This window comes from Nelumbo nucifera, chromosome 1 (assembly GCF_055504915.1).
Source record: "Nelumbo nucifera cultivar China Antique chromosome 1, China Antique-T2T, whole genome shotgun sequence".
Lineage (NCBI taxonomy): Eukaryota > Viridiplantae > Streptophyta > Magnoliopsida > Proteales > Nelumbonaceae > Nelumbo > Nelumbo nucifera.
In genome coordinates this window covers 9,187,376-9,258,913 of record NC_142649.1, presented here as the reverse complement: position 1 = coordinate 9,258,913, position 71,538 = coordinate 9,187,376, and the positions used below count along the sequence as shown (strand labels likewise).

At 38.3% G+C, this 71,538-nt stretch overlaps 4 protein-coding genes, 1 long non-coding RNA gene and 4 other non-coding genes across 9 annotated transcripts in view; 5 read left to right on the top strand and 4 right to left on the bottom strand.

Annotated features, from left to right (window-relative positions):
* Positions 1–2,271, bottom strand: part of LOC148802884 (uncharacterized) — a 7,061-nt gene extending 4,790 nt beyond the window's left edge. The window contains exon 1 of the long non-coding RNA XR_016081250.1: positions 1–2,271. This exon is cut by the window's left edge and continues 1,941 nt beyond it. This is a non-coding gene — a long non-coding RNA (uncharacterized LOC148802884).
* A 10,188-nt stretch (positions 2,272–12,459) lies between these two features.
* LOC148802883 (polygalacturonase-like) lies at positions 12,460–14,186 on the bottom strand. Its single transcript, XM_088896423.1, has 3 exons — positions 13,724–14,186; positions 13,291–13,580; positions 12,460–13,177 (listed from the first exon to the last, which is right to left on the bottom strand). Exons 1-3 carry the CDS (start codon positions 14,144–14,146, stop codon positions 12,727–12,729), a joined length of 1,164 nt encoding a protein of 387 aa, XP_088752549.1. The 5' UTR covers positions 14,147–14,186; the 3' UTR covers positions 12,460–12,726.
* An 11,639-nt stretch (positions 14,187–25,825) lies between these two features.
* Positions 25,826–25,899, top strand: TRNAI-AAU (transfer RNA isoleucine (anticodon AAU)). The gene has a single exon. It is a non-coding gene; the product is annotated as a tRNA-Ile (tRNA).
* A 5,805-nt stretch (positions 25,900–31,704) lies between these two features.
* TRNAI-AAU (transfer RNA isoleucine (anticodon AAU)) lies at positions 31,705–31,778 on the top strand. The gene has a single exon. It is a non-coding gene; the product is annotated as a tRNA-Ile (tRNA).
* An 84-nt stretch (positions 31,779–31,862) lies between these two features.
* On the top strand, positions 31,863–31,936 carry TRNAI-AAU (transfer RNA isoleucine (anticodon AAU)). Its single transcript has one exon. It is a non-coding gene; the product is annotated as a tRNA-Ile (tRNA).
* Positions 31,937–32,022: 86 nt separating this feature from the next.
* TRNAI-AAU (transfer RNA isoleucine (anticodon AAU)) lies at positions 32,023–32,096 on the top strand. The gene has a single exon. It is a non-coding gene; the product is annotated as a tRNA-Ile (tRNA).
* Positions 32,097–41,267: 9,171 nt separating this feature from the next.
* Positions 41,268–42,955, top strand: LOC104591117 (polygalacturonase-like). The gene is made up of 4 exons (XM_010249907.2): positions 41,268–41,675; positions 41,788–42,077; positions 42,225–42,453; positions 42,740–42,955. Exons 1-4 carry the CDS (start codon positions 41,268–41,270, stop codon positions 42,953–42,955), a joined length of 1,143 nt encoding a protein of 380 aa, XP_010248209.1.
* Positions 42,956–46,899: 3,944 nt separating this feature from the next.
* Positions 46,900–48,607, bottom strand: LOC104591159 (polygalacturonase-like). The gene is made up of 4 exons (XM_088896454.1): positions 48,170–48,607; positions 47,708–47,997; positions 47,339–47,567; positions 46,900–47,194 (listed from the first exon to the last, which is right to left on the bottom strand). The coding sequence occupies exons 1-4, from the start codon at positions 48,605–48,607 to the stop codon at positions 46,976–46,978; spliced, it is 1,176 nt and encodes a 391-aa protein (XP_088752580.1). The 3' UTR covers positions 46,900–46,975.
* Positions 48,608–54,057: 5,450 nt separating this feature from the next.
* Positions 54,058–56,250, bottom strand: LOC104591191 (polygalacturonase-like). The gene is made up of 4 exons (XM_088896432.1): positions 55,716–56,250; positions 55,093–55,382; positions 54,732–54,960; positions 54,058–54,562 (listed from the first exon to the last, which is right to left on the bottom strand). Exons 1-4 carry the CDS (start codon positions 56,145–56,147, stop codon positions 54,344–54,346), a joined length of 1,170 nt encoding a protein of 389 aa, XP_088752558.1. The 5' UTR covers positions 56,148–56,250; the 3' UTR covers positions 54,058–54,343.
* Positions 56,251–71,538: the final 15,288 nt, after the last annotated feature.

The following is a 71,538-nucleotide window of genomic DNA, read 5'->3' as shown; positions in this document are numbered from 1 at the left end:
CCCTCCCAATTCCCAAGCCCCCCTCTTCTTTACTTCTGCACACAATTTCCCAATTAACCAAGTGATCCTTTTTTTCTTGTCCCAGCTCCCATAAGAAGTCTCTCATCAACTTCTCCAGTTTCCTGGCTTCCCTAACCGGTATCCTAAAGACAGACAAATAATAGGTAGGTAAGTTAGCCAAGGTAGCTCTTATTAGGGTAATTCTCCCTCCTAAAGAGATATAGTTCCTCTTCCATGAGGCTAATCTCTTCTCAAACTTTTCTATCACTGGGGTCCAAAATCTACTCTCCCTAGGATTTACCCCTAAAGGAAGCCCTAAATATGACATAGGCCAAGTAGAGGTGGAACACTCAAGACATTCCGCAATAGCCTCGACATCCCCTACCTCCAAATTTATACCCGCTATGCAGCTCTTTTCCAGATTTATTCTCAAATTAGAGACACTTTCAAATCCTTTTATTATCTCCTTTAGGTTTGCTACCTTTTCACTAATACCTCCTTCACAAAAAATCATTAGGTCATCTACAAACTGAAGGTGGGTGACGGGGACTTGGTGTCTCCCTATTCTCCAACCCCTAATGGCATCTTCGCTGTCAGCCTTAGTAATTATCCTACTAATCACATCAGCTACTAAGGTAAAAAGGAAGGGTGAAAGTGGATCCCCTTGCCTGACACCCCTGCAAGTTGGAAAAAAGAAAAAAACTCATTCAAACCATTCCATTTGAACACCCCAGATTTCAGAGTTCAAAAAAGACAAAAAGTACATCTGGGTTAGTACCAAAGTCTTTTCCCACCATTTAATAGTTCTTTTTATGGGTTTTATTGATAAAAGGAACACAAAGAGTCAGGAAGCAGCTCCGGTGTGAACTGTGAAGAAAAAACGTACCAATTGTTCTCGGACGGTACACAAATTAGGCTGTTACGACAAGTTGAAGGAAGAGAGAGATGAGGAAGAAAAGAAAACATATACTATAATTTACAATAAACATTGAACATACATAAAATCAACAGAAACAAATGTATTTACTTCTCCAAACCATGAAAGGAGATAGTATTTGTATTTATTAGTGCAACTGAGTACCTTTTAGCTAAAAGAGTAATTTGGTGCCATCAATTTCATTTATACAATCAAGCTCTGAAGTTTCTATGGGTCTAGATATGCTAGAAACAACAAGATGTGTAATAGTTGCTGATACACCAAATCAGAGATTTGCATTTGGAGTCTGATTGAATGTAAGGAAAAAAAATTAACGTATTGATCTCTGAATTGGTGTATCAGCTTGTTTCTAGTAGATCTGGTCTCTATTGCTTGACATGAGGTAAAATCTCAGACTAACAGTATGAGGATGCAAGTTTTAATCTGGACAACTCTGTATTAAAATGCCAGAGGTTAGCTCTGTATCCAGTCCACCCCATCCTAAGAACCCTAATAGCCAAGAGCAACAACATTGAGTAATTATAACCTAGAATAGTAGTCAAGCCCACGTTTTAATGAAACCCCTAAAAAAAGTTTCTTCTTTGAGTTTTATATCAATTCACTCAGCCAAACCACATTGTCATTGCTTGAGTTTGCTACTTTTGTTATCTAGCCGTTCTTTCCAAAATACACAATGAATGCCATTTTTCCTATAAATTGTCATTTCCTTCTTTAATAAATTCATGATGTTAATATTCAACAAATTATGGACTATTTTAATAATATACTTTTCAATAGAATGATAGATCAATCTTGTTTCTTCATCTGGCCCAGTCAGGATCCCAGAAATGCACCAGATTTTGGTTCCCGTTTCCATGTCATCCATGCAGCCAAGCTTTTAAAGGTAGGGTAGATTTAAAATTCTGCTCACACAAAGGAAATTTCCGCCATCAGACTTCCAAGATAGCAAGAAACTTCCCCTGTGCTACCATACTAGCGATGGATGATTCAGGTATATTATAGATGTTCCCATCAAATCTTGACCTGATTAACCTTTAAGCCTCAAACCTATAGTCATTACAATCTATAACACCAAGAGCCCACTCTTCACAATTCTCAATTGATGTAACCAGGAACCAGTGAAGAGATGCTCATGCCATCGTTTAGATGAAGTTCTCAAACAAATAATTACAGGAAATACTCATTATTATCGGTTTTTGTGCAGTTCTACCTATATTTTAGATTAAAACGAGGGACAAAGAAAATATGAAATGGATTTAAAAGGCAGCAGATATGCAAAATATATAAGCATTTGTTAATGGAGTCAAATTTCCTAGGAAAAAACATCTAATCATTATGAATCAGAATACAGAACCACATTCAAACCAATCTCATGAACAACGGGTGCAAAACATTAACACAGTAAAGGCTAAAAGTAGAAAGCAATTTCTTCTTGTGTGAAGTACGTCCACTTTCATTCGTACGGGAGAGGGAGGGAATGGATTCCATTTTAGCCCAACCAAACAGTTGGAATCAGAATAGCCCATTCCAATTCTGATTCCAGACCTCATTCCCACGAACCAAACTAGGACTTAAAAAACAGAAATTGCAAGTAAATTACAGTGCAAGTCGAATTGCCCAATTGATTAATTTTAATTAAATTGAAAAATTTTTAAATTGTTATAAAAAAAGAATTGATAATTTTAACTAAACTCAGCTCATGTTCAATCTCAGCCCATTCAAAATCTGACAAATGCTCAACCCAACTTGATGAGGGGTGATTTGGTTCTCCAATGAAATCACAACAGTTGGCACTATAGAACTATCTACAGGAAGACCTACGGACAGCTCGAGAGATGTCAGATTGGAGTAAAGAGGTGACCTACCTCCGCCAACCTAGCCCAAGTCCAATTAGCGACCTGCCCAATGTGACGAGCGATTTCCTTCTCAAGTAGGTAGTCGTCTTCGATTCCCTCGGGATCACGATGACACGTTGATGGGGCTGATCTCGATCTCGCCTGCCTCGGATGAGACCAGATAAGCATCATCAACTTACATGGAGTTCATCTCCAGGCGTGGAATCACCTCTGAATCAGACAAGCTGGAGATCTCGGACACATTTCGTGGAGCTCACGATAGTTATCCTATATAAAGGCATCCTCTTGCTTAGAAAAAGGGTGTGCGATTTAGCTCCCAAGATACTAGCTTTCTTGCTTTCTTGCAATTAAACATCTATTTCGCTAACTTAAGCATCGGAGTACCCACCCTGGCTAAAGCAACTCAGACATTCTGATTATGTCTCTCTTGCAGCTCAACCAAACAACCTCACCCGTCTAGCGTCCGAGCTATCCGCTAGTAGGGAGCTACCAGGTCGCACACCATCAATTGGTGTCGTTTGTGGGAACTACTATATAAAGCCTAGTTCTCACCACCGCTCTCAAGCTTTTGAAACCAATGGCATCCTCAAGAAACAATAACACCAACAACAATGCATGCATGGACGGTGCGATCACAAGGGGCAAGACCAGCCCGCAATGGACGCTGAGGTCCCCTCTGTTACCATCGGGCAATTTGCCGTGCCCCTGACTATGCCTAGCATCCCGGCCAACAAAAGCCTAAACCTCCCACTACCTGTCATGAACGTGCCTCTCCCGTTGGTTGAGCCTTCTATGGTTTCCACTAGGATCGACGGCCGCCAGTTCAACGAGCTAGTGCAGTACACCCACGGGATGGACCTGTAGATGCAGCAATGGAAAGTCGCTTTGCAACGATGGCTGGGGTGCAGCAGTAGCAATAGAACCAGGTTGCCGCCAACCTGAACGTGAATCAGCAGCAAGGCGACCTTCACCAAAACCAAGAACAAGTGTCGGATCCTCCTCGCCCACGACAACACAATCAAGTGAGGACCCGCACCTCGAAAGCCCGGGACCCGACCTACGTCCCATCGGAGGAAACCAGCTGAATGACCTCTTCAGTTGGAACTGAGATGACTACTTCCACCAAGGGGTGCAGAAGGAGGCATCGCAAACGATCTTGTCATGCTGCCGAAAAGAGCCAATTCGCCTCAAAGGATGAGGAGCAGGCGAGGAGGGAAGAAGAAAGAAAAGAAGCTGGCCAGATTGTGACCTCGTCAGCACATCACTTATCCCCTAGTTCTCCACTCGTGGAAGAGATCCTCACGACCCCACGGCCTAAAGACTTTAAAGCCCCCAAACTGAAATCTTATGATGGCACAACTGACCTGGTCAACCATCTCGACAACTTCTAGGCCTTGGTGTAACTCCATGAGGCCAATGACACGAGCATGTGCATGGCCTTCCCGACTCCCTTTCGGGCCACAACTCGGATGTGGTACTCAAGACTGGCAGTAGGCTCAATTAAGAGTTGGAGTTAGTTTGTCGATCTCTTCACCACCCATTTCACGATGAGTAAGCGGTGTCCAAATTCAACGACCTGCCTCCTGAATGTGGTCTGGCAACCTGATGAGAAACTCTGGGATTACATCAAGCGGTTTAACCTAGAGCGATACAGATCCCAAACCTCGACCTAGTTGTCTAGCTTACTGCAGTAGTTAACGGCATCCGACACCCTGACTTGTGTTGGGAGGTCGAGTTGAACCCTACAACCACCATGGAGGAGTTCCTCAACCAAGCAGCCAAGTTCATAAAGCTAAGGAAGTAATCAAATCCCAGTTAGAGTTGAGCGGAAAATGGAAGAGGTCGGAAGACGAACAGGGGGCAGTAAACATAGGAAGAAGAGCATGTCGTGAGGCGCAACAAGTCCCCCCAAAAAGGGCAAAGCAAGCCGTTGTGTAGGAGAAGCAGGTCTCCCTATAGAGGCATTAGATCTTTAGGTCAGGGTTCTCGTACGCCTCTTGTACAACACCGTAACTACACCTTCTTAAACACAAAAGAGGGGAAATCGTCATACAAATCAAGACAACCAAGTACATTAGATGTTTTGCAAACCCAGTGCTCATAAAGAAGGCCAATGATAAGTGGCGCATGTGCATCGACTACACTAACCTCAACAAAGCCTGGCCAAAGGACTACTCTCCACTCCCTATGATAGATCGCCTGGTAGATGCGACCTCAGGGTTCGAGCTATTGAGATTCATGGATGCCTACTCCAGCTACAACCAAATCCAGATGGATCCAACCAAATAGGAGAAAACAACTTTTGTAACTAAAACGGGCTTGTGTTGTTACAAAATTATGCCCTTTAGTTTAAAAACCGCTTGGGTGACCTACCAACGCCTCGTAAATAAAATATTTTTGGGAAAATTCCCAATAGGTACCATGTACTTTATGTCGAATGCCAATTTAGTACCCATACTTTAAATTGCGACAATCTAGTACCCAAACTTTCAATTTGTGACAATTTGGTACCCGGTGTTAAATTTTCGTCAGTTAGAAAATAAAAAGTCCTAATACCCCCAACTATTTCGATTACTAATTAAAATTATGAAAATAACATATCGTCTATTTTGACCAATGCAAGTGGGAACCACTATTCATACTTGTATTTACAGAGAATCCGAAAACCAACTCCCTTACGCCGATGGTGTAAAGCGAATGCGCTACCAAAGAAGACGACTTGTTTCTGGTGCCGAAGAGACAACCTACCCCATTCTAGGCCTAGTGATTTCGATGAAACGAATGCATCAACACAAGCACAAAGCACCTGTTCTTTAAAAAGAAAGCCATGACTCCAATCACTCGTTGCAATTTCTCTAGGCTTAATGGCGCCCTCTCTGCCAAAAATTGCTTCCGCAAAGGCCTCCATGGAAGCTTGCAAACTCAGATCCATTCTCGCTGCTACAACACACCGAACGTCCACAAGATGAGAAACAAATAGGTTGTGCTTCGACTCCTTCAGCTTGGCTTCATTACTGTAGTTCCAGATACCAACCAAGGTATTTCGACGGTCAGAGAGGAACCGACGGAGGATTTGAGGGACCTACTCAGATCCATGACTCCAATCACTCATTGCAATTTCTCTAGGCTTAGTGACGCCCTCTCTACTAGGAATTGCTTCTGCCAATGCCTCCATGGAAGTTCGCAAACTCAGACCCATTCTCGTTGTTGCAACACGACAAACGTTCACAAGACGAGAAATAGATAGGTTGTGCTTCGACTCCCTCAACTTGGCTTCATCACTGTAGTTCCAGATACCAACAAAGGTATTTCGTTGGTCGAAGAGTAACCGACGGAAGACTAAAGGGACATATCGAGCGTGGAAGAGATGGAGAACTAAACAATGTCGACCGATGCAGAGATGCAATGTATATGCTTTTGATGGGTCATCTAGAGGTCATTGAATTCTAAGGCCGACAACAAGTTGGTCGCGCCGAGCACTATAGAAGTAGCGGATTTTGTAGATCTGTTTCCTCACAACAACAGCGTTGGAGGTGTGAATAGAGGCAATAGGAGGCAAAACTAATTTCAGGTCTCTTATCTGGATCTACTTAGGGATCATTTCTAGATCTGGTCCCAACCCATTTCAAGTCCCCACACTGTTGTGACGAGTTGTAGGTTGCAGCGGTGATGAAATGCCGTTGTCGTGTCTATTCATTCGCAGGGAAGAAACAGTGAACTAGGGGGGTTTTCCAAGAAGAAGAAGAAGAAAGGAGAAGTGGAAAGAAGAAAGAAAGGGAGCACGGGTGGGCGAAGAAACCACTGCTGCCCGAAGTTGCAACTCCAATTACTATTAAAAGCGAAACAAAGGGAACTGGAGGAGGAGAAAAACTTTTTACCCAGTTAGCTCTAGTTGTCTCTTCGGCATTGGCAACAAGTCGTCTTCTCCGTCGGCGCATTCACTTGACACCACCAGCATGAAGGAGCTGGTTTTTGGATTCTCTATAAATGCAAGTATGAATAGTGGTCTCCACTTGTATCGGTCGAAATAGATGATGGGTTATTTTCGTAATTTTAATCAATAATCAAAATAGCTGGGGGTATTTAGGACTTTTGATCTTCTAATTGATGGAAACTTAACACCGGGTACCAAATTTGCACTCGGCCTAAAGTACAGGGTACCTATTGGGAATTTTCTCAATAGTTTTTTATTTGATTGGAAATAAAGTAGAAGTTTATGTTGACGATATGGTTGTTAAAACTCAGTTTTCAAACTCCTTAATTTCCAACTTTGTTTTTAATATTCTAAGAAAATATAATATGAAGCTCAACCCAAACAAATGTGTCTCCGGAGTCGTGTTGGGCAAGTTCCTCGGGTATACAGTGAACCAACGTGGCATCGAAGCCAAGTTCGACAAAATACAAACCGTCCTAGATATGAGACCCCCTAGGTCAATCAAAGAGGATTAAAGGCTAACAAGTCGGATAGCCACCCTGAACTAGTTTATGTCCAAGTCGGTTGGGTGGTGCCTTTTGTTCTTCAAAGCCATAAAAAAGAACCAAGACTTTGAATGGACCAAAGAATGTTAGAACCAAGACTTTGAATGGACCAAAGAATGTTAGCTCATGTTTAACGAGCTACAAAACACTTAAGTTCCCCACCTTTACTAACTAGGTCGGAACCCAGAGATGAGCTAAAACTTTAGCTCTCCACGATTGACGAGGTGGTCAGTTCGGTATTAATTAGAGAGGTGGACAGAGTGCAATGACTTGTCTACTATGTAAGCAACGTCAAGCATGCCGCCGAGACCATGTACTCTAACATTGAGAAGTTGTCCTTCTCGTTGATGCTAGTAGCTTGCAAGTTGTGCACATACTTCTAGGCGCACACTATCGTTGTCCTCCCCGATAGGCCCTTGAAGAAAGTTTTGCAAAAGCCTGAGGTGTTAGGGAGGCTGACGAAGTGGGATATTGAACTTAGTGAATACGACATTCGGTTTGAGTTGTGTCCTGCAATAAAGGCCCAAGTCCTGGATGACTTCATCATCGAGTGCATGTTCTGCATGCTAACCCTTGGGGACAAGCCCATAAACGCCTCTGAGGCTTCAACTAGTGTGGCACTCTTCCAAACCTAGGACGAAGAGCCCTGGATCCTCCATGTGGACTATGCGTCCAACGAGAGAGGAAGTAGTGTTGAACTGATTCTCTACGGACCTAGCGAGGTCAAATTGGAGTATGCCCTCCGATTTAAATTCCGAGCATTGAATAATGAAGTTGAGTACGAGGCGCTGATAGTCAGGTTGTCACTAGCAAAAGAGGTCAACGCAAAACATCTCATCGTCCACAGCGGTTCACAACAAGTTGTGAACCAAGTAAATGGGCAGTATGAGGCATGGGAACCCGCCATGTTTGCCTACCTAGCCAAGGTTAGAGAGCTCCTACCCGATTTCCACAAGTTTTGAGGTTTGAGAACACTGAGGCTGACACACTCTCAAAGCTGGCTGGTGTGATGGATATTACAAGGAGGACAGTCTACATTGAAGACCTGCCATGACCTAGCATAGAAAGGGTGGCCAAGGAGGTTTCCCTTGTCTTGGTCGTGGAGCCAAGCTAGATAGACCTGCTAATTGACTATCTATGCCACGAGACCCTACCAACAGAATGCAACGCAACTCGGAGGGTAGAGCGGCAATTAGCTCGCTATGTCATCATTGGTGAGCAGCTATATCGCAAGTCGTTCACACTCCCCTGCCTATACTGCTTGTGTCCAACAAAAGCAAACCAAATATTACGTGAGATCCACAAAGGTCTATGCGGAAGGCATTGGCCCAAAAAACCCTAAGGCAAGGCTATTATTGGTCTTTTTTGTAGGCGGACGCTTAGAGCTCGTCTGGAAGTGAGATAAGTGTCAGCGACACGCTAACACACCACACCAGCCCACCACTGACCTAAGGTACCTTACCAGCCTATGGTCGTTTGCACACTAGAGGATAGATATCCTCAATCCCTTCCCACTTGCAACCAGGCAAAGGAGGCCCTTGGCGGTCGTGGTGGATTACTTTACGAAGTAGGTGGAAGCTGAGCCACTAGTATCAATCACAGCTCGGAACATACAAAACTTTTTCCAGAGGAACATCATTTGCAGATTTGAACTCCCTAGGGTGTTGATATCAGACAATGAGAAGTAGTTCAAAGACATTAAGTTTCAGAATTGGTGTGCCGAGATGGGAATCTAGTAGAAGTTCACCTCGGTGGCCCACCCCTAGGCGAACGGTCAGGCTGAAGTGACGAACAGGGCAATCTTTCATAGAGTGAAAGCTCGGCTCTCCCGAGCTAAGGGTTTATGGGTGGATGAGCTGCCTAGTGTTCTTTGTGGAGGGGAGGCAGGTACCCTGTGCATGGAACATTGATAGCCTAAGGAGATACTACCTATGAGGACTTTGGTGTTCCAAGCTGCATCCACAATGTCAAGATTCACCAAATATAGACCACCCCACTACGATGACATGGTCAAGTTGACCTATATTATAGGTGATTCAGCAAAGCGAATAAGGGGAAGCCAAATCGCTTTCAACTCTAAGGCCCCCTAGGCCAACTTCGGAAGATGTTGGTAGTTTGGCAACATCTTGACTTAGCTGGAATTATAAGCCTAGTCGCTTTGGGTACCTAAACAGAATTGTAAGCCTAGTCACTTTGGGCACCTCGCCACTTCGATTCATACCCTACACTTAGCCTATTTTTTCAACAAAGGGCGCAAAGGGAGGCACAACATATACAGAAGGAATTGATCTCTTCATTAGAAAAGGGGGAAGTACATGGCTACTCAAAAAAAAAAGAAAAAGAAAAAGAAAAAGTGACTTTTCTAAGATAGCCGAACTCGAATGCTCGACATACAATATGTACATGGGGGTGCAAGAAAAGAGGCAAGAAAGTCAGACATTCTAGGGCTCCTCGATGCTCATAGCGTCTCCACCATCAACATCGGTACCAGCTTCGCCGTCCGTGTCTCCCTCGATGTGCATGACCTCGTCTTCCTCCTCGTAGTTAGGTTCCTGGTCATCCCGACCCATTATCTTGTTGGTGCACACCGAGGTCTTTAACTTCTCCAGATCGACATCAGGGTACACTGAGGCCACTAGCATCCTGTACAACTTGAATCCCTGACGAATGGCACCGGACCCGAACTCCTCTCTCATTTAGGAAGTTTGGTGAGGTCTTGAACTCCTTAACGGTGATGACCTCGGTAGCATGGACATTGTCGAGAAACTTTGAGTGTTGCTCTACATGTTCGGCTTCCTTTTCCTACCACTCTCGGCACTTAAGCTCCAGCTCCTCGATCAGTTTCTTGGTCCTCCTCATCTGGTCCCCACAGTGGCTCCCTTCCTATGCCAGCTCAGCCTTCAGGTCGCTAACAAGTTGGCAAGCTCATTCAAGGCAAGACCTTCACTTTGTAGCCTCCTCCCCTAAAGATCGGGCCCTCGCCAGACTTCCCTCAACCTGCCCCAATAGGGAGTGTGTCAAGGTGTTCGCTTACAAAAAAACAAAGAAAGAGAAGAAAGATAAATGAATGCAAACCAAGAATCATGACGAATACAATGGGGAAGATCGGGAACATACCATAATAAGGCAACGCATGAGCTTCCCGCTGAGCTCATCGGGATGTAATTCATAGAGCTCTATGACCTTCTCTAGAAAGATGACCTCCTTGCTTTTTACTAGGGCAGTCCGGAAGTCCATGATGGTGTGCTTCTCCTTGGTAACGGCCTCGGCATTCGAAGCGGTGGTTGCCTCAGCCTCGAGTGGGTGGAGGGGTCTCCTCGAAAGTCTTTCTTAACGAGGTCTATCATCGGCACGGCTTTGACTGCACTCCGTTCAGTAGGCTCGGGAGCAACGACCTGAGGAGCCTCTCAGGGTGTCACCTTCCTCTTTTTCCTCTTCATAACCTAGAACAACCCAGAAGTTGGCACGCCCGACATATTTCTTGCTTGAGAAGTTAGAAGATAAGTCAAATCAAAAGATGGAAAGAAATGTACCCGAGCCTGGAACGACAACTTACCTAGAGGGCTCAGCCCAGCCTGAATTAGCTTCTCTTCGGCCAAGAATTCACTTAGTTGCAACCTCTTGTCCAGTAAGACCTACACCCTTATCTACACCCGTTCACTCAATAGTTAGCTGAACTAGTTCAGGATCCTATATTGGGCCACTAGCTTGTAAACATCCTCAACAGTTAGTTCGGTGGGGCCGAACTTGGACTTACTCTTAGGTGGTTGACGAGAGGATGAAGCCCTCTTATGGGAACCTCGCTACTCTTGGATCGAGGACCCCTCTCTTCCTCGAACTTAACACCAGAGAACTACCTTACAGAAATTACACCAACTACTTCGACAATGTCAAGCTCCTTGACCTCAGAATGCACTAGAACTTCAAACTCAGGGATGAAGGAAATAGGCCCCCAAGGGTCCTATTTATAGAACGGCGAACCGAGCTATGGATGGTTGAGATCGGTTAGATCTAACGGTTTGCAAAGACACGACAGTTCGTATTCTGAGGCGAATTTAGTTTAGTGTGTTTTTGGCGTCCGTGGTACTTAACGACTGTGTGGTGTCTGCGTGTACCTGAAACGCTACCTCATGGCCGAGCCGAACCAATCCTAAGCCATTGGCTAGACTGCGGTCGAAACCAAAACTCAAGCCAAATCACCTTGTGATTAATACTACTCCCTCATCGAATTGATTACGCCGGACTTGAGAGTGGGGAGCAATTGATGAGGGGTGATTTGGTTCTCTAATGATATCACGACATGTGGCACTACAAAACTATCCACTAACATCTCGACACCACACAAGTAGAACTTGGACACTTGGTATCTACCTCAATCTCCTCGGCCCCACCTCAGAAGAACGACCTATGGACAACTCAGGAGATGTCAGGTCGGTGTAAAGAGGCAACATGCCTTCACCAACCTAGCCCGTATTCAATTAGTGACCTACCCGACTTGACGGGCAAATTCCTTCTCATGTAGGTAATTGTCTCTGATTCCCTTGGGATCACAATGACACATCGATGGGGCTGATCTCGACCCCACCCGCCTCGAACGAGACCAAATAAGCATCATCAGCTTACGTGGAGTCTATCTCCAAGCATGGAACCAGCTCCATATCATATGGGCTAGAGATCGCGAATACGTTTCTTGGAGCTCACGACAGTTAGCCTATATAAAAACATCCTCTTCCTTAGAAAAGAGCGGTGCGATTTAGCTCTCAAGCATACTAACTCTCTTGCTTTCTTAAACACTCTAATTACCACTCTCTTGCATGCCGATCAGGCAACCTCAGGAGTCTGACATGTGAGCTGTCCAAGAAACTACCAAATCGCGCACCATCACAACCCAACCCAACCCAGTTGCATCCTCATTACAATACTTTGAAGAATGGTTCCAACTAGTTATGTACATTTATTTATCAGGTCGTGATAGGTCTACTCTGACCCGGATCAGAGCAGACCCATTGACGGCATTAGTCCGAGTTAACAACGTTCATTGTTCAATTTGATGTTTTATTACAAGAGTTGTCTTGTGATGAATGTATACGCTTCAAATTATAGGACTTTTGCCTTGCTATTGCAACATAATTCGATGTTTTATTCCAAGAGTTGTCTTGTGATGAATGTCTACGTTTCAAACTTGCCTTGTTTTTGCAGCATATATAATTATATCATTACTTCAATTCTCATATAGAAACAGCTGAACCAAGCAAATAGTTGAGTGAGTTTTTTGAGTTTGACTCGGCCAATACACCAGAGTCAGTTAATGAAGAAACAAAAGAAGAAGAAACCCGGGTTGGTAGCTTGCCTTCCCTCTGGGTTTTACTGGATTGAGGCAATATCAGAATCCATCCACATGGCCGGAGACATAATATATTACAACAGGCCTTAAAAGAGGGAGAAGAAACATCTCTATAAACAGCTCCCCGGCACTGTTACTCCGCCTGCGGTACCACTGGCGTTTGCACAAGATGATAGAGCTGCTCCATTCCGATAGGTAAGCTTTACATCCTGTAATCTGATTCCTGTGCATGGGTTACTTGAACTGCAAACAAAATTCACAGCAACCTGTGTCGCCGATGTTCCCCGGATGTTCTGGTACGTCACCTGGCTGATCTTCACGCCAGAATTCTGTACCTTATTTGGGCAGTTATTGTCAGGGCAGTATATCTGGTCTATTATGATCGGATTCTTAGCATTGTTCATGATCAGATTCTGATAAAGGACGCCCCTCACGAACCCATTACTTGGTTTCGCCCACGACTTAATCCGTACTCCGTTATCGGTTCCGGTGAATGTAGAATCCTTTACAGTCACATTCTGCACACCTTGTTCATTCAGATCCTTACCCAGGCTACCGATGCTGCAAGAAGTAGAATGAAAAAGAATTAATCTGTGGACCCAAGAAGTACCGCATCAATTTAATTTCTTTCTCTTAATCGAACAATCCAGAGTTCCAGACCATCTATAGATTACCTGATGCCGTGTCCAGGTCCGCAGGCAACACGCTGAATCCAAAGGTTTTTAGTGCCCGGACCGATGGAGACACAATCATCTCCGGTTTTAATGCTAGAACTTGTGATTGTAACTCCTGTCGAGAACTGTACGTGTATGCCGTCGGTGTTGGGACTCTGATCAGGTGCAACGATCTTCACCCCTTGGACCATTACATTGTTGCAGTTGTTTATCACGATGTGAGATATCTGGCTGTTGTACGATGTCAAGCCGCTGATCACCACATTATTGGCGTAGTTGAACGTTATCGACTGTATGAACAAAGTAACAAACATCACTGGTGTATGTTAATTAGAGTAAGAGACATAAACAGAGTCGCTTAGTTTCAGTTGAGGTAAATTGGATTGGATCCATATATAAAAGGATGTTGAGGGGCCAGCAAAAGAAAACCCACCCTTGCTCCAGACGGGCAGCTCTTGCCGGCGGTCTTGCAAGCCCACAAGCCGGCCCCCTGAGCGTCAATTGTGCCTCCGGTGACCGACAATCCATTGACCTGAATGAACAGGAGCCAACTGTTTGAATTGGCGATGACGCGATAATCGGAAGGGGCGACCAGGGTTCCATCGATCTTAACATTGACTCTGTTCTTACATGGACCTCTAAACTCAGCTGGCTTCATCAAGTATCTGCCGGGAGGGACGTAGATTGTATCGGCCCTGGCCGAGCTGCATGCCAAGCTCCATGCCTTGAGGAATGCTTGTGTGGCGTCGGTCTTGCCGTCCGTCTTGGCCCCCAAGCTGACTACATTGTAGACTGCTTTCGATGAAGAGAAGAACATGAAGAGGAGAGAGAGAATGCAAGCTAATTGCTTGGCCATTCTAGAGAGAGAGAGAGAGAGAGAGAGAAGATTGGTTGGAAGGTTGTGGCCTGTGGGAGAAGTTATGACGGTTAAGAGGTATTTATATAGTGTGGTTAGTGAGTGGGCCGTGGGCTTGGACTTTGTGTTCGTTGCACCAACAGCTTTAAATAATCATATTAAAAATTCATGCTGTCAGATGATATATGATAGATCATAACTCTAGCCCATAAAAGATGATCAAATGGCCGTGTGACTATGGTTAATTAGATCGTACGGCACATCCATTGAAAATTGAAATTAAAGTTATGCTGAAGGAGAGGTAGTATGATGGACCATAGTTTCAGTGTAGCAGATCGGAGAGTGGTACGGTGGGAAGAAAGGAAGGCAGGCCAAGCAATAAAGGAGGAAAGAGGAGGACATTAGATGTACTACTATTAACTGTGAGTCTGCCTCATGACGCAATGGGAGAGGAATAAGGCGATATCTAAGCCGTGATCATAGCCATTCCAACGTGGACACGAGTCCACAGCTTATACCGTACTATTTTATTGATCTATACAAAGAAGGGCTAAAGCCTATAAAGGAATTGCTAGGTGGAAAGTGGTACCCGACCCGATTATGAAATATCCGACTCCGAGCATCCGCTTACCTGCTACCCGGTATATATAACATATGGGCTATGAGCACTCCCAAGTCCAACATTGGGTTGTTGTTAGGGGGTAAACGTGTCAATGGACCGGTTTTGGATTGGACCCCATTCAGTCCAAAATCAATTTGGATGGATTGGACGGATCAATAAGATATCGGATTGGACCAATCCGGTCCAAAATATTTATTAGATTGGATTTGACATGGTCTGTCCATAATAAATATTGGATTGGGTTGGATTTTAAGCCAATATCTGGTCCATTGATATAAGATAAGAATATATATATATCAATGGACCGGGTTTGGGTTGAAACCAATCTAAATCAAAGTGAATTTGAATAGATTGGGCAGTCTAGACATTGAATTGGACCGGCCGGAATTGGTCCAAAACATTTATTGGATTGGATTAGAGCTGATCCATTTATAATGGACTCACATTGGAGTGGATCGAATTGCACCAAATCTAGTCCAATTGACACCCCTAGTTAGGGGTTCGAGTTGGGCCTATGTTTTCGAGATATGGGCTGGGCCTATGTTAGAAAACTTGCATTTAACCTAAATTCGGGTTGGGTTTGGGTTGAGGTCTCGAATAGCCTAAACTTGGGCTGGATTGGGTGTTGGTTGGGCCTGGATTAAAAAACTTGGGTCTAACCTAAATTTATATATATTTTCAATCATTTCTATTATTAAATTGATCCCTAAATCCCAATAAAAGATAACTATGTAAATATATATATATATATATATATATATATATATATATATTAGAATCTTTCAAACCAGACCAACCTCTCCAAATCCAAATAACTTTGTCCTGACCCAACCCGAACCCAAGCCTGAAACCAACCTGAATTGTATTAGGGTAAACTTGAATTAGACCTAGATTGATAAACTTGAGCTCGGATTGGACTAGGCCCGAGCCCGAGGTTTGCACCAGGATTGCGTTTCAACCCGTCCAAGTTGTACCCCTAGTTGTTGTATGTTTTATTGAGCCTGGAGCAAGAATTAACCCGGAAAGACTGAGATCATGTTAAGGCCTTTGAAGTTTGAAGTATCAGATTGGAAAAGACTGAGATCAGAGCAATATTCACCGGAAAAAACTTGGCATGTGAAGCACAAAGAATTTTTGGAGGAAGATGAGTTCTAATAAATGTGATAGAGAAGAATGTGAGCAAACGAAATCTATTATGAGCATAGAATTATGTGGACTATCCAAAAACAACAAAAGGAAAATAAACAACTTAAATTGTTTGGTTTTCAAACCCCATGTGTCATTTAATGCATGGGAGAATAAGAACTTAATAATTTTATCAATAGTCAAAGTTTCTATATAAATTATAACCTATAACAAAACAAAAAAGCATTATTAGCTAACAACCTGTTTAGATGCTCATAAAATGTTTTTGTTTTTTGTTTTTTTTCCTTTTTTGATTAAGTGATTAAGGGGGTCACATTTTAGAGAAAAGTTTATCAACCAAAATGGAGAGAGGTCTTTGGCTGTGAATCAGAAGCCTGTTTGGGTACCCATGTTTATTGGTATTACAGATTACAGGGGATCAAAGGGTGGGGACTACTGAGTTCACCACAGACAGACCATTTTCCATTTATGAATGGGTCTCTTTTCTCACTTTCTTTTCTTCTCCTCCTCCCAGAAGAAAAACCATTTACAGTTGATTGTATTGTCCAATCGGAATGATTTCCGCTGTTTGAAAATCTTGAAGCTGAAGACTACAAAATCGAATGCTTTTGGGATAATAATTAAACACAGTGGTAGAATATAATCAGCTCATCTTATCAAAAATTCAAATTAAATAAATCCCATTAAACCAAAAAGCTAGGGTTTTAATTAAAAACACTGCGCGGAGAAGAATGTATAACATTATCTTTTATTTACAATTTACCAATATAATATAATATGGCTAGACCCAATCATCATCATCAGCATGCTCTCTCTCTCTCTCTGCACATTGAATTAATGTAGACAAGTGGGATACTGCAAGTAAAGAGAAGAATGGTCTATAGTTAGTTGGAAGATTTGGTACCTTATTGAATTGGGTCCTATTATTATTATTCATGGTTAAGGGAAACTTACTAAGTCAAGTATCATGGGTGATGGGATATATGACTGAATAACGTCTTTGGAATTTAACTAATGAAGTGTACATGTGATCCAGTGTTTCATAGGTTTTAGTAGCATATGGAGTTGGTGGTAGGCTTTGCGTGGAATCTGATCCATCTTCCCAATAATTAGCAAGTACATATTGGAATTTACTTATTATTTTCTCTCTCTCTCTCATTCTATATTCCTAACGGTTGAGAAAATGGTGAAGTACGGATTTGTTCAATACAGATTTCTGATTTCTACTCCAAGCTATAAACATTCAATGTCCGCCCGTGAATTGATATTAATTTTGAGCTGACATCTATCCCGACAGTACTTTGAGCCTATAAATTTTAGCCCTGATCTAATTGATCATTCTCCCTTGAGAAAACTAATTTTTTCAGAGGAAAAAGAATACTAGTTGAAAACAGTTTTCCAAACAAATTAATTAACCGAAAAGAAAGGGACAGGTCAAAGTTTGTATTATTTTTCTTTTTTTTTTTTATTAAAAAGCATCAAAGCTTCTATTATTTCATTAAGAAGTTATTGATGCATTCAAAATAAAAATTTCAAAACAATTTTCATTGGAAGAAAAAGAAAATCATGGAAAAAAGAAAGAAGTGGCAATGTGAATGTAGAGTTGCAAAGCATAGGACTCAAAAGCCTATTCTCAATTTGGGCTGGTTTACGTCCAATCCAAGTCCAAGAAAAACTTTAGTTTTAGGCAATTTAAAGGGGTATTGACAGCATGACTGGTTTTGTTCTTCAAGACAAAAATAATATAATTTTATTATTGTGAGTGTTCTATATAATTTCTAAAATGCTATATAATCAATATATCAGTGTTCTATATCATGATTGATTGAATAGAACTTTGTACACATAATTGGCAAGAAACAGATCCCCAGATTAAATCTAGTGAGGTCATCCTAGGACCAAGGTATCTAGACCTGGGTCCAGGCAGACCTTATCCAAAGTTCAATGGATCCCAACATTGCGGTTTTAGAGTATGCCTCCTAGTCTGGCTATGAGACTTGAATACATGGAAATGCAAGACAGAAGATTTTGCAACAGTTTACTAATTCCAATCTGGAGCTACTAGCCTACTACTAAACTATGGCTCTAATTAATTGCATATATACTTGGTGATCTCACTCTATCTACTCCCTTTAACACCAACTTTCATTTTTTTTTTCTGATAAGTACCATTAACTCTTAACTAACCTCTCTAAGATATCCAAGCATATACTCATCTAAAAGCTTATTTAAATAACAAGAATATAGGTTAAGAAAAAAAAAAAAACCACTAATAATAGAATACTGTTGTTAGTCAACCTTCTGGATGTTCTAACTTCTCACATGGGATCTATTTCAAGGGCTGACCAATCTCTATGTACATATAGTACGATCGGGCCACATGGTCATCTAATTAATTTAACTTTAGATTATCATGATATATTTTTCAACTCTTTCTATATCACCTAACATCTTACATTTTGAATCATTTTTTTAACCAATGATGAATAAAACCCTAATTTGTTTATGGCCATGCATGTGATATAGTCATCAAGATTTAAAACAAATGAAATCACCTAATTCCTACTATTGACAGTAACGGTCACCCTTAAATTGATATGGTTGGGAGTTTTAATAAGCTTATAAGAGTACTCTATTTCTAATCACATCTTATATGATCATATGTTGCTTTAGCACTGATTTAGGGGCGCTTGGTATAATGGTGTTTTGTTGCTATTCTATTTTGAGTTTATCAATATAAATTTGTGTGATTTTTTACCACAAATGTGTTGAAGATGTTTTGAATTGATTTATACAAATTTTTATTTTTATCTAAAATGTCAAATTTGATGTATTTCTGACTTGTGCATTTTTTAATTGAAATGACAATCATGTAAATGTAATAAAACATACAAATTTGTATCGATCAATCCAAAATACAACAGCAGCACAATGTCATTATACCAAACACCTCTTTAGTCTCAATACCCAAATGTCAACTACTAACATGATTAATGAAATACCCTAAAGTATTCAAAGTTTTGAGTATGGATACATTAGCCCAATATGTACAAATAGGCGTTCGGGTGTTTTGAAGCTTAATAATTTTTTAGTTTTTTTTCTTTTTTTTTTATTGTTGCAAGGGGTCAGTTTTATGAATGTCTATCCAATGGAACACCCCTTATACCCCTTATAGGGTATTGGAGATTGGGAGAAGTATGGACAGGCCCAATGTAGATTTCTGATTTTCACGATTTCCACTGCAGAGTTATAAATATTCAAAAAGTCAAAAATCCCCACTTTATGTTGGAAAATTGGGTCACTGTAACTTTGGAGGAGAAGCTCTGAGGCGCGTCTGAATACACTATCTTTAGAATATTATTTGCCCCCACTTAGTTTCACTAATTTTGCTGTTAAATTATAGGCAAATCCGTTCCCATGATACAACAGAGCCTTGGGCGAAAATCGGTAACCAGCAAAGTTGAAGAATCTCCGGAGAAACCTTCGATGAGACTGTAGCAGACCGAACTGAGAGAGAGAGAAAATGGATTTCGAAAATGTGTGTTTTTGAAGTCTGATTCATGCTCCTTAAATAGTTTATGAAGAGGTATGAAGAAAAGGTAGGTGCTGGTTCAGAGAAGGCACCTTAAACAGTTACAAATTCAAACATTGTGATTGTTTAAAAAGTAGTTAACAGTTAATGACTGTTAACTTTGAATTGTGCCTCTTGAACACACTCGATCGTCATCAACGGTCAGCATCACACCAAAACCAAAGCCGCCTTAAAGTGCCTCATTGCGCCGCACACGCGCGCACACGCGTTGCGCTGTATCAAACCCCCATACTCTCCTCTATTTTTCTAAGGAGTGTAAATCAGCTCCTATTAAAATACTGGAAACAAAGCTTATAATTTTCAAATGTGGGACAAGTTCAAAACTATGTTTTGCAAGAGAAAAGTTAATTTTTCAATCAAGTGTGTAGGTGCAATTTCTCATGTAATTGACCAATCAAACACATTGGATTTAATCTCTTATGAGATTAAAATCCAACACTTTACACACCAATGCCAACCTGTGAATTAGCATCAATTCCGAACTGGCATCCACCCTAACTGTACTTTAGACCTATAAATTGTGACCCTGAGATGATCAATCATTCTCCCTTGGTGATCTGCTGATACAACATAATATAATATGCCTGATACAGGGTGCGTCATGTCAATAGTTTAAACCTTAGAAGTATTGCAGTTTGTTTTTCAGGTTTTAACATTCTTTTTCTTTTTTTTTTGACACCAGGTTTTAACATTCTTTAGAAGTATTGGGGTTTCTGTTCATAGTGATATTTTATCTGCCTATTGAATTTATCTTCTCCATGGCCTTAAAAATAGCAATTCAATAGAGTTTAACCAACCCGATCATTCATTCAGAATCTACATATTTGTAATTCTTGTACTAATTAAGGCAATGTTTGGTACCGATGATATTTCTCAAGTATCAATTTTTGAAAAAATGGTGTTGCATTGGTATGTTGTTTTCTAAAAAAAAAATGACCTTTTTTTTGTTTGAGACAATTGCTGCCACCTAGGCTAGGAATGGCAACAAGGAAGATTTGGGGAGGGTTTTGTAAATTCTAGACCCTACTTGCCTCTCTAAACATCTCAACCCATATCTACCCCCAAAACCCATAGCGGATTGGATTTTGAGAATTCAAACCCTCCCCGCACATGAAAATGAAAAATCCTCCCCGCATTCAAGGATTGGTTTTAGAACCCACATCTCATTTCCTATTACTTCTTGCCATATATAATTAATAAATAAATAAAATAACACAAATAAACAACAGAATTTCAAATTATTTAATTAAGGCATGTAAAAAACACATAAACTATCAATTATCCTTTTATGTAAAATTTAAAATATTATTAAATACAAGACCCAGTACATAAAATTTATATGTTTTCTATCAATATGCAGGTCGGGGAAGGTTGGGTTTAGCCTAATACCATACCTTACCCATACCCATACTGATTGTAAAATCCCAAAACCTGTCTTAACCCCAAAACTCATTCTTCAAGCAAAAAAACAACTCACCCCAAAGGGGAGGGTAGGGATGGGTACCCACCGGGTGGGGTAAAAATTTCCATCCCTAAGTGGGTAAATAACTTTTTCCCTAAGGGAAAAGTTGCCAATACTTGAAGGGACAAAAATGTCCCTTTAAATAATGGATTTTTATGGCTAAAATGGTCATTGCCTTATTTACTTAAAAAAATAAAAGAACATAGAATAATGCACTTACCCGAATAAATATTTTGCAAGAAAAAATATTCAAATAATTATATTTATCCGAATAAATATCTTAAACAAAAAACAATTTGTAGGGCCTATTTGTCTATTTGGATGCGTCCCATCCATTTACACCTGTGAGGCTAATGTTGTGCAAGGGTTTAACTTCTAATACCAGGAATTCTAAAAAAAAAATAGGAAAATAAAAAATAAAATCTAGAAGAACATGATCAGACATTTTATATAACTATATTGCAATAATATGGAAATTAATATTTCTTTTTTATATATAATTTCTATTAGCCTAGAATGAATTTGACAAGGTTCCTATGAATATTGACATATGGTACAGGGGTCCCATCATCCCCATGTCCATTTTGGTGGAAGGTGGTCCTTTGATTTCGGCTCTCATCTCGGCTATTTACTCTCCGGGTTTGACTCCACGTGGCGTGTGCCAAATTTCAATACACAAAGGTGGCGTGATTTGCATCACACGCAACAACATTCCTCCTTGGTTGCTGGCTGCGTTCCCACACAGTATCCAACCGTTTTTAACTGTATTCCTCGTAAGTTCTCTCTCTGGGTGCATCAGCACCATATATTCTTTTATCTCATTTACTAAAACGACCCCTGTGGTTTCATCTATTTATTAAAACATATCTTATAATTTGCATTTTACTAAAACATTCCTGTGCAATCGATTCTTGTATGAAGAACGTTAGGATTACTTTCGTAATAAGTAAATATGGGAATGGGATCATGTCTTTCAACATTTTTCACTTAGTTTAGGTGTCATGTTATTATTTTCAGATGGTAAAATAAGGTCAATTACATAAATAGGTTGCAGATTGTAGGTATATTTTGGTAAAATAAAAACTATAGCGTAGGTTTAAAGAAATTCATACAACAATAGAAATTACTCTAATAAATGACCTTTTTTTATACATATTGTTCCTTTCGCTCAGTTTGAAAAGAGTACAAACACAAACATATAGAGTGCAAAACTATGTATTTTATATTATTTTAATTAAATTTATATTATACATATTGTATTTGTACTAGGCTCAATTTGGAAGGAGTACCAATACAATATGTACAGTATAAATAGATATAAAATACAATATTTTGCATTCTATCTATTTGTATTTGTACTCATTTCAAATGCAGCCTTTTATTTCATTTGTTCATTTCAGTATTTCACAACTGACTGAAAAATCACCGGGATGGCCAGGGTGGTCTGATCAAGTTGGCTAGCTATCGAGGTATATGACTCCACGCACTTCCACCACCTTAGTAACATGAAGACATCAAATTTTTGAGTCAAGCAGACCTTATCTAGGGTCTACAAAAGCCATTAGGGCTGCATTTGGTATTCCTTATTTTAAGGATTTATCTCCTTTTTTGCAGTTAAAATATTCCTATGAACACTGAATTTTTTACAGAAAAAATGATATCCTGTTCTTACAATCATAGAATCATCTCAGTGTAAAAATATAAGTATGGTCTTCATTCCGACCTAAGAAACAAGCCTTGAAAGCATGGCATCTGTTGGCCGTGGCACTTAGGCTATGTTTGGTTTGAAGGAAAATGCAGGGAAAGGAAGGAAAACCTTTACAAATCTTGTATAGGTTCCCTTGTCTTTCCCTTCCTTTCCCTACCTTTTCCTTCAAACCAAACATAGCCTACTATTTATAAAAATTTGACTGTTTAATTTCAACAACCTGAGCTGTTAAGAGCTCTCAGATCTGCCACTCATAAGATATGAAAATGCATATCTTGTTCGTACTTGTAAGGGTTGTAGAATCCCAAAACCTGTTCTTGCTTCAAAATCCATCCTTTAAGCAAAATAACCCACTTGTCGGAGTGGATACCCACCAGGGTAGGATAGAAATTGTCATCCCTAAATGTCCAGTGGATAGTTGTGAGTTGCATATCCAAAGTTGTCAAAAGGACTCTCAATGGATAACCATTTTGTGAGAAAGAAATCCGGATTCCCATTAGGCAGGGTCTGGAACAAGCGTTTATCCCGAATGGAATGATTGGGATTGGGTCTGAGTTTGGCTGATGAAGATTGAAACAATAATGCTGTGTTTGGTTTGAAAGAAAAAATAAGGAGAGGAAAGGAAGGGTAAGGAAACCTTTATAAACCTTGTATAGGTTTTCTTACCTTTTTCTTCTCCCAAAATAGACACTACTCTCGAAACTTGTCATTGCAACGAATTGGCTATTCTTATACGCCATGGAAGACAAGTTTATTCTTACTAGGCCTAACCATAGGGGGTAAAATTTGGGCCAACTGAGCCGTATTTAAGGCTAATCCAGTAATCAGAGATCTGGGCCAGGGTCAGCCGCAGTTTAAAGCTCAAAATCAATACAATTTGGGCTGTGTTAGAACAAGCCAGAACAGGTTGGGATTTTTTTCTACTCATGTTTTGCAAATATTACATAAATGCACAATTTAGAGAACATAAGGTGGATATAATATTATACATGGTCTGAGTGTGTGACAGATTCAGACTGTGTTGGTTGTGGCTGACTTGGGCTCAAGCTGTTAAAATCCAATCTAAATTTAAATCAAGTTATTATCAAGCCAAGCCCAACTAGAGCTAAAAAATTCAGGCCTAACTCATGTAAAAGCTCAAATTGGGTGAGGTCGGAGTTTGGTTGAGCCAGATCAAATTCCAGGCCCTCCCACGCAGTGGTCTGTCAAAATGCATTAACAAGAGGGAGCAGAGCAACAAAGTCCAAATTCAAAACACTGTTTTCAACATTTAGTGTCTCGCTGTAGGGTACAAGTCGGGCTGGGTTATGTCGGATTGAGGTCGATACTATCTCAATCCTAACTAACCTAACTCAATTTGCAAGGAGTACAAATACAAATATGTACAATGCAAATACATACAAAATAATATAAAATATAAGATTTTGCACTCTACCTATTTGTATTTATACTCTTTTCAAACTGAGCCTAAGTTCAAGATTGAGATCAATTCAGTTTTAATAGTATAAAAAGGACATAGTTATCTTGCTTTTGAAAAAGTTTACCTATGAATTCAAAATTGTTGACGTACATATATACATCCATTTATATAGACAAATACATATTCTTCTGGTAAGAATATAGATAAATATATAATACATATACATTCATACATATAATACATATACATACATACATATATGGATGCATATTTGCATATATACATATGCCACATACATACATGTATATATACACATAAATAAATAATTGTTTATATAATATTTATACACAAAATAGAAAGCTCAGTCTCGGTTGGGTTGGACAATAATCCAACCCTAACCCTAATTCAAACATCAAGCCGACCTAACCAATCTGATTAAAAAATTCAATTTGATATCCGATAGATATCGAAAATTAATATTCGAATTTGAATCCGATTAAATATTCAAATATTCGATTTGATTTGAATTCGACTAATTAATTGTTTTAGGTAATTAATAAATATTTTATTTATATAAAGTATATAAATATATAAATTATATAAAACATTTAAAAATTTTATATTTTATATATAAGAATTAAATAATTAGTTGAATTTGTATATTTATCGAATCAAATCAGGTCATATTCGAATTCGAATTCGATTAGCTATTCGGTATGAATAGGATATTTGAATTCAACCGGTTAGATATTTGAATTCTCCAAATTTGATTCGATTATGTCAATCTTGAATTCAAAATCGGATTTTCAAATACCGTTGACACCCCTACTGTTTGATTCATCACAGGATAGGAATATGGGTTTATTTATTCCCTAAGTGGTTAAGGGAGAATGATTGATCAATCCAGGTCAAAATTTTCTAGCCCCACCGTACAGGGGATGAATCTTGACCGTGAATTGATGCCAAATTTACGGGCTAACGGGCATGATGCGGTTTAAAGGGGGGGGGGGGGCTACTAATAGACTATGGGGGGCTGTAATTTCGAATTCTGCATTGGGTTGCAGTGTACTTAACCCAAAAAAAAAAATGAAGTATGGACAGGCCCAATGCAGATTTCTGATTTCCACTACAGAGCTATAAACATTCAAAAGGTCAAAAACCCACACTCTATACACCCATACCCGCCCGTAAATTGGCATCAATTCCGAACTTTCATTTAAGTCACAGTTACACACTCTTTTTTTTTAATTATAAAATCTCTTTATTTTTTAGGAACTTTCATCTAAGTAAAAAAAAAAAACTAATTTTTCATGTACACCCTTTCCTTTATTTATTTATTTATTTTCCATTTGCATTATTAGTAACAATAATTTTTATTTGTTATACTCATTTTTATTTAATAATATGATGAATATGTATTATCAAAGGCATCCCAATTATTTTTGCATTTTTTTCAATTTTGAGTATAATTATTTTATCTATCCTTTATATTCCATATTTATATTATATAATTAGGATACAATTGATTTATTTTGTTTATAAAATTAATTGGCCTATTAGATCATTTGGTTAGAGCGTCGTGCTAATAACGCGTATGTCGCAGGTTCGAAACCTGCATGGGCCAAAATTTTTACGGTACTTGCTGATGTTTACTACTTGATTTAGCATCTTTATTGCATTCTACTTACTTATGCCTACATAATAATATGTGTTTTGCATGTCTTCAACTGGCCTATTAGCTCAGTTGGTTAGAGCGTCGTGCTAATAACGCGAAGGTCGCAGGTTCGAGACCTGCATGGGCCATTGTTATCTTTTATCTTTTCATTTCCTATATCTACAACAGAAAAATGCATTGACCAATGTTTTAGCTAAGAAATGAGCAGCTTTATTTGCATGGCTTTGTTGAGTGAAAATGAAATACAATAGTCAATACATTTTTTCTATATTTCATTGTAACACTATGAAGTATGAACTAATATCATCATAGGCAATCATTATAATGTTTTAATTATATAATTTATAATTTATATAAAAAACATATGTATTTTAAATACACTATGAACTAATTACATTTATTTCTTGAAGATTATTGACAATTAGTACATATTTTCAAAAGTAATTTTAATGGTTATATTTTTTACTTTTTGGTAATTTATCATATTTATTGCAAATCATGTTAATCCACTTTTGGTAATTTCTTGGATAATTTTTTGTAATTATGACAAAATTATTGTTATTTTTTGGTTATTTTAATGTTTAATTTCTGTTCATTAAATGTAATTTTCTGCTATTTATAGCTTAAATTATTTAAATATAATTACTTTTAATTACATTTTAAAATTTAATTATGTTACTTATAGTTTCAAATATAATTTAAATAATATTTAAAATACAATTTAAATTATAACTTACAATTGTTAACAATTTAAAAAAATTGTTAATTAATGAATTAATAAAAATGTTAATATATTTTTAATAAACACTATTAATTAATAAATATTGCAATTAATAATACTACAATTATTGGAAGTACTATAAAATAAGGTTAATTATTAATACTGTTAATAAAATTACATTCCTTTTCTTCTCTATAATTATTTAATTCCATTGTTATTTATTCTTTGATTAATTGTAGAACTACTAACCAAATTTACTATTAATTGATTAATAGTAATTAAATAATTACAATATTTTATTAATTAATAGTATTAACAATGCTTTTAATTAAAATACTAAAGTTATAAAATAATAGTATTTTTAATTAATATAGTACTTTTAATCATTACAATATTTAATTAATTACCATTTGCCCCCCCCTATGGTCTAGAAATCTCCCATTAGTAACATAAATTTTAATGTAAATTTCCCTCCTCCCCAATCCCTAACCCAATGGTTGGCCTCCCTTATGGGCCCATTTATATTTATGCCCCCCCTTCCTAGTCCATTTTAGGTTTTGGACCCCTTCATGAAAATTTCCTGCACCACCCTTGAGTAGTAGCTGTTGAAGCCTCAAATGGTCAAATTTCTTTGGGATAGATGTCTATACAATTTTGATAGTTGATTACAGCACAAGGGAAGGAATTTGTTGGGTGTGGGTCCAGCCCATATGAGGGGCCCATCCCACCTTTTCATGCTCCCAAAAGGAGTCGTATTGTGGAAGCCAAGAAGGCTCCCACTTTTTCTGATTTAGCTATCAATTTCTATAACCACCAAAGTGAGAAAAGTGAGAAGAAAACAAAGAACCGAGGGTTTTTTGGGTTTTGAGTTTGTGAAGAAGAGAAGAAGAGACTTGTTTTTCTACTCCATTCAAGGCCAAGCTTAGAGGTGTTCCAAGTCTGTTCTTCATGAGATTAAGTGTTGGAGTTAAGAATCCACTCCAGTTCAGATTTATTGATTCTTCATTTTTCTTCTTCTCAGTTCAGATTTACAGGAACTTGGTGAGATCTAAACATTTGCTTTTTATTGTATCAATCTTGTATTTGGTGATGTTAATACTATATTTGTGAGCCAAGGATTATTTCCTTGATGTTTGTAAGCCTCTAGTTGTAACTAGAGAGGACTATTGTACCCATTAATTTCTGAATTAGTGGAAGACTTTTACAGACCATATGTCCTGTGGTTTTTCCCCAATTTTGGGGTTTTCCACGTAAAAATTTTAGTGTGCTATTGTGTGGTGACTGTTATTTACGTTTTTCTGTTACTTGGTTGAATTATTTACTTGTTATCATTGTTGTTGACAAACCCATTTTAACACACAAACTTAAGAAAAAGTTTCTTGCTATCCTCGGATTGTTTTTACACACATTTCTACTTTTGCAATGTATCTTCCCCAACGAAATCTTTTTCTTTCCTAATTGATTGATTTTTCCTAGTTAACATCTTTTTAAATTGGACAATTTGCATGAATCAGCTATCATAGTTAGTCGATGCACATCTTTTCAAATTGACACATCTTCTCATACTTATACTTCATTGTTGTTATAATATATTTCTTCTCTTTTCTCGTGGACATAAGCATTACGGCCGAACCACGTAAAATTTCTATTTGCTCTTTGAGTTGCTCTGCTTTTTCACTTCCCTTTTATTGTACAACATAAGGAAATGGAATATATAGAAAAGGCTGTTCTTATATGGTCATTGGATGGTTGCGAACGATTTGAGAGCACCTGGTACTATGCATTACATGAATAGGACAAGGTCCAAAGTATCAATATGTTATAAGTAGCGCATCTTATCGTATGATATGTTTCATTTTCAATGGTTAATACTCTTCCCAAAGATAACACGTTTCAAAGCTAGAAGAGCTGAAACAATTTGAATTCAATACCCACCATTTGATTTAGAAACACATGCCCTTGTATTTTCACTGATTGCTTGGACCCATTTCAGAGAGAGATATTCTGGGCAGTTGAGTGGGTTGATGATTGTGCCAAGGACCAACAAATATAAGAAACCTTACTTTTGAACCCATTTGACTCATATAACCTACAATTTCCTAGAGATTTTATTGAGATTGAGCTGAACTCAAAATCAACTATCAAATAAAAACCTAGCTATTTTTTTAATTAATTTATTTATTTATGTAGGCTTGCCAGTGCCTCTAACAAATGGTCTCCATCATTTCTTCAACTCGATCCAACCTAATCCGACTCTTTTCGTTTTTCTGAAGTGATTTTAAGTAATCCTGCCCAATTGCAGCCTATTTGGTTGGTATATCCATTACGAGTCAGGAATGTGGACTTATGTTAAAAATTGACCAGCCGGTTGAACTGTCAAATCATTCAACCCGATTAGTGGGTCGGCAGTTACACACTTACACATTAAACCTCTTTAATATCTTCGTATTCTAATTTTTAGGAGTTTTCATCTAAGTCTCGAAAATCTAATTTCCATCTAAACCCTTTCTTTTTTTTTATTTATTTTTAGTCATTTTCATTAAATACTTTTTAGGATAAATCTTTTAAACTATCCCTATTCTTTGCGAAATTGACTAATTATACCCATATTGTTTATGTATTATCTTTACTGTTTCAAAATTTGCTAACGAAAAGAAACGAAATGTCAAATTTGCATTCCACTATTCCTCAATTTTCAAAATAAAACCCAATTGATGAGCAGTTTTGATGATGATGTCTGATCCCTTTTCCGGTAAACTATGTAAAAGGGTTATCTTAATTGGGTTGGTTTTCTGGCAAAATCCTAATATGCGAAGAGGGGAGGTGGAGAGCGACAACGAAGACGAGAAGGGGGTAGAGGAAGAAACCACCACCGTTGTTGGAAGTTGCGGCGGTGGTGGTGATTTTGATAGATCCATTTGTCAAAAACCCTATTGCAGCGATACCTAAGGGTGGATTTGAGCCAAGCCAAGCCGAATAGTACGAGGCTCAAGCTCGACTCGAGCTCGGTTCGAGCTAGAACCTTGAGCTCGAGCTCAGCTCAAGTAAAAAATTCATAAGCTCGAGCTCAATTTTGAGAAAAAATATTTTATAAAAATAAAAAATTATATATAAAACTATTTTTATTTGATATTTAAAAATTTAAGAATTATAATAATTAATAATTATAATATTTTTATTATATATATTATTTTCTATAATTTTATTTTAATATATATATATATCTATATATACTTGAGTTGGCTCGCGAGCCTCATGAGCCGAGCTCTAGTAGGCTTGAGCTTGGCTTGTTTCACAATCGAACCACTGAATTGGGCTCGAGCTCGACTTGAAGCTTGATTTAAACCGAGCCGAGCCAAGCTTTTCACGAGCCGAGCTCGAGCAGCTTGTGAAAAGCTCGGCTCGTTGCCATCCCTAGCGGTGTCGTAAGAAGGTAAAATCTTGACTGGTTGCCACCCCTAGCAGTGCCGTTAGAAGGTGCCCATTGACCGATGTACGCCACTCCAATTATCACCCATCCATGGACCACTTCGCCAAACCGGAACTGAACCCTTGCACAAGAATAATTGTGGGGATCCTTGTGGATCGAGCTACAATGAATAATCCTCAGATGTCGGGTTGTCTGGGGACTTCAAAGATCAACCTCTCGCTGATTTCCAGCAATTATGAGCCTCTACTGATTTGGTGGGATTGTTAGTGATGAATACAACAAGCACACACTCTCCAATGTTTCGCACCGAAGAAGCGACAACACTGGTATCATGGAATGCCCTCGTTGTCCATTGGAATGCCCGAAGAGCTCTGACAACACTCCTTTTGAATGTTGATTCCATCCATCCTCAAGCTGCTTTCCAACAAAGATAAGCCTCTGATTGTTTAGTGGAATGCCCTTGTAGCGAGCGCCTGTTTTGTATCCGAGTGGTAAGGGAGGGGTTTGCCACTGTCGTCGTTTGTATCCAAGTACGTGGAGGGGTCTTGCAGCAGCGACGGTGATGAAATAGGGGCGAGAGGGAGAAAGAACAAAGGGAATGGGGGGAGAGAGAGAGAACGAAGGGGGCAAAAAGAGAAAGAGAGGGAGGGAGACCTTCACCAGTGGCCGCCATCACCTATGATGGTTGTGTCGAGAGGGAGAGAGAACAAAGGTCTTGTTGCCTGCGTCAAGCAAAACAACAGTCTCCAAGCAAACAACAGTAGTGGTCATCGTCATTTTCAGCTATGATGACGCTGGTGGTAGTTCTTTGTTCACCGTCAAGAAGACGATGAATAGAGATGAAGATGGAGGAAGGAGAAGCAGAGGAAGAAGGAGAAAGAGAAGAAGAGGGGAAAGAGAGAGGGAAGAGGAGAGAGAGATCGGGGAAGGGATGATGAACAATTTTTCTCTCTCCCTCTCACCACTACTGCAGGTTGCAACAGTGACAGACCTCTCTGCCAATTGCTCTCTCTCTCTCTCTCTCTCTCTCTCTCTCTCTTTCGCCCTTGTTTCATCACTGTCACTACGTGCAAACCTCTCAAGTAGTGGTGGCGTTCTGGTAGGGTCTCAAAATTGCCAACAATTCCACGATTTCCACCAAACTCTTTGTCACTGACTTCAACCGGCCCTATTCTTCAGTAGATCTGGGACTTGTTCTTTGTCACCAAATGGGGTTGATGCAGTAGAAGCAGCTGACCGCCATAGAAGGGGGCCATTATAGAAGGGATGAGGGTAATATTGGGTTTTAAAAAATTTTAAACATCACAGTGTCACGTGTGTACGGATTCTAATAGAAAATTAACGGATGCTAACAGCAAGGGTAGGGCTAGTTAATTGTCAGAAAACTTAAGAATACTATAAGACAATAGTTAAACAGTAAGGGTACAATTAGTCAATTTCGCAAACAGTAGGGTAGTTTAAGAGATTTCCCTACTTTTTATTTGCTATACTCATTTTTATTTAATCTGATGAATTATCATATATATGCTCAATTGTTTTTTTGTAATATTTTTTTTTTCAGTTTTCAATGTATTTTTTACCCATTTTTATATTTCAATATTTCTATATGTAATTATGATACAATGAATTGACTCATTTGATTCATACGGTTGAACTAATGGCCATCCAACCGAGGGAAAATGATTTTGTTTATAAAATAAACTTTTAAAACATTGGAAGATTAGACTAATATTGTTGATGATTATTAGAAAATTCCCTTTAAATTTAATTAAAAAAATAAATGGCCTATTAGCTCAGTTGGTTAGAGCGTCGTGCTAATAACGCGAAGGTCGCAGGTTCGAGACCTGCATGGGCCAAAATTCTTACGTAAACATTGTGAATATCATTTATGCTTTTCGCTTTTCTACTTCCTTATTATTATGCTATCTTTTCAATCAAATGGCCTATTAGCTCAGTTGGTTAGAGCGTCGTGCTAATAACGCGAAGGTCGCAGGTTCGAGACCTGCATGGGCCAAAATCGTTCTTAAACATTGTGAATATCATTTATGGTTTTCGCTTTTCTACTTCCTTATTGTTCTTATCTTTCTAAAGCATTTAAATGGCCTATTAGCTCAGTTGGTTAGAGCGTCGTGCTAATAACGCGAAGGTCACATGTTCGAGACCTACATGGGCCAAAATTCTTTCGTGAACATTGTCAATATTATTTATGCATTTCACTTTTCTACTTCTTTACTTTTTTAATTACGAATGCTACCCTTCTAATGAATTGCCAGCTGGCCTATTAACTCAGTTCGTTAGAGCGTTGCAGTAGTAATGCGAAGGTCGCAGGTTCGAGACCTTCATGGGCCAACAGTTTTTGGTAAAACATTGTCAATGTTATTTATGCTTTTGGCTTTTTCACTTCTTTACCTTTTTAATTACGAATGCTACATTGCTACCTTTCTAGTGTATTGCCAAATGGTCTATTTGGTAAACATTGTCAATATTATTTATGCTTTTCGCTTTTCTGCTTCCTTACTTTTAATTACGAATGCTACCTTTCTAATGTATTGCCAAATGGTTTATTAGCTTAGTTGGTTAGTGCGCTATGCTGATAACGCGAATGTCACAAGTTTGACACTTGCATGTGCCAAAAGTCTTTAATAAAATTGTCAGTTGTTATTTATGCTTTTTGCTTTTTCTACTTTCTTACATTTTAACTACGAATGCTACCTTGCTAATGATACTCGCAGGTTTGAGACCCTGCATGGGCCATTATTATTCATTTGCTGTTTATCCAAATCTTTTTAAAGGGAAGTAGTTGAACACATGTGACGTACGGATGTTGTTATGTGACACTGAAAAGGAGCCTTTGGCACATTTACAGTCGAACTAAATAGGTCCAATCCTAACTCAAGCATTAATTTTTGGGTTATGTGTAGTGGTTTCAAGTATAGTCTTACTCATGATTTTTAAAACCGGATCAGACCGGACAGTCTGACTGGAAAAATTGAGACTTGATCGGTTTCATTTTTTCTCAAAACCGTTTTTTTTTTCTTTAAAACCATTGATTTCGGTTAGCAAACCTTCGAAATGGCCGGTTAACCATTCAAACAATTTTGAATGTTTTTCAAATTTTTTATTTTATTTTATTTTATTTTTGTTAGAACGGGCCGGCTGTTCGAACCGATAACTGGACCCCTGACTGATTCGGTTTTAAAAACCATGGTTTTACTCATATATCATATCCTATTGAATTTTTTGTTTTTGAATACAATTTTTTTTGGGGGATTTTAAAGGGAAATTGTCTATGGGCTCTCTCTTCTCTCCATCTATTTTAGCTTCCTATAAATAAGAAAGTCATATTTTTGGTCTTAGAATTATAAAATTATTTTTAAATAAGTTTTATAAATTAAATTTTGATGACTTGTTTAGGAAATGGTTTGGCTTCACGCAATTAATGAAATGCTTGATAGATGGTACCATGCACCATATGCACAAAGGAGTTTTGTCCCTTGTAGGGTATAGATTGGGTTGGCCAAGCTAAGGTCAACTATTGCTGAAACCCTAAATATTGGACTTAAGGCTTGAGCACAAATTGGGCCTGAGGTCAAACCTAATCTTTCCAACCTAAGCCTAGCATAAAGTGAAAATTTGACATACTTAGATTGAGCCCAAGCCCAAGTCAAGCTTTAGTTGGTCAATTGGGCTCAAGTGGGCCTATTAGGTTCAATATACTAAAAATTGCATGAACCTATTTATTATCACTAATTTAAACCTTTTAAATAAGGATTTTGTATATGCATGTTGAGTTTACGTCGAACTATCACTAAAAGGTTGCATGTGTATAGTTGGGTTATGCATGGGTTAGGCTAAGTTCAAGTTGGGTTTAAGCCGGGGCTAAAGCTACCTAGAGGCTAGCTCTGAAGCCAACATAGTGTATATATATAAGCTTGGGGTTTTGGGCCCAATCCTTCTAACCCAACCTAGGGCATGTGGTCAAGCACAATCCTTCTAACCCAACCTAGCTTGAACTAAAAATTGACATACTCGGGTTAGATCCAAACTTAAGTCAAACTAGGACCGGTCAATTGGGCTCAAGTGGGCCAATTAGGCACAATGCAATAAAAAGTTGCATGAGCCTAATTTACCATCACTAGTTTAAAGCTTTAAATAGGAGTTTTGTGTATGAATCGTGCATGTATGTTAGATTTAAGTTAGGTTAAGTCAGTAAAAAGTTGCTTGTGTAGTTGTATATAATTGGGTTAGGCTCGGATTAGTATAATGTCAAGTTGGATTTAAGCCAAGCTAGAGCTACCTAAAGGTGCCATGGGCCAGGCTGAGTCGGGCCCGGTCTGGGATTAGCACCAATGGTAAGGGCTTTAAGTTAAGCCCGGGCATGGCTCTACTCACACCCTGGTCCTAGATTGCAAGCCCAAGCCCAGCCCTACATGGGCCTAGACAGGGTTTTGCAGTCTTTCTAAGCCTAACATGTAAATAACCTTGGACTCATGATATCAAGTAAAAAAAATAATTATTTAAAATTTTTATTGAAATTAAATAACTTGTAAATGTAATACATACAAAAAAATATACAAGCCAAAATTAAATTGGGCTTGACTAGGCTTTAGTCCTATGGCATAAAAAATAAGGTATGGGCCTCATTTAATTGTTACACTTGATTTGGTTTATGTTACCTATCCTTTTGTAGATGAAGACAAAGCTTTCATTCCCATTCTTGAACAATGCGGGACTTGGAATAACACTAAATAGTTAGTGCAACCATTGAGTCTTTCATCAAGTCCTACATTGCTAAGGAAATGAAAATGAAGGCTTTGTTTTCATATATATAAGTCCTTGTGCAATCATTAAATAATTTGAATATTTATTAAATCGAATCAGGTCATATTTGAGTTTGATTTAACTATTGATGTAGTTCGGAAAAAAAAGTCATATTCAGAGAAGCTCCAAAGAAAAGAACCAAAACCGAAATAAACAAGAAGAACAATACTTCACTGAATACTTAAGAGAAAATCAATCAAAACTTCCCTAACTTTGCCCTAACTACTCTTTATATAGACTTCTTTACATCCTTATGCCTCCTACAATGTAGTTTCCTAATCTAATAAAATACTTCATATTATAGTCCTATTAAATTTCTTCAAAAAAGAAAGTCCTAATTGAATTCTGATGAGAGTAGATTTGGCCCTCCACTAAGTTCATGACACGTGGCATCTCAGAACAGTTGGACAACACCTCAACACCTTGAAGGCGATGACTTGCCTTAGCCAAAATGATGGAATCCTAATTGGCAACCTCATACACAACTTGGGCACCTCGACAGGGTGACTAGCTGCACCTCGTTTAGCGTCGACTTGTGGTACCTTGTCGTTACCGGTCCAAGGGACCTCGATATGAGGAGCGGCCTCCACAAGGACTTGCCGACCTAACTAAGGTCCAAGTGGCGACCTAGGAGACGTGCTCACTGACCTCCTCCTCATGCATCCCATCACTCTCAGGTCTTCCGGAAGTCAGTTCTTGAACCGAATGTTTCGGAGTAAACCGAATAAGGCATAAAGCCTAGTCTACGTACATCACTACCTCCGAGGACTTCAGATGCTAGAAGTGCAAATGATTTGAGGCGTGCATGGGAGGATGGGTTCGGAGCCTTCATTCCATCGCAGCCATCTCGGCATCCAATGCCATTCCAACGTCCATCACCACCTCGGCGTCCAACACCACCCCAACATTCATCGCCACCTCGGTCCATCATGGTCCAGCAGTAGCAGTACGACCAACAGAATAATCAACAGAATAGTCGTCAAAACGACCATCACTGCTGTCAGCCCAAACAAGTTCCAGCAGTGACTGTGAGGCCACCCCCACAGGTTGAGCCCTCTGTGGTTCCTACGAGACATGGAAACCAATAAACTATGAGGCCACCCCCGCAAGTCGAGCCCTCCATGGTTCCCACGGGAGTTGACGACTAACAAACTGTGGAGTTGCTCTTGCAGGTCAAGCACTTCATTGTTCCTGTGGGAGTTGACGGCCAACTGACTGTGGAGCCGCCATGCTGACTTCAACTCATCTTAGATTCACACTTCAAAGCCAGGTTCTCAACTCATTTTAAATTCACACTCAATAGTAATCAGCCCAGACAAGCCTCGCCAGCACTACTCGCGAGGTCGCCTCTATAGGTTGAGCTCTTCACGGCTCCCGTGGGAGTTGGTAGCCAATGGACTCTGCGGTTGCCCTTGTAGGTCGAGCCTTTTAAGTCTCCTGTGTGAGCTGGCGGTCTACAATTAGTAGAGCCGCCCCCGCAGGCTCAGCCCCCTGCGGCTTATTGTAGGAGAAGACGCCAGCATTTCTGGGGGTTGATGTAGTGTAGCCGTGTAACCGATTCACCGTTCAAGCACCAGTAGTGACACATATAAAAAATGCTATCACAAGGGGGGAAATACCACCTCGCTTTTTAGCCAAATGCCTCGTGCCTAGAACATCGATAATCTAAGAAAGTACTACCTATGGGATCGGAAGTCAAGCATCTGCTACATCGAAAATTTACTATGTATGAGTGACCACTCGCTTCGGCGAACTAGTCAAACCGCTCGTCGACTAGATGTACATTAAAGAGTGGAAGACAAGTCACTCTAAGCCTAAGGGCCCCAATGCCAAGATGTTAACAACCTCAACACCACTATGAATAAGACCCAATCGCTTCTAAGCATATGGGTAGTTCGAGAACATTGTATTTATGCCTTATTAGCGCATAGGTAGTTCGGGTGACGTACCCTACCATGCCTATTCGCCTCGGCTCACGTTCACCTCAGGAGAACCTACACTTAGTAGATTTTTTGGGAAGCTAAGATTCTCGAAGATTATTGTATGTGAAGTGGACAAAAGGAAAAAGTGTATTTCGTTACTCCAAAAAGTAAAATTGTACATCATAAAAAAAGGAAGGAGAAACGGGGGAAAGGAAGACTAGTTCGCCTTCTAAAAACAAAAGGAAAGAGAAATGGAGGAAAGGAAAACTAGTTCACTTTCAGCACCGTGGCAGACATGCAAACTTGGCCGATTTCTTAACAGTCGACCTCCACCTCAGTTTTAGGCTTCACATTGACATTGTTGGCTACTCCTTCAAGAGCCGGCTTCACATTCTCATTGACATTGTAATCTACCTAAGTGGAGTGACTTGATGAGGTCGTCACACAGTTAGAAGCCCCTCTTGAGGACGACATGACGAATTTCGCTCTTAAGGTATTAGGCCGAATTGCAGAACTCCTTGACGATTGCATTCTTAGTAAGGTAGATGTCCTTGGGGTGCTTGCTCCACCTCTCCTCGAGCGGATGAGTTCGCTCATGTGCCCCGACAATCAAGATGGCAAAGTTCTGCGTAAGGCTGCATTCAACCCTTAGACTCTTCCGACCTGGGGGGCAAACTGGACCAACGCCTACAAGTTCATCGAACTAGTCTTTTCGGGCCAAAGGACTTACAACAAGCTACTCCCTTCACCGAGCTAACCTCAGGTTGGGAGTGGGAGGCAATTGATGGGGGCAAATTTGACCCTCCACTAACATCATGACACGTGGCATCTCAGAATAGCTGAACGACACATTGACACCTCGGAGGCGACGACTTGCCTTAGCCAAGATGATGGAATCCCAGCTAGTTAGTTCTCGCAGGGCATCTCACAAGGTACATGTGCAATTTAGTTCTCGCAGCTCCCTAACTCTCTTACATTTAGCTCTCTCAAAAATCTCCAATTCGCTGACTTAAGCATCGGAGTGCCCATCCTGGGTAAAGCAACCCCGACACTCTGACACTGTCTCTTTATAGGTCGACTCAACAAACTAGCCAACTTGTCATCCGAGCCACCTTCCAGTAGGGAAATGCCAGATCGTGTTTCACCAAATACAAATTTGGAAATCTCGTTGTAATGCTTACTTAGTAAATGCAAATTAAGATAAATAGATAGATAGATACAACAATCTTGCATTGATGCAATCTTTGTAAATATAAATTAAGTTGAATTGACGGAAGCTAACTTAGTAAATGTTTACTCAGTTAGGCATCAATTACTTAAACGATATGCATCTCATAATGCATCAATTACTTAAACGAATCTCATAATGCATCAATTACTTAAACGATATGAATAAGATATCCGAATTCAGACGATTATGACATTCAAATTGTCCAAATTCAATTCGACTTTGTTGAATCTCGAAATTGAAATTGGTTTTTCGAATGTCATTGACACCCCTATTTAGCATTCTTTTTTTAAGGTGTATATATATGCACTAGATTGTATGATAAGGTATGGCAAGTCGTGATACTTTAAGCCCTGCCTTGCACCCTCACCTACTGGTGAAACTGAAGATGCAACTTTGGTTTGAGTATTTATTAAATTTTAAGTGGGCCTGAACCCGAACCCAAGCCCAATATAGTTGAAATTCTTCTATTCAGCAAACGCGTCTTTGCATCCCAGTTAAAACGTAAAACTAGGGCGTGTCAATGTGTCAATGGGGTGTTGGGTTTAACCGTTTTAGGGATTTGAGTATGGTGGGTTAAATGGACAAGGTCCCAAGGCCCACATTGAGATTATTTGGTAATTACTACTTACGGGTTAGGTTTGTGGTTTAGGTCATGGAAAATTTTAAGCCTACCTTGTCATATGATAAATAATATAGATTTCAAGATTATTTTTATCTGTAATTTTAATATTATCATTTATTTTACCTCATATGTATTAATTCTCCTTCTTTGCTTCACTTCAGCTTGGGGTACTTAAAACTACTGTTTTTAAAATTGGACTGGACTGGACGGTCAGACCAGAAAAACTGGAAACTGGTCATCTGACTGGTTCTATTTTCCTTTAAAATCATTTTTTTCTCTAAAATCGTTGATTTTGGTCAGCAAACCGCTGAATCGGTCAGTTAACTGTTCGAACCATTCGAATGGTTTTAACCGTTTTTCAATTTTTTAATTTTTTATTTTTTTTTATCAGAACGAGTCAATCGTTCGAGTCGAACAATTAAACCGTTAAAATTGGTAATCGGACCCCTGACCGGTTCAGTCACCAGTTCGTTTTTAAAAACCATGCTTAAAACTACTCTCAGGCTTGATTCTCAAACTCAATCAAACATGGGATCTATGGGCCCAAACTGGTTTCGGTGGGCCTGGACCAACCCCAGAGCGACCTTTTTTTTTCGAAAATGCCCCAGAGCGACCTTCAAATGGAACATTTATTTGATATGCACATATCACATGGATAAAGAGGAAGTCAACCTGATAAAATAATCGTATTATCGCTTCTAAGCGCCCTAAATTCCTTTCTTTTATTAAATTTTATTTTTTATATCAAATGAATAAATAAATGTCTCTCCCAAGTTCGTAAGAAATTAAACAATTTAGCCTTTCTTTATACTACCAAATAAATTAACTAAATAGGGAGGAAGTAAACCCTAAACAGTGAAGCCATGACTTCTTTTCAATAAGCACCAAAGGGAAAATTTATGCTGCTGGAAAGACGTGATATATGAGAAGGGCTTTGATGAATAATTAAAAAGTTTTTGTGAATTTTGATAAATACCACCTGATTGGTTACCCTTTTATGATAGTGGTTGATTGGTTATAAGTTTTTCTGGTATCATGCGTTTTCAGTATCATAGTTGAAACCTAGTTTCAAACTTCATCCATAAAATTATTTAGCACTTTTCCCAAACTAAGCTTTATGTATTTAAATCAATAAAACCCTATCACCCTTCTGTCACTCACTGATAATGTTATTATTTTCAATGAAAACCATGAGAATTAGTGGTGGTCATCATCCAGTTGAAACACTGCAATTAATGTTATCAACAAATACTGTGCATAAAAAGGACAAGGTTCAAAGTGTTAATGCGTATATATATGTATCGGTTTTCAGGGTCTAATACGAGGATTTATGGCAAATGGCCATATTAAACGGTTAATACTCTTATCAGAGATGGCATGTTCCAAAGATTGAAAGCTGAAGCAACTTTCAATCCATGAATACCATCTCAATGAAACAGGATCAGTTGATGACTTGACATAAAACGTCTGTTGACACAGAAAAACCATCCTGTAAGTTAGGTTAATTTGTCAAAGTAGGACTACTCAATTAAGAAACAGTTTTCTTGGAATAACAGTTATGAAGGTTTATTAATAGTAATGACTACATACAATGCACAGAAAAAATTAATGAGAGAAAGAGGTGAATGGCTTGGCAGTTGATCAAGGTTGATCTGCTTATTTGGCAAATTGGAAGAACTTAAATATGTCATGGGTAATGGGCCCCACACCATGGTTGAACAATCAATATAATGGTATTTCCACCACTTTTCCTTCGCATGATCAACCCTTAACTAGCTAGGAAAGAATGTGTATATGCATGCATGCTTCTCAAAGTTCCTTGTAAATCACATCATTAGTTGATTACAGTTAAGGCTGTCCTAAGTCCTAAATCTTCATTTGCAAAACTCCTAAAAGGGTATGATGGTATAAAATAGAGTCCAATTAAGGTGCATTAATTTCAGAAATTTTATGGCATATATATTAAATCAAAATTTCAACCTTTCACCTTCAAGATATCACATTTGTTTATTTTTCAATTTTTTACGTTTCATAAGGTGTACTACTTATTATTAGAGACTTTAACAATAAAGATATCACAAGGTTCAAAGTATTGATACGATACGCCCTGTATCTGACGTATCTTTTAGTCTCGATACACTATTTCTCCTTAGTTGATTCTTTTAATTTGACTAACACAGTCTTCCCATTACTATATATTTTCTACTATGTTTAGATGAGAAGTGCATTACTTTTGGAGAGTAACATCAGTTGTGTGAGCAAGCAACAGACCTAGCTAAGGAGTTGAGATAATTTACACAGAAAAGAAGGGTTAAGAAATAGAATGAGGAAAAAAAGAAGAAGAAAGAAATAAAGAAAAGATACTTCATCAAGTCTCTGGGTTAATCATTGGGCGATCTAGTGATCTGGTTTACACAACTTAGATAGAGTAATATCTGGTTTAATGCCTAAGATACTCCATCAAGGACAACTTTGGATCTCTTGATGAAGTAATACATTTGACTGTCACATGAAGACATCCAGTGCATGAATTTGGAAAGTCAATCATCTGTATGTCATGCAAACCTCAGCAGTGTTGGGGAAGACTACTTCTGCAACAATGGATCCTTAATGGAAATGCTTTCTTAGTTGTCAAATTCGAGGCTCATCAGCTTGCTTCAAGCTGCAACTACCAATCACTATAGATAGCCCAAACCGCCTCAACTGTCATCTCTCATCTCTCTCTCCTCTCTGTAAAATGGAGAAGACCATGAAGGTTGTTTTCTCACTTCTCTGCATCTGTTTCCCCTTAGTAGCAAGTGGCAATTACAGTGTGGTGGACTTTGGGGCCGACCCCAATGGAGAAACCGACTCGACTCAATCTTTCCTGAAAGCCTGGGCCTCTGCTTGCAGCTCAGTCACTCCTGCCACAATCAGTGTGCCTCCTGGGAAATTCTTGATCAAGAAGGCAGTCTTCAGAGGGCCATGTAGTAATACTGCAATCACCATCGAAATGAACGGGACACTGATCGCCCCTTCCGATTATCGAGAGCTTGGTGGGTCTGGTAATTGGCTTTTGTTTGTCAAGGTCAGTGGGTTGTCCATTAATGGCGGAACACTCGACGGGCAGGGAGCAAACTTCTGGGCTTGCGAGAAGAACTGCCCAGCTGCAGCCAGGGTACGTACGTGGTGTAATTAACATGCAATAAAATGACAAAATTGCCCTTCACTTTTTTCGTTAACACACTCTTAAATCTTAATTAACAACCATGGGGATGTGGGTCCTGCAGTCAATTACATTCAACTACGCAATGGATGTAGTGATCAACGGCTTAACTTCCATCAACAGCAAGAACTCTCACATTGTGATCAACGGTTGCGAGAATGTTACGGTCCAACAGGTGACAGTGGTTGCCCCTGATCAAAGCCCAAACACAGATGGCATTCATGTGCAGATGTCATCAGGGGTCACCATTACAAATACTAGTATTAGAACCGGCGATGACTGCATCTCAATTGGCCCAGGTGCCACTAATTTATGGATCCAAAGCATTGAGTGTGGGCCGGGACATGGGATAAGGTGCGTGACACTACCCTGAAGGCCCATGAACTGATGGGCCATGGGTTATTTTAGTTCAAGATTCCAAGGTTTTGGGCCTTGTGCTATCTATTTGGGCTTCATTTTATGGGTGAGCCTTATTTTTTTCTTAAACTGTACGTTTTGCAGCATAGGGAGTCTGGGCAAGGATCTTGTAGAAGAAGGAGTAAAGAATGTAACAGTAAAAGATGTAGTGTTCACAGGAACTCAGAATGGATTTAGGATCAAGTCATGGGCCAGACCCAGCAATGGATTTGCAAAACAAGTTCTTTTTCAGGATGCTATTATGAAGAACGTCAGATACCCAATAATAATCGATCAAAATTATTGTCCCAACACCAAAGGATGCCCCAGTCAGGTAAAAGTTAGAAGTCCATTTCTCAATCCTCCTATCTATGATTCCAAGGGGTTGGCCTGAAACCGCTACCGAAGCCCATACATATCACGGCAGGCCCAAATCTACATAGGTTGGGCCATGATTGCTACTTTGCTAGATGATGCCTCAAGGTTCCAAACCTGCATGTTCAATCTGTTGGGCTTTACTAGGTTTCTTGGCTTGGAAAATGCTTTTTTTTTTCTTCTTCCTTTTTGAATCCAGTAGATTTAACTCTCTTCTCATCTTTTTCCCTTATTTTTTCCCTCAGAGCTCTGGTGTCAAAATTAATCAAGTCACATACAGAAACATTCAGGGAACATCAACAACAAAAGTGGCTATGAAATTTGACTGCAGTGTGAGCAATCCATGCAAAGATATAAAGCTAGAAGATGTGGGTCTTACTTACAGAGAGAACCCAGCACAATTGACTTGTGTCAACACAGATGGAATTACTGGCTTAGCTTTGACATCAAGTTGTTCATAGAAATAGCTATACTTTATACAAAATTTTAAGATAAGTTGTTCATAGAAGTGCTTTCACATAATACCCATTTGTGTGCACTGTAAATCTGAACTGTATACAGATATTGGATAGGGTTTAGTGCACTATTTGATGCGAAATTTGCATTTATTGCCTTGTTTACGCTTATTGATTGTGTTTTAGGTGAGTGGCTCCCTTGGGATACATAAAAGCATGGGACATTTGTTGTGAAATATTTTAATATTGTACCCTAAAGATGAATCTTACAATATGTTATCAACAAATTTGATCTTGGCCTTACATCTAGTATACAAGGGATTTGTCTCCACATTTCCATAGTATGTCACATATAATTGAATTAATATACATATTATTGTTTGCTGATCATCACTCCATAATATATTTTCCATTCAATAAACAAGAGTAGTGAGACACCAATTTTTTTTTTTTGGTTCAATAACAATTCATTAACGAGCCAGAAAGGAAACAACTACAACTGAAAACAGAAAATAAACGACAAAGAGGGAAACAACACAAAAAAAAAAGAAAGGAGCTAGCTAAACAACACCCTCGACCGACACTAAAATAGAAGACAAACACAAGAACTTCTAATCAACACCTGAAACTTTTAGTAAGTCCAACCTTTGCCGTAGCATGGGCTACAACATTTGCTTCTCTGAGGCATTTACAAAACTTATAAGATTTTCCAGTAGACAAAGCTTTAATGTCTTCACAAAGGAATTGAATCTCAGTATGAGCAGGGCTCTGGAGGACCCAAAATACTATCGATTAAAACAGCAGTCTGATTCAAAAATCATGGAATTTAGATCATTCTCAGACGCAAAAAAAAAAAAAAAAAAAAAAACGTTGCTGCTAAAAGAGCTTTTGCTTCAGCCACAAGGGGAGAACACGTAGAAATCTGACCAAAACCAACTCTCCAACCATAATTATTTGCATCTCAAACCACAAAACCAAAAGAAGCCCTCTGCATGTTGTAAGAACCTCCATCAAGTATTTATCTTCATCCATCCTCGATCTGGAGGGTCCCAAAAAGTCTGATTCACCTTTTTCCTGGCCTTTTAACAATTTCCCATTTTTTGTTGTCAAAATTGAGATTTCTCCACTATTGACCTATGAATAGGCAGATTCCATATTTGTTTCCAAACAATTCTATCCATGGTAGATGGCAGAGAAATTTTTTGGTCCATTCTTTGATGTTGAAAGGCTAGGAAGTATGGTGATTTGACAGTAAGAGTATCATTTTTGCTCCTCACACAAATTAGTTTATCCTTCCATAGTATAAGAAATGTCAATGTCCATAATTTTTTGAACTATATATGGAGGGAAAGTATTCAAGATTTTTCTTCTATTCCAAAATCTATTTTCTTGATCAATGAGATCCTCAACCTTAAGATTTTGGTCCCCTTCATTCATGGGTCCCATTGGCCTGAACCCTTCAAGTCCAGGAATCAAAAGGTCCTCCCAAACTCTCACCCTATCCCCCTTGCTAACTTTCCAAAATCTATTTTCTTTTACTCTTTTCTGGTTCTTCGTAAATGAAAGTGCATCACCATTGACTACCATCCTCTGGATTTTCAATTCTCGTATGAATTAAATTCTTGTCTACACACAACACTTGCAAATTCAAATCTTCTTCCCAAAATAAGGCTAGCCCACATACACCTACAATTTAGTAGGCTACACTTAATCTCACATAAGAAAAAGATTTCAGGCTTACTATTCCTTAGGGTCTCTTTTGCTATACGAACTGTCAAGGGGGATCCCAACCCTTGGCAGTTTCAGGTGAGAACTTTCATGACCATCGAGGGAGTTGTTCTGGGACAACTTCCACAAGCCCTCCAAAAGTACTTTCAAAAAGCATAGGATATAGATCAGCCAGGTTCTGAATTGTCATATGACTCTCCTGACTCAAGCAGTTTCTAAAGTTTGGATACATTTGATAGAGACACCAATTTATTTACAATAAAAATGACCAAAGACTGAGCTTAGAGAGAGAGAGAGAGAGAGAGAGAGAAAGAGAACACAATTGTTATAAGAGTCGATTTGTAAAAAATGTTTATATATAAATAAATTCTAAAGAAAGTGAACTTACCTTGTAGCTAGGCCGGTTATTATGATGCGTGCAGGCCTTGCATGGTTATCCATTATCTTACGTGGCATCTCCCCAATTTTCTTGTATAGAAATCATGAAACCAAGTGGTTGGTAAGGGTTTAGTGAGTATGTTAGCAATTTGCTTCATACCAAAAATGTGTTTGACAATGAAGACACCGACAACCACCTTCTCAAAACAAAGTGAATATAAAGCTCTATGTGTTTTGTTTTTGCAAGCTGAATTGGGTTCACTGGCAAGTATGCAACTGAGCGATTATCACACTAAATAGTTGGTTTTACAGGAAGTGCATAGCTCTAATTCACGTAGAAGCATGCAAATCCAAAGAAGCTCAAATGTCGTAGAAGCTAATAAACATCTGTATTCAAACTCTGAGTTGGACCTCGCAATGGTGATTTTCTTGTGAGACTTCACAATGGTGGTTCACAACATGCCCAATTGGTGTCTAAGTATGCCTAAACTAATACAAAAGAAGGCCGAAGAAAATCCCATGTGTAATAGTGCCTTTAATTTAGCATAGGGTGTGTTCACTAACAAACCAATGAAGAGAAGTGGTAGACTTCGTGAATTGGAAAACCTTGTGAACAATGAAGGATATGTTGAGTCTTGTCAATGTGACATATTGTAGAGCATCAACAACATTTTGATACTAGGAAGGATCGGCTAGCAGTTCACCAGAATGAGAATCAAGTCGGGTAGAAGTAGCCATGGTCATCTTACTAGGTTTAGCATCTTGGATTTGAGTCTGTACAAGGAGGTCTTGGATATATTTATGTTGGCAGAGATGCGTCCCTTGAGAGTCACACTAAAGATCAACACCCAAGAAATAGTGGGCCAACCTAAGGTCCCGTAAGGCGAATTGAGAGGATATGGCTTTGGTCATGTGCATAGAGGACAACCAATAGTTAGAGGGATTGATTTGTTACAAAGTGGAAAGGGCTAGACCTAAAGGAAAATGGGTACTACTATGAAATGATTTAAGCACTAAAAAATTAACATCGGATGTGACTTTAAAGAGAAGGGAGGACATGGCTTTAAATAAAAATGATTTCAGCACCAACCCCATATAGTTGGGAAAACGCATGGATGATGTTGATGATTACTTGTATGTTTAATTTTGGCCTTTTTACGTACTAGTAAGTAGGCACATATTTTGCACATGGTAATTTTAGATGATAATAGTGATAGTAATAATGAATCTAGAAATTTCTATAAATATGTATTTTTTATTAATTAGATGCATATTATAAATCCAAATTTGATTACATAAACACCTCATTTAAATATATGATAATCAGATCAAGTTATGAAGTTTCAAGTATCATTGATAGGTCTGCTTGCTTGGTTAGATTATTCTTTTTATAATAATTTATCTTTTTGGTGTTTTTTCCTATTCATTTATCAAAAAGATGTAGGATTTAAATAGAGTGAATTGAATGAAGTGAAAAGTAATAGTTCAATTTACAATTTAAACCTCACAATTAAATAGAGGTTAAATTCAAAAATTAGTATTTTAATCAAAAGAAAATTCCACAATCTTATTTATATTTTTAATAGTAGTGTAAATATAGAATTGTAGACGTGTACATATTCAAATTTTCTATGTTTTTTTTATATTTTTGTATAAAAATAATTCTAATATATCACATACTTTTTATTTAATATGATAATTAATATTATACATATGTCTAAAGTTTTTTTTGTAACATTTATGTATTTTTTATATAATATAGATATGATTGACAGTATAAACTACAAAGTGCAAAGGAATGTTTAATATATTAAATTAGCATTTCCATTCTAATTTGCAAAAGAATATGGTACACAATAATCCTTGCATTTATAACATAACCACTAGGAGATATGTATGCCTATATGTACGTATGTAGGCCTACAGACAGCTTGTTGGTTCAATTAAACCAGAAGTTGTTCCGTCAGCGTTGGTACATGATGATTCTGCCGGTTGGTTGTCATAGGTGAGATTTACATCTTCCAGTATGATTCCAGTGCATGGATCCTTAGAGCTACAGTCAAACTTCACCGCCACTTCTGTTGCTGACGTTCCGTGTATGTTTTTGTACGTCACTTGACTAATTTTTACGCCTGAAACCTGTTCAAACCCATTTTATATTGATCAATATAAATAATGGTGGCCCAAGCCCAATTCTTGGGCTCCAGTTGACGTGGGTTACACTTCAAAGCCCATTTCTGAGAACCAGATGTTGCGGCCGGGTTGAGAAAGGAAGTTTCTTACCTGACCAGGGCAATCTTCACTATGAGGGCAGTAGTTTTGGTCAATTATGATGGGATTTTGGGATTTCTGCATGGTGGCATCTTCAAAAAGGACCCCTTTTACAAATCCATTGCTTGGTCTGGCCCATGATTTGATTCTCAGCCCATTCTCTGTGCCGGTAAATGTAACGGTTTTAACCGTCACATTCTGTACTCCTGCTTCATTTACATCCTTGCCAAGGCTTCCAATGCTGCAGCAAGCACACAAATTACTTTACTTACTTGATGAGCTCCAACTCCATGTCTTAACTTCCAACAAACAAATAAATGATCCACTCCCTCTACGTACAGAGTGCATATAATTATCTCTCTCTCTCTCTCTCTCTCTCACCTGATGCCATGTCCTGGTCCGCATGCAATTCCTTCTACCCACAAGTTGGTTGTAGCAGGGCCAACTGAGATGCAATCGTCTCCGGTCTTGATGTTGGAGCTCTGGATTGTGACTGCCGTCGACGATTGCACATGAATGCCGTCGGTGTTTGGGCTGTTGCCTGGGGCCGTGACCTTCACTCCTCTCACCTTCACATCCTTGCTGCTGTCGATCACAATGTGATACAACTGGCTGTTTTTCGACGATAATCCGTCGATCACAATGTTCTTTGAGTTCATAAACGTCAGAGACTGCACATTGTAAAGTTGTCAATATATGTATATATGTTTGGAGAAATCTGAATCAATAGTAGAAAAAAATTAGCTAGTCTTTTGAAATGAAGTTTCTAATTACTCAATTGGACTATTGAGTGTAGAGTAGTGCAGAGTGCTAGATGTCATAATTTGTTATAAATCAACGTACCCTGGCTCCAGTGGGGCAACTCTTCCCAGAAGCTTTACAACTCCACAAGCCGGAGCCTTGACCATCAAGGGTTCCTCCATAGATCGAAACACCAGTGACCCCATCAAACGTAAGCCAGTATCCAGAGCTGCCGAGGACATTGTAGTCTGATGGGGCCACCAGTGTCCCTTCGATGCGTATTGTGATATCAGTGTTCTTGCACTGGCCATTGAAGGCTGCACGACTGACTAAATAACTTCCCGGTGGCACATAGACTGTTGCTGGACTAACTGAGCCACAAGCCCCTGCCCATGCAACGAGGAATGCATGGGTGGAGTCAGTTTTTCCGTCAGGTTTGGCCCCGAAGTCGACCACATTATAGCTTGTAGCTGCGGTTATTGGGTGAAGTAAGACGAAGAGAAGTGATGAGAGAAGGAAACAAACCAAGACCTTCAACATTTTTGAAAGGGAAAGGGGGGGGGGGGGAGGTTGCTTGAATGTTGAGTGGTGATAAGTGGTAAGAGAATGATAGAGAGAGAAAGGTGATGAACTTGATGCATGAGAAGGTGGTGCAGTCTGGGCTGCTATTTATAGAGTTCAATTTCAATAGGAGTTGGGAAATGTTTGATACAAAAAGCAAAGGGGATACTAAGCCACTTGTGAATTGGGCAATGTGGGCCGAAAGGTTTGACAACATAGTAACAATATATAGGGGGCATGTGGGCCTGTACCATTCAGCCCAGCAGTTTTGATTGACATAATAGATCCTTACATGGTGAATGGGTAAGGGGGGCATGTGCCCATTACTTGTTTCACGGATGCACGATAACAGAACTGGTTCAGGAATGAAAAGAAGTTGCTTGTTTCATTCTCTAATCTCTCTACTAAACGAATCGTGATACATTAGAAAAAATTTTGATTTCATGTGAGCAGACAGTGGCTAGTTCTCTCTCTTCCTTCTGTCCTCGGTCAGATCCGGATAAGGTAAGACTCATGAAAAAACATGTCGAACTTTGCCTGATCGATACGATAGTGGATCCCACCATGTCTATATTACAAAAAGAATCACGAGAGTTCATTCCTCCTGAATAATTAATTTTCGGTGATCACAATTCACAAATCACAAGAATAAAAACGAATTTTCTTTTCTTGTTTGAATAGGGAAGATAACATGATATGATGTTGATGAATGCATGTCCCATGTTTTGAGGCGTCCTTGTCGTCGCTGTTGCTTGTGGAGGTGCACCCATGCATGTGACATGCATATCCATGGATGGCCATTTAACATCATCTTACGTAGTTAGTTTGAAGATATGATAGACATATAGGATACATATACATTATAGAGTTTATTTGACAGAGGTCTAGCTTTAATAGGCTAGTAGCCCTCCAGCTACCCCTTTTGTCTTCTTCTTTGAGCTGAGATGGAGCAATTGTAGTTCATCAGCCGTGGCGCAAATGCAGCCATGAATTAATGCCTAAAAGTAATCTACGTTAATAGCGGCCTGCTTCCTTTGCTTGTGTTCCCATGTAAATCAAAACTATCGTCACTTGGGATTCTTGTGTTATACTAAATGAATTAATATTTGATGACAAGTTCTAAACTGAATTCTCATGGATTGTTGTTATGTTAGTCTCTTAGTTGTGATCGTCACTCATGTTGGGCTTTGTACGTATTCTAAGTGTACCTAGCAAATCATGTTATAACTATGGCTCCATTTGGATAAACTTTTGGTTTGAGATTTTTTGGGCTCTAATAAAAAGAGTAAATTATAGGTAAGGTTTAAAAAATCGATGCGATATATTGAAAAATATATTCTGTATTGAGTGTATTGTATCGTATTTTTTGGATCTTTACAAGTGTTTCGGGACCCACTATTTTGTATTGAAAAATATGGGTATTAAATTCTCCGAAAACCAAATTAAAAAAAAAAAAACAAAAAAATATTCCCGCATGGTTAAAAGTACCGATATGTTTAAGGTAGGGATCTTGAACTTTTGAATCATGATTATAGGTAGGTAGTCATGCACACTTTGAGGTAGGGATCTTGAACTTTTGAGTGGCACAGTTAAATACCCTTAACTTTCAAAAATGGACACCCCATTCTATAACGTTAAACAAAGTCATGGTGTGCAATAAAATTACCAAACTGCCCATTCATATTTCGAATTATTGAGAAATATAAAATTCATAATTATATGTTTAAGTTAAGCAATGATTTGTCGTATGTTGTTTGGTTATGTGATTATGTCCATTTAAATAAAATTTTTGATTAAAGAATGTAAAACTGTGTTTTAAAATGTAAAAGAAAGGAAAAAAAACCATCTTGTAGGCCCATTGTTCATTTAAATAGGAAAAAAAAACCATCTGAATTTTTAATTCTACTTTGAATAGGGAAAATTGTAATTTTTTTTATTAGGTCGGGCTTCGGGCTCGGGCTCGGGCTTTAGGCTTTTTATCAGGGCCAGGCTCGGGCCCAAGTTATAGGCCCGTTGGTCGGGCCAAACTCGGGCTCGGGCCTAGCATATTTCTATTAATGATGAGTAAAAGCCCGGCCCAGCCCATGAATAGGTCTAGTGAGCATGTAATAGCTGTGTGACACATGTCACACGTAATGTGTCTTTCATCCAAATGTTTTTATTCCGTTAGACAGAAATTATCCATTATTTTATTATCTTTGTCAAAATAATTAAAAATAAAAAGCAATAAAAAAGAAAAATGTAAATGAATCTCAATTTTCAACACGTTTAGGTTTTTATTTTTTATTGTTTTTATTTTTAATTATTTTAACAAAGATAATAAAATAATGGATAATTTATGTCTAACCGAGCAAAATCGTTTGGATAAAAGACACATTAAGTGGAACATGTGTCACACAGCTATTACGTGCTCACTCATTGTGCTTACCTAACGTGCCTACTACATCCGGACCCCTTCCCAACACTATCCAATCTTCACCCACCTTTGCAAAGATTGGTCTCCCAAATTTAAGACTTCATTGCCATTGTCGATGATTCAATGATTCTCAAAATCTAGCACTCGAGGACAAAGGTTCCAAAAAAATCGTGTTTGAGTATTTGCTCAGATTTGCTTTTAAAAACATATCTTAAAACCAATAAATATTAAAGCCCTGAAAGACAAACCTAAAGGCAAAACTTTAGCTGTTGGGGGCCAACGACATAGGCTGGCTCAATTGATTGAGTAGCTTTCCTTTGAACTGCTTTGGAGAAGCCACTGTAAGTTTTATGGGAAAGCTATTTTTTGGCTGCTGAATCGCAACTAATTTGGGCTTTCTATACTTTTCACCAAATATTGCTTGTTTGTAGGCTGTCTGGATGAGGCCCACCCCAAGAAGTCAAAAGCCGCTGTGCTTCGGCCTTCATCCCTCTCTAACAGCCTTTATGAGGGAACTTTTGGCTTTGTGAGGTGGGCCCCACATGGATAGCCTATATGCTCTGTTTGGCTAAAAATCAGATCAGATGTTAGTCAATTCTTTCAAGGACTATGTGCTTTAGAATCTTCAAATAACTTGATGAGGATCAAATCGCATAGAGTCACCACTGGCAATGACAGCTCGGATGATGTGAGCTGAGCTTATCAGTTCGTATCTGCAAGAATGAACATGTTAGAGAGCCCAGGAAGTTGATTTGGACAAAGAGGACTCCGACGGTCAAATTAGTACCGAATTGCTAAAGAGAATGGGAGCTGCTAGGTAGAGAATCAGAGCTGAGAGCTGGTAGAGCAAGTGTGTAGGAGAGTAAGCGTGCAGTTTGAGGGTGAGGCCGTGAGGGGTCACCCTTATATGAATTTTGAAGCTCAGCCAAGGCGTGCCTGGCATGTCTGAGGTGGTAAGGTCTATCCACCCGTTGTATATGAAGTACACCTCCACAACGTCGCAATGGTTCTTTTCCTATTTCCCATAAAGTGGAAGGAACCGGGCTTATCACTGCCAGGTGGGTGACGTGTCATCATGCATTTTGAATGTGCTAAAATGGGAGTGTATAAGGAGAGACGCACCACGTAGGTCGGCATGACACCTCAGGTCAGAGAGGTAAGCAGTCAATGAACGTGTTGTAGGCCCACCTGCCAATCTGCTCTTAAGCGAGGCCGGAGTTATATTGGGTCGAGGAACATTCAACTGAAGTTTTCAGTGCCACATGCGGTGCCAAAGTGTTGTAAGACGGTATTGGTCATAATTAAAGGCATTTCATAATTAAAGGCTCATTTTAGCCTCATGATAACTACTTATTCAGAGTTTCTAAAAGTAGTTGAATCACCTTAACTGAAATAGGCCTAAAATAGGAGCTTTGTGCATTTAGAATTTAAAAGGCTTATCCAAAAATAAGCTACGTTGTGCAAAAACACTCACACGAGTTTTGTGGCAGTGTAAAAAGGGACTCTATCAGCACTCCCACCTAAAGTCTTTCACCTTCATATATAATTTAAACATAGTCTTTATCAAGTCATATTTTAAATTCTCAATAAATGCACTTCACTCTGAATAATTTGATATTGAGTCGAAGCCAATCAAATTATTTCTTCTTATGAACTAGTGTAGGGTTGCAAATAATTCACAATTTCGCATATCAAGTTGATCCACTTAAGGTGAGGTGGATTTTCTAAATATACTAAATCGAATGAACAAATTAGATAACATGTTTGATTCAATAATTGAAATAAATTCAGGTATAGCCCAATACAATCAGTTAATAACAGTTATAACAGTTGCTTTCATTTAGGCTGTGTTTGGTTTGAAGGAAAAAGTAGGGAAAAGAAGGGAAAAGCAAGGAAACCTTTTACAAACCAAACATAGCCTATTTTTTCCTTACATTTCTAACATATATATTTCCTTGCATTTCCCTTCCTTTCCCTATTTTTTTCCTTCAAACCAAACATAGTCTTAGTGAACAAATTATTTAGGAGTTTGTTTTTTTTTTGGGAAATTGTCTAAAACTCACCAAGTCAATAAGTTTTTATTTTCCAAAACTCACCTTCTGTTAGTGCACTGTTAATGCCTCTTAATAGAAGTGTCCATGTCAGCATAAATAACAATTTTCATGATCAAATTACCCTTGAATGGCGAGTTAGAGGAAAAGGGTCTTTTTCAGTTTTCAATTTTCTTTTTCTTTTTGCATTTTTAGTGTTTTGTTATAATTTCTGTTTTTTTTTTTACATTTTCTATTTTCTATGATCTATAAATATTTCTGTATTTTTTGTTATTTGCTTGCAATTTTTGTGTTTTTTTTATAATTTTTGGTGTTTTTTCTACAATTTTTATTTTCTGATTTTGTTTTTCAATTTCTATAGTTTCTATAATTTGAAAATAATTTTTTATTTTGTTTTCAATTTTTATATTTTTTGTAGTTTCTGTGTTTTTATATTTGAAGATATTTTTTTGAATTTTTCCTTTTTTTCATGTCTAAATATTAAAATATATATGTGTATATATTTTATATTTTTCTATGAAGGCTAAAAGGATAATGTATTAACACCGTTAGTCTGTTTAACGTCAAGTTAGTGACATGGTGAGTTTTAGACATTTTGAAAAGTTGTGGTGAGTTTAAGAGAAATGCTGAAGTCATGGTGAGTTTTAGACAATTTCCCTTTTTCTTTTCTTTTCTTTTTTAGAGAGAGAGAGTGAGAGAGAGAGGAAAATGAAGGCTAAACTCTGGTTGACTATTGTACCCTCAAAAAGTTTTTTTTTTTTTTTTAATTATTTTGTCCCTCAAAAGACAAAAGAATCAACTCATTCAGTTCAAACGCTTCAGTCCAAATAAAGCCCATTTCAAAAAGCAAGTTGAGAAACCTTTCCATATCATGCATGGAGAGAGGGTGCCCATTTCAAACCAATAAGTGAAGAAAAATAGGTGCCCAATATCATCCAAATTGGATTGAATCTTCTAAACAACAGTGTAATTACATGTATCACATTTCTAACTATTTGGAGATCAAATCTCCTTACAGAATACTCTCAAAAAGATGAGACATGTCTGGCAACAAACCAAGCTTTCATTAATGTGCCATCCCGTAATTCTCCTTACAGTATACTGACTCTAAAAAAGATGGGACAGAAGTTCGGCGACAAACCAAAACTTTCATATATATAAATGTGCCATCCCCTAATTGTTCTTATACAATCATACAACTACTCAACTATTTCTATCTATCTTAAGTCTGTGTGTTTATGAATTTCCCTACAAACAGCCTGCTGGTTTAATTAAGCCTGAAGTTGTTCCATCTGCATTTGCACACGACGACTCGGCTGCATGGTTGTCATAACTCAGATTCACATCTTCCAATACGATCCCAGTGCACGGATTCTTGGGACTACACTCAAATTTCACGGCAACTTGAGTTGCTGATGTTCCATGGATGTTCTTGTATGTTACTTGACTGATTTTTACGCCTGAAGCCTGTTTAGAGAAACAACATATACATATGTTGATTACAAGATATTTGAAGGGAGAACAGTGGGCCTACAGGCCCATGACTAAGCCCAATTTTTTGGGCTTGTAGTAAAAAACATTTGATGTAATTCTTTTTTTTTTTTTTTTTCAGGGCCCAGGAGAGAGCTAGTCTTACCTGATTAGGGCAATCGTCACCATGGGGGCAGTAATATTGGTCAATTATGACTGGATTTTGGACATTCTGCATGGTGGCATCTTGGAAAAGAACCCCTTTTACGAATCCATTACTGGGCCTAGCCCATGACTTAATCCTTAGCCCATTGTCAGTACCGGTAAAAGTAACGGTACTAACTGTCACGTTTTGAACTCCTTCTTCGTTGTCATCTTTGCCGAGACTTCCAATGCTGCAGCATAGCAATACACCCAACAAATAGGCATACATAATTACATACTTCAATTCAATTAAATCTCACTAGTTGTTTGTTTCCAGAAAGAAAATTTGAATGGGGTTTCTGTAGAAATGTAATCTCGATCACCTGATTCCATGTCCAGGTCCACATTCAATCTCCTCTATCCACAGGTTTGTTGTACCGGGACCCACAGAGATGCAGTCATCGCCGGTTTTAATATTGGAGTTGAGAATGCTGACCACCGTCGATGATTGCACATGAATGCCGTCGGTGTTGGGGCTGCTTCCTGAGGCAACGATCTTCACATCTCGCACGTTGACGTTTTCGGAACCGTCGATTACGATGTGGTACAACTGACTGTCGATCGATGATAGTCCATTGACCACGATGTTCTTCGAATTCATAAAAGTCAATGACTGTTTGGTTCCCGGCCACAGACAGGAAACCGTGTCCAAAATTAATATATAATCAGCTTTTGAAAAAACTCACTCTGGAGTCTGGAAAGAAAATCAAGGGGCATTAGCGTACATGAATGATTCCAGATTTCTTCGTTTTGGGAAATCGAAATCACTCATAAACACTCAGGAACAAAGAATTTTCAGATCAAGAAACAAAGAATCAGAAAACTTCAACTTTGTGGGGCCTGTGAAAAGCACTCCCGGGAAATATGGCAATTTTGTTGACTACCATCCCTCGGGCTGTGTTTGGTTGGACTGCAAATTGTTGAAATTTAATTATTACATACGTACCCTGGCTCCGGAGGGGCAACTGTTCCCAGAAGATTTACAATTCCACAAGGCAGAACCTTGGCCATCAAGTGTACCTCCGTTGATCGAAACTCCATTAACGCCTTGAAAGGAAAGCCAGGAGTCAGAGCTAGCAAGAACACTGTAATCTGAAGGGGCCACGAGTGTCCCATCGATTTGTAGGGTAATATCATTGTTCTTGCATTCTCCACTGAAGACTGCACGACCGAGTAAGTAACTTCCCGGTGGCACATAGATAGTTGCCGGAGAAGATGAGCCACAAGCTCCTGTCCATGCGTCCAAGAAGGCATGGGTGGAGTCAGTTTTGCCATCACCTTTGGCCCCAAAATCGTCAACATTGTAGCTTGCTCCCACGGTTGTTGGGGACAAGAAAATAAAAACAAGTGAGAAAAGAAAAGCAATGAACTTCAACATTTTGATCGAGAGAGAGAGAGAAAGAGAGAGAAGCTTGGTTGAGTTGAGTGGTGACTGGTAAGTGATATTTGGATTGAAGGAAGTTAAAGCAGTTGGGAGTATTTATAGGTTTGATTGATGGGGAAATGGGATTGGAAATGGTTTGATTGCAAAGAAAAGGGTTGGCTTCCCTCACGTGATAAACGGCCCGGTATATAGCAAAGAATGTCTGACTTTCTGACTTGATCCATTCAGTAAGTTGGCAATGATAGGGAGGAGTTCGAACTTGAAGAGTTTTTAAATCCCAGAATTGATGTGAATTGATAGGGATGTATGTGGCCTTGTTTTAGGTATAGAAAATTTTTCCTGTTTTCTACTAAATTTGAGAAATTCTAGTAAACCACAACTTTATGAAACTCCTTTTCTTCCCACAACAAAGAAGGCTGTCGCCCCATGAGAAAAAGATTAATCGAATTTTGTTAATGCATACAAGAGGTTTTTTTTTTACTTAAATTGTCCTTTTTCGCCGAAAAAGAACTAGTTTTCCTGAATTAAATGATGGAAGATATTCTGAAATTAATTTTTTTTTGTTATTGTGTAGACAGGAGATCAGTAAGACCCAAAAACAACTTGATTGGATGACTCTAACCATCAAATAAATTGATTATTTCTCATAGAACACAACTTGATTGCATCTAATTGGATTGATATTTTGGATTGAAAAAAAAAAGTGATTTTGTGCAAGAACTCTTGACCATCTGATCTTGAGATGGGAATTTGGTGCTACATGGGTTTTATTGATCACGAGCTATTCAAGCTCAGTTTGTGAAAATTTCAATTCAGCTTGCTCTAAACTGAGTTTTAAGTTGAGTTTGAGTCCAATATATATACATGTTTGCTAATGTGGCCAAGCTTGAGCCCAATAAAGTTTGGCTCACGAATTTCATCACCCTAATCGAACTTATGTTATATATAATATTTTCAATTTGTTATATGTATAATTTATAGTTTTTATATATATGATAAAAATTTTTCTATGTATAATTTATATATAATCTTTTATATGGTTATTTTTTATTTTTTATATGTGTAAATTTTTAATTTTTATATGAAGCTTGGCTCACTGTGAATCTCGAGCTGAATTTAGGCTCATGTTTCTATCTCAAATGATGCTCAAGCCTGAACTAAAGCCTAGGGGTGCAACTTAGGCAGGCCCAGCCCAAAATTTTACATAGGCTGGGTTTGGATTTTTTATCCTCGAGCTGGGCCCGGGCTCAAGAAGTTGGGATATTTTATTTTTTAGGCCAGACCCAGGCCTAGTCCTTAGGTAATCTGAACTTGGCCCAATTATACACATTCATATATATATATATATATATATGTGTAAATTTTGCATGCATATTTACATAAATATGTGTATATATTTGCATAAATATATACATACATACATATATATGTATATACAATTTGATGCACTCGGGTTGGGCTCAGGCCTAGGTTGACCATAAACCCAGCCCAACCCGCCCAACTAGAGCCTCATGTCTATTTTTTTTTGAGCTGAGCTCGAATAACCTGATATTCAGCTCAGTTTGGCTCAAATCCACCCTTACCACTTACAATTCAAGGAGACGGGTCAGAGTGTTATTAGAATTGAATAATGGATTTTTAAACAAGCAAGTACCTTTGAAATAAAGGCTATGTTTGGTTGCAGTGCAATTTTATTTGCACCAGTACAAATGCAAGGGAGTGCAAATATAAAAAATGCAATTTCTTGTTTAATTTTGTTTTGTATTTTATTTTATTCTATTTCATGTCTTAATTTACTTCATTTGTACTGCAATCAAACAAAAGAAGCTAAAATTTGAAACAAAAATAGGTCAGAATTTACACTCAAATCATTTGCACTGCCATGGTTTTATATCAGTGCAAATTTATCTGCATTGTGACCAAACAGAGCCAAAGACAAAAAACTGGAAAATTGAAATTCGGGAAATCTTTTATTTATGAAAATTTCTTTTTCCGTGTTCTTTTATGCACTAATCACGTTGGTGCAATGAACCTCTATATTTCTTTACGGTTTTGTTTGGTACATATCTCATCATCGAACGAGACGGAACTACCATTCCATTTTATTTTATCCGTAGACCGTAGTGATGCGTAAACCCCTGAGACGTACAATTAGTGCAAAAGGCATATTGGTGTAAGTGTAAGTGATCAAAATTCCAAGGAAACAAACAAGATAGTAATGGTATTTTTGTCAACAAAGCATATCCTCTTTGTTCCTTTTCTATGCGGACAAAAAAAAAGATAAAGCCTCACATGACCAGTCAACCAGCAATTGTTGACTAATGAAGGAATTAAGCTGCATGTAGAGGTGGGTTTGTGCAGTTGGTCCCTTGTATTTTGGCATAACTTGCTCGATCATGCATCAACCAACTATATATCAGAGTCCACTTATCTCATGTTTACAAGTTTGGAATCAGCATCTTCTTGGGTCTTAGAAATTTATTAGACCAAAAGTCAGTTTGAACAGATCTCTCAATGTACTTTTTAGGGACAACAAGAAAGAAACAAGACATTGTTGAAGCTCAAAAGCTCAAAAACTGAACAGATCCAAGGGTTCTTCACCAACATAATCCACTTTTGGGCCTCACATAGTCATCAAGTTAATTTCAGTGATTTATGCTATTGACTATGAACTGATTCTCAATTCATTAGTGTGAATCCCATACATGCACTATTAGCAAAAGATCAGCAAAAGAGAGTTGTAATCAGTGTTTTATTTTTCTTTTCCAAAACCTTCAAAATAGGTTGTGGGTTTGGAGAGTATTCTGAACTTGGAAAGGATGGGTCTCAAATTTTGAAATGGGAATTATTGTTTGGAGAACAGATTTTTGTTGATGATTACAAAAGATTCTGATCTCAGGGGTTTTGCTACCACCAGTGAAGCACGATTTTAACAGATGTTAATGTATGTTCCTTGTTTTAAGATGTCCATGTTTTGGGTAAAGCCCCACCGTGATTCTAGGAGGGACATTTCACTTCTACAGTAGTAAGAGATGAAAGTCTTGGTAATTCGTATTTGCTAGGAGATACTGTGCTATAACATCTCTTACACTTGAATCCACAAAAGCAGTTCTCACCAAAAAAAAGTAAAAAAGAAGAAGCACAAAAGCTAGTTTTGTTAGGCTAATATCCGTCCCTACTCCCTACTACTGTCTTTTCCTTTCTTGTTGATTTGTTTGGGTCCATTTTCTTGTGGAATTTTAGTTCTACAAATGCTGTGTGAATTGATGGCAACTTACAGGGAGCAGAAGCTCATAGTCCTCAAATCTGACCTTAATTTTGGTTAACAATTGGAGGGGATTTTGACCCATGCAATGAAATTTAGCCGTAAATGCAGCTGAGTGCAAAGAATAATTAAAAAGAGTAGAAAGTGATCAGGATTGTATTTGGTCAATTACTTCACACGGACAAGGATACAGAAACATAAACTAACTAACCTAAAATAACGTCTTTCCTTTGCTTGTGGTTCAACCTAAAATCTTCACGTGGGCATTCTTAACTGTCAATTAAGCCTATAATTCAAGTGGGGTGCTAAAATCAATCCACTGATCTAGGCCGCCCTAGAATGCTAAATTCAAACCCCATAATCTGGGCCATGATGTGGTACTCCAGTGTCAATCCAATGGGCCTCCTTTTCTCTGCATTCTAGGCCCAAAATGCAGGCGTGGAAGCTCCATCTATAGGATTGATAAGATATTAATGTTCCAGAAGGTTGCCTTTAAATCTTTTTCTTTTTTTCTTTTATCTATAAAATGGGCATTAATTCTGCTAGCTTGTTTAGCCTCAAACTTTCTCATCAACCATAGAGGCAAAGATCTTATCCAAACAGTTCTATGTTCAGCATGAACAAAAGGTGAGGGTATACATGTGAAGACAAGATTCAATATAATACAGCTGAAACCATTTAAAGTTTCAGTAATTCTCTACATCTGAAACCATGCCGATTTCAGTAATACAGCTGAAACCATTTAAAATTTTAGCTCCCGAACCAGCTGACCTTAATTCTGGGCAAGTGCATCTGAACCTTTGGTATTATTCTTGAAATCTGAAACATACACCATAATAGGAACCCATTAATTCATTTGAATTAAGTATATATTCATGGACAAGTTAAAATGGGGCCAAAAGAAATTACTTGAGCAATCTGGATTTTCTTCTAGTAAATTACTTCAGGTGGCTTAAGAACCAAGTTTAGCGCCTGGTGATTTTCTTCTAGTCAATTACTTCATGTGCGCAATTGCATGGAAAAGTTCTTAACCAAGTAACAAAATTCAACTAACCTAGCTATTGGAACAATTTTTCCTTAATTGCAGACCAAACAAATAACTATTACACGGATTGTCTTTCTCCAATGTAAATCAGGAACTTGAGACTTTGTAAGGCGGACAAGGGATTTAAACATTTTCTCCAATGAGGTTGATAGATGAAACTTCAATGGAATCTCCCTCCTAGATATCTTCAATGGTGGACCTCCCTATTTTTTTCCATTGGGAGACCACGCCATTCACTAGAAAAAGGAATCTCCATACCACAGCGACATGGTCACTGCTCCATCCACCTTAGCTTTACATCCCACTTTTACGACCTATTCATTTGCTCTGATGTCTGAGTTCTGAAAGTGTAATAATTACATTAAGAGGTATACTGGTATTGGTGAACTTTTCTTTCCTCTGAGAAGTTGTTCTGTGTTCTGAATTCTAAATTCTAAAAATTGTCAAACATCCATTCTAACCCCATATATGAGAATTTTTGCTTGTGTTTTGGGGGTATCATTGGAAAACAAAAGATTGTAAGATTTCTCTTTAAGAGATAAGAGGAAACAAACACCCATTTTCCTCTTAAAGTTGTATGTTTCCTCTTAAGAAGTAAGAGTTAAGAGGAAACGAACAATTCCTTAGATCCAAAATTTTCCCATCATTTGTTCAATGCATGATAAAATTTGGATCCTCATGGAGTGCCTTTTTCAATTGAAACCATTGGATTAACTTCTTTTAACCAAGATTGGTGGGATAGATTGAGGCATGACAAATAGGTTTGCCTATAAACAAGGTTCTAAATATCGACACGCTCGATATGCTGGTAGGGGCATATCAGGCAGTATTGGTCATTCTTTTACTTTTTTTAAGTCCTTTTCAAAACCAGTTAAGGGGGGCTGGTTTAAGGCTCCTCCACCCCCTGAACCGGTCAGAACCTTGATACACCCTCTGTAGGGGCGTATCAGGGTGCTCCCGATACAATACGTATCGACCGATACGGGTCGATACGTGTCGACACTTTGAACCTTGTTAGTGACTTTTTGTTTTCAAAATGTCCAAGGAACCCCATGTTAGTGACTTTTTGTTTTCCAAAACTCACCATTCATTAGAGCACAATCAGTGTTTATTGACAGAAATTGTAGTAGAAATATAATTTTTATGACTAAACTACCCCTAAATGGCATGTCTACCTTATTAAACATATTTTATGTCAACCTAATTTTTATTTTATACACCTTTGTTCTAATTGGCATCTATAGAAGTGGACGTTAGGTCCTACCGAGCCACAAGTCCTCTTCTTGACCATAGATCTTGTCTTGATCTTGGTTCTTGTTGCATTTGAAATTAAAAGGGATAAAGTGACAGTTGTGTTGTGCAAGTAGATATGGAGTATCAGATGAATTTGATTTGAATCAAAAGTATTCTTATTTTTATTCGAAGCTCCCTTTGTACTTAAATATATAAAATGGGCAGAAAACCTTTTAGATCGAAATATTTGAGATATATTTTTGTTGTTTTTTATCAAAGTTTTGCTTAAGTTTACATTTACAACAGAACAAAGGGTAAAATAGTAATCAACCAACATCCATTAGTCTATTTAATGTCAACTTACTGACATGGGGTTCCTTGGGCATTTTGAAAAATTATGGTGATTTTAAGAGAAATGCCGAAAAGTCATGGTGAGTTTTAGACAATTTCCAAAATATTTAAAACGTGATGATTTCCTTGATCATAGAGCCCCAAAATTGGCATCTTGGGCTTTGAAAAAATATCTCAACAAAGTTTCTTGAAAAAGGGTTTAATATGAAATATAGGCAACGAAAGAATTAAAGTCCAAGTTTTGTACTGATAATTGGATAGAATCAAAGCCCATTAAGGATATGGCTATGGAAAGAGACTAGAAGTTGGAAAACCTAGATATAAAAGTGGAAGTATTCTTAATGAAATATAGGAACTACTGGGATTGGGATATGATTAGGGATAAAGTGCCCATTAGGATCTGGGGAGGCTAATCGGTTGGTACCCTCATGGCTTCACTCTCAAATTTGGATATAGATCTCTTATAAACCAGAGTATAGAGGACCATAATATTATCAAATCGATAAAAAAAGTCAAAATTTTTCTTTGGCTTTGTCTCATAGAGAAACTACCAACAAGGACAAACCTTTTTAATATAGGAATGCAAATCACTCCTAAATCTCCTTTCTATAGTTAAATATCAAGTGATCCAATAGGTTTGGACTTGGGTTGACTCCCATATAGGTACCACACCTTGTTGATTCAAATAATTGGGACATATTAAGTTGGTGGATCAGAATGGTGGAAACTAGAATGGAGTCAAATGACCATTTATTTTGAGAAAAAGTGAGCTATATTTTATAGTACCCATGGAAAAACAAAAACAATAAGATTTTTAAAAACCAACATTGTTCTCCAAAAAAGATTGTTGAGAAATATTGGTTGAGCTTAAAATAGAGATACAAATAAACCAAGACTCAAACCCATGCACTGGATTAGGTGGGATCTATAGCCAGTAAATAAAATTAAAATAAACTTTGATGCATCAAGATTATAGTGGAAAATACATTTTTGGGTGTATCATGAGAAGTTTTAAAGGCTGAACTCTAGGGGCCAAGATGGGTGACTTAGGTTCCACTTCAATAATAGTTGCAAAAATGTGGGCTGCTCTAGAAGCCCACAAATTCACTTGTTAGGTCCAAGATGCTCAACTCATCATAGAAGGTGATTCTTTGACGACAATCAAACCCTTCAAGGTGTCTTTTAATCGACGTGGAGGTGCAAGACGATGTTGGAAGATTGCATTTAGGTCACTAGAAGTCTCCCTTAATGAAGTTACCTACCTTCATCTGTACAGAGAAGGAAATGGCGCAGCCAACTGGTTAGCTAACAAAGGTCATCTTGAGAGTGAGTCCTGGTTGCAGCCATTCCTTTATTCGAGATCAACCGATACAAATATAAGCCAAAGTGAATTCATCTGGATGGTCAAATTGTTTGAGCCATCACTTGGCCTCTCTTCTGGGTTTGGTTTTTCTAAAAATTGGAAATTGACTAGAGCCATTGACTTAATTAGAACTTAACGTGGTTACTAGGTCATAGGTTACACACACATGCAAATCAAAATTTTCAGAGACTGTAACTGTGTTTGGTTGTCTAATTGGGGTGTTTTTATCATTTTAAGTAGTTTTTTGAAATCTGCCTATTCCAAGGTACTAAAGGTGCTTTTCACATATTTCTTTAACAAAAAAATTCCATTTAAATCTCAAATTCCAATTTTTAGCATTTTTTATTATTAAAAAAATTGAAAACTAAAGTAAGAATACAAATTAGACATAAAATAATACATACGTACATACATATATATATATATATTACATGCAAAATGTAATCGTACATTATTTAAATGATACAATACATATTTATACACATATACACATGTGTGTGTGTGCATGTGTTAATGTGTAGAGGTAAAGTTGATAGAACACTAACAAGAGCCATGACCGCTTGGGAAGTGAGGATCTTGCCTCTAAGGAAAAAAAGAGCTGATAAGTGCAATGACTCATAGTACTGCTTATAACTCTAGCATGAGGCTAGTATATGACCCTGGCGTGGTTCACTCCTGGACTACCAAACTGCAAGACACCAATGAAGTAAGAATCCTAAAAAGGAAGGATAGTGAAGCGATTGGCTTGAACAAAGAATCTAAGCAGGTGATTCTGGTGATAGTCAAGAAACACCTCAAGAATATGAAGCATAAAAGAGAGATATAGGACCAACAAACAAAACCCCAAGATCGAATGGAAAATGACAAAACTATGACAAAAATTAGAAACAAGATTGGGATCATTAAAAGGCTAATTGATGAAGTCTTGGATGAATAAAAGGAACTCAGAACAAAAAATGAAGATGAACACATGGGTATACACTAGGAAATTGGACATGGAGCAGAGGGTATTAGTGTAATAACGGCTAAAAACTGTACGAATGAAAGTGTCCATCAGATGAAGCCTTACGATGTAGACCTAAGAGAACAAGATAAGATCAGTAATGATCACAAGGAAAGAGAAAATAATCTAAATTCGTGTAAGGTCCTCGATAGACATGAATCGAATCTGTTGGCAAAGAAGAGTAAGAGAAGGGATAAGTACTATTTGGGTCATGGTCGATCTGGCTCTGGGTGCCACATGGCTGCCCAATCACCTCGGCTACATCAGCGTTGCACCACCACCTCCACGGCCTACCTCGACTCTGCATCTCCGTGGTCCACACCTTATCCCCCCAGCCATGTTGACTCCACGCATGCGAATAAGCATGACTAAGATAGGAGAGTGGATGGGGACCACGCCATTGATCAGGTCTCATCCCGAAGACCTTGGCTGTTAACCTCATCCCGACAACCATGGAAGCCTAATCCAATCAGAACACAGACCTTCAACTATAAAAAGGTACTCCCCGCACGAGGTAAGGGATCCAACTTCTAGTTCTCATACCGTTATACTACTCGAACCAGCACTGTTCTCCAACTGCTCGGCCCGACTCCCTACTACCTTCTATTGACTTGAGCGTCGGAGTACCTACCCAGGGATAATTCATCGGGTCTTTGACATTTTGTTGTTCTCAGATCTCATTGTGCAGCTTCGTCATTCCACTTTGGCTTCGCCCAGGTAGCAAGGACTATTTGATTGTGAACATGGTTCTTGCACCACCTTGGGTTGAGCAACATCAAGTACGATAACAACAAAAATACCATTGGTGAGGACACTATGAAGAAAATTCAAACACAAAGAAGGGGCATTCCTGTCATTAAACTTGGAACTGACAAGAGTATCCTTTAAGTAAGCAACAAAGAACAGTTGCATGCAACAAAGAATAGCATGAAGCAAATAGTATCCTTTAAGTGGGATAGGGATCGATTAAAAGAGAAGATTTTTGTAAACCAATGGAGCACCATACGACTCCATATTGAAAATAAATTAAAGGGGATTAGAAATCTAATTATGCAGGACGAAAAGTCTGAGAGTAACGAGGAAGGAAGTGCATATGAAAATTTAAATTCCCAAGAAAAAATGAATGCCCAACTTTGGGATAAATGGGAAGATATCTATAGTGCCACCCTGGATGGTCAAGGTGCAAATAGTAGATTGGATTGGCTCAAGTATAACGCAAAACCAGTGGAAACAATCCTAAGGTTAAATTATGGAACTATACTAACCAAATGAAGGAGCACATGTGAAAATCAATAAGGAAGAGTAATAGTCTTCAAAATGTATAAATAAATGGAAAAAACAAAATGAAACCTATATGGAGAAGCTCTAATGACACCAATGGTGTTATAGAACTGAAGAAGAGATTTTGGAATACAAGAGAAGAAAATGAGATCTTATTTAATAAAGAAATGGAAAAATCAAAGGATTGTGGGTTAGTGATACAATCTCTTAGAATATCACCCAAGGATTATGCTCATATCCAGAATAGAAATAAGGAAGGGAATGCTAATGAAATATTAAATGACAACACTAGGTGATTAATGAAGCCAAAGGAAAATGGTAATCTCCCTTGGTTCCCGAAAACTGAGTCTAATTCAAAATTGGAATACATCTTGAGCTCCCTGCATGGGAATGTGAGAGAGAGGTCAACAAACCATGAGAGTAATGAAAAGGAGGGGAAAACTGATATAACTAGAGAAATATAGTAAGGGAAATGGTGAGTGCAATTAAAAGAAATCATGTCCAATTTAACTCTTACAACTTCCGAGATAAGTGGGAGACTGTAGTTGGATTACTTCCTCTAAAATAATATTCTCTACCTCTACCTCCTATGGGTTGGCAGTGAGGAGTTGTGGAGAACCAATAAAACAAATTACTCCTGAACATAGGCAACAAAAACTTAATTCTCCTCCCCAACCACCCATAATAAAAGAAGCAGCTAAAAGAGTTATAAAAGAGGATGAGAGGAGTACGAACTCAAATTCTTGAAGTGAATCAAATATTAGTGTTAATTAACCTCGTAACCTCGTACTTTCTTTGAAGCTCTAAAAACCAATATGGTTGAAAGCAACAAGGATGGAAAAGCTAGGAAGAACCTTGGGGCTCTGTTCCTTAAGGAATCCAAAATAGCCAAGGTTGAGGAAAGGATTAATAACCAAGTTTGGAAAAACTCTTGGAAGCGAGCTGAAAAGGTCAATTTGGATGAGCTGTGCAATAATCAGCAAGAAAATTATATTGAGTGGGAAGGGTGTATGCATGCAAAGGTCCTTGGTGATCCCGTCTCGATTGAAGTTGCCACAGAAAAGATGGAAACTATGTGAGATCTCCAAAACAAGGTGGACATCCAAAGTATAGGTAATAGGTTCTTCTTAATTACTTTCGAATAAAAAACTAACTATGAATATGTTATGAAGAAAGGCCTGTGGTTTGTTAGTGGATGATACATTGTCCTAATGAAATGGAAAATGGGTTTTAACACCCTCACAGCAACTCTAGACTTTGTCTGCTTGGTTTGCCCATAGAGAGTTGGACTATGGATTGGCTTGGTAGAGTTCTTAGACAAGTTGGGCTAGTAGTTAAGTTAGATGGTAACACTAAAAAGTGGCATAGAATCTTCTTTCCCCGAGTCTTTGTTATGGTTAACCTCTGTAGGCCTTGATCCTAGAGATTCCTATGACTAGTGGGGGTGTCAAACACATCAAAAACATAATGTATGAGAATATAAAAGACTTGTGCATTGGATGTGGCTACCTTGGGCACAAATCCTATAATTGACCTACCATTATGGGTGAAGGGTGGACTAAGGCAAAGAAAAGGAAAAGGTTTACAACTAGGAGACCAAAATTTGCAAGAAAATCATAAATAAAAGGGAAGTGTCTTCCCAGAAAAGCATATGGTTTAAAGACCGAAAGAAAGATGTTGTATCCAAGGCCAAAGCATTGGCCAAAATAAAAACGATTAGTCCTGGTTGCACCTCCCTTGTTCTTGTTCACCATGATAAGCAATGGGTGGTTAAAAATCAAACACTGGCCCAATTGGCTCATCCTACTCAAACCTTGAAGACCTTGTGGGATTCAATAGAGTTAATATTGAGAATAATTTGGATAATGAAAATATGAATGTTGGCAAAGATGATGAAGATGAGTGCGATAATCTTGAAGATGATGAGGATGACCTCCTTGACGAATGTGAAGATCCTACCAAAGACATGGATCAACATTGGATAGTCCAAAATGATAAAAATGACAAAACTGAATCTTTTGTCACAGCAAACCCACGGGCTACCATTATAGATGAACGTAGCAAGGGGAAAGTAACGGCATCCATGATGGAGGAAAGTTAGAGGGGCTGGAAGGCCCACACTTCGTAGACAAGTAAATAATCTGGTCTAGAGTAATCATCCTCCTATTGTTGCAATGCTCGAAACAAGATGTCAATCTTTTGATATAGGAAAACCGGCAAGTAGAATGCATTTTGATCAATGATTTATAGTCATAATCCAATTGGATATTCAGGTGGTATTTGGATGTTTTGAAAAAAATGATCTTTGTAATGGAGACATCATCTACTCTAATGAGAGAACAATCCGTTGTCTCGTTTATGACTGTGAAACTAACATTAGATGGACATGTATTTATTTATGCTCTCCCTAATAGAAGTCTTGAAAAATCGACATGGGATATTATAAGGAAAATTGCAATATCAAATAACTTACCTTGGATGGTCATTGGCAACTTCAATGCTATGAGATCTCTCTAAAAATGTGGGGGACGGCCTGCAAATGTGAACCACATGAACACTTTCAACAATTTAATTGAAGATTGTAACATAATGGATCTAGAAACAAGAGGCTCCAAATATACCTAGAAAAACAACACCATCTTTGAAAAACTAGATAGAACTCTAGTTAATGGGGAATGGTTGATCAGATATCCATATGCCTTTGCTGAAAATTTACAATTCTTAGGTTCGGACCATAACTCTATCATGGTCCATATCAGTAAGAATATTAACTTTGGTTATAAACTGCTTAAATTTGAATTCATGTGGGGTAATGACCCAAACTTGTTATAGTTAATAAAGAATACATGGGAACAAAGGGATGCGGGTTCTAAGGCACAACAATTTATTAGCACACGGTTAGAGAAATTAGAATTTGGAGCAAACAAAATTTTGCGAATATTTTTGAAAAAAAGAAAAAAATATTCTAGATCAATTAAAAATTATCTAAGGGAAATTAATAGAGAACCTAAACAAAAGGGAACTAATAAATCATGAAGCTACCCTACAAAAATAACTCAATAAAATTCTAATTAAGGAAGAGATATTTTGGGCTCAAAAATCAAGACTAGAATGGTTAAATCTAGGAGACCAAAATATAAAATTTTTTCATACCTCTACCCTCATAAAGAGAAATAGAAACCATATCCATAAAATTAAAGAGGATAATAGTAATTGGGTGGAAGAGGTGTTAGTAATTAAAGAGCTATTTGTTAAGAAATTTGAAGATAAATTCAAGGGGGAGGGGGGGGCACCTTGACATGTACAGACAATGTGATTCTGAATTGAAACAAGTAATTATAGAGAGCCAAAATAAAGATCTAATTAAAGAAGTGACCTCGAATGAGATATGGAATGCAATTAATTCTATGGGAGATACCAAAGCTTCAGGGCCTAATGGTTTAAATCCATATTTTTTTAAAAATACAAACCAATAATTAGAAAGTCATTAGAAGATACAATGAAAGTTTTTTTTTTCACTCAGGTTGAATGACAAAGGGTCTAAATCAAACTTTTATCACATTAATTCCCAAAACTAACAACCTTGATTCAACGAAAAAATTTAGGCCAATCAACTTTTGCAATACCTTATATAAAATCATTGCAAAAATACTAGTAAATAGACTCAAACATGAATACCAAAACAAGGTAGACTCAAACCTCTACTAGGGAAAATTATTGCCCCTTACCAAAGTGCATTTGTTTTGGGGAGATAAATAATGGATAACATTTTGATTGCACATGAAATGATGATACAATGAAGAAAAAAAGGGCCAGGTTGGATTAATGGCTTACAAATTTTGTCATGGATAAAGGATATGACAATGTAGAGTGGGAATTCATTAGGAAAACTCTAATCAAAATGGGTTTTCATGATGGGTGGATAAATTGGGTGGTGCAATGTATCGACATAGTATCCTACCGGATTTTAGTCAATGAATCTCCTACAAGGACCTTCAATCCCACTAGAGGAATTAAGCAAGGATACCCATTTTCCCCGTATATATTTGTGTTGTGTAGTGAAGCACTATGTAAGCTTTTTAGTAAAGGAGACCAAAAAGACAAGAAAATCCTTGGATTTAAACCTTCAAGAGGAGGGCCAACGATATCAATTTTGTAATTTGCTAATGACTGTAATGTGTTTGCAAAAGAAAATTTAGAATAATGCATTAAGAATCAAGGAAATCATAGAGAGATATGCTAGAGCATCTGGTCAAAAACCAATTTTTAGCAAATCCACCATTTTCTTCTCCAAAAATATTCATAAAAGGATACATAAAGTCCTCTTTAGAGTCATAAAAGTCCCAATAGAGAAGAAAAAAGAAACCTACTTGGGGGCCCCAATCATTGAGGGTAGAGTAACTGGTGCAGTGTGAGGCGCTCTAACAGAGACGATTTCACGAGCAAACCTTACGATCGAGTTTCAGTCCAGAAACCGATAACACTCACGAAGAATATTAAGCGTACAACTTCAATAGTAGATTAAAGTTGATAAAGAAAGTCTTGTTCTTCTTTAACACCTAAAACACAAGTATTTATAACGTGCCAAAATAATGGCAAACTTGTAAATATTAGATAGCTAAAGTAAGTAAATAACTCAGCAAGATTTTGATAACCATCATCCGACGCTGAGTAACATAAGGATTCCTCTCTAAGACGGAATTGGCGCCGGTTCAGTTCGGTCGCAGGGTCGGTTAAGAACAGGCACTCCATCATTCACCTCCACTTGAGAAGAACTCGACCTCGAGTCATGATCACGATATGCAAGCGTCACCTTAGGCAAATAAAGATGAAGATCAGCAACGTTAAAAGTTTTGGAAATACCCATGTAATTAGGCAAATCCACCACATAAGCATTGTCATTGATCTTCTTAATAATCTTGTACGGACCATACTTCCTAGGCTTTAGCTTGCTATGCTTCCCAACAGGTATGCGTTCCTTCCTTAAGAACACCATGACTTCATCATCGATTGCAAACACCTTGTACTTTCAATGCTTGTCAGCTGCAAGTTTATACTTCTCATTGGCCCTTTGAAGTTTCTGCTTTACTTCCTCTTGCACTGATTGAATCTGACCTGCCAACTGCTCAGCTATAGTACCAAGACCCGGTACCCTGGGTAGCGTCACCAAATCCAAAGCATGGTTAGGTACTTTCATATAAACAATAGAAAATTGTGATCTACCTGTAGAGCTATGAACTGCATTGTTGTAGGCAAACTCTGCTTGAGCTACAACAAAGTCCCACTGCTTCGGCCTTTCTTTGCAAATACTACGAATCAGGTTACCCAGAGTTTGATTTACTACTTATGTCTACCCATCAGTCTGTGAATGAGTTGTACTGCTGAAATTCAAAGACGAGTCAAATAGCTTCCACAAAGTAATCCAGAAGTGACTCAAGAACCTCGTATCTCTGTCTAACGTAATGGTCTTAGGCACCCCATGCAAACGAACAACCTCCCTAAAGAATAGTTTGGTTGTTGCTGTTGCATCTGTAGTCTTCTTACATGGAAGGAAATGCGCCATCTTGGAAAACCTGTCAACAACCACAAACACGGAATCCATGTTTCGTGGGGTTTTTGCAAACCCAACACGAAATCCATAGACAAATCTTCCCAAATAGCAGTAGGAACTGGTAAAGGCATGTAAAGACCAGTATTCTGATCTTGTCCCTTAGCTGTCTGACATATATAACACCTACTCATGATAGTAGCCACATCTCTCCTCAGCTTAGGCCAGTAGTAACGCCCCTTGATAGCCTCAATCGTCTTGTCCCTCCCAAGGTGTCCTGCTAAACCACCACCATG

Excerpts from the sequence above, each read along its gene's own strand:
- LOC104591191 (XM_088896432.1), bottom strand. The coding sequence starts at position 56,147 with ATGTTGAAGTTCATTGCTTTTCTTTTCTCACTTGTTTTTATTTTCTTG. Across the intron at positions 54,961-55,092 it reads GGACCTGGACATGGAATCAG|CATTGGAAGTCTCGGCAAAG; the intron begins GTGATCGAGATT and ends GCTATGCTGCAG. Across the intron at positions 54,563-54,731 it reads GTGACGATTGCCCTAATCAG|GCTTCAGGCGTAAAAATCAG; the intron begins GTAAGACTAGCT and ends TTCTCTAAACAG.
- LOC148802883 (XM_088896423.1), bottom strand. The coding sequence starts at position 14,146 with ATGGCCAAGCAATTAGCTTGCATTCTCTCTCTCCTCTTCATGTTCTTC. Across the intron at positions 13,581-13,723 it reads GCTGCCCGTCTGGAGCAAGG|TCGATAACGTTCAACTACGC; the intron begins GTGGGTTTTCTT and ends TTGTTCATACAG. Across the intron at positions 13,178-13,290 it reads GGACCTGGACACGGCATCAG|CATCGGTAGCCTGGGTAAGG; the intron begins GTAATCTATAGA and ends TACTTCTTGCAG.
- LOC104591159 (XM_088896454.1), bottom strand. The coding sequence starts at position 48,607 with ATGTTGAAGGTCTTGGTTTGTTTCCTTCTCTCATCACTTCTCTTCGTC. Across the intron at positions 47,568-47,707 it reads GGACCAGGACATGGCATCAG|CATTGGAAGCCTTGGCAAGG; the intron begins GTGAGAGAGAGA and ends TGCTTGCTGCAG. Across the intron at positions 47,195-47,338 it reads GTGAAGATTGCCCTGGTCAG|GTTTCAGGCGTAAAAATTAG; the intron begins GTAAGAAACTTC and ends GGGTTTGAACAG.
- LOC104591117 (XM_010249907.2), top strand. The coding sequence starts at position 41,268 with ATGAAGGTTGTTTTCTCACTTCTCTGCATCTGTTTCCCCTTAGTAGCA. Across the intron at positions 41,676-41,787 it reads ACTGCCCAGCTGCAGCCAGG|TCAATTACATTCAACTACGC; the intron begins GTACGTACGTGG and ends TGGGTCCTGCAG. Across the intron at positions 42,454-42,739 it reads CCAAAGGATGCCCCAGTCAG|AGCTCTGGTGTCAAAATTAA; the intron begins GTAAAAGTTAGA and ends TTTTTCCCTCAG.